Consider the following 71,544-nt stretch of genomic DNA (forward strand, 5'->3'; position numbering starts at 1 on the left):
AGTGTCAACGTTGGGCACACCTGGGACCATCCAAGATAATCTCTCCATCTCCCAATTCTTAACTTAATCATATCCACAAAGTCCCTTCTACCATAGAAGGTAAAATTCATATTCTCCAGGGATTAGGATGTGGATATAAGTGGGGGCCATCATTTAGCTTGCCACAGGATCCAAAATGTTAGGGCAAAACTGAGGCAAATGTTTAGGCATGGAAGTGAGCCAGAAGACTCCAGAGGGAAACAAAAAGCAAGTCAGCTTCCTTGTACAAAGGCCAGGAAGCAACTATATCTAAGAGTAGCAGGAAACACGCAGTCAGAACCCTTTTCTCTGTTCTTTTTGATATTAATAGACATTGTTTCTGCTTAATTGGGAAATGGGAAAGACCCTGAAGCAGAAAGATACTGCTTCCCCTTCTGCTAATCTCTCTGTAGAGAATTTCAGAATGTCAGAGCATCAGGAAACCTCCACATTCTTTCATCTGCAACCACGTCATTTCAGAAAGAGAGGAATGGTGGAGGAGGCATGGTCTAGTGAAAAGACCCTAAGATTTGACATCAGGCATGTATTGATTTTCATCTCCACTGATTTTTTACCAATTGTCCAGCTCTGGCCAAATCTGTGCCTACCTGAATGTGACATATTAATGTTTCCCTCCCTCATTCCCTAGGACATGGCAATACCCAGGCCCACTTAGGGCCAACCGCACACCAGGCTAGGGGAACTGAGAAGGACCGCTCCAGAAAAATCAAACAGGCTCCTTTAGCAAAATATTTCACATACCTTAGGTTTAGTGCCCACAATCTGATTGTCACACTGCTGCTTAGTCCTGCAGTCAGACCTGTCGTGGCTAATTCCTCCACCCCCTGGACCCATATGGTCCATATCCCTACTCAGTTGTATCCTTGGAGGAGCAGAATGCAACAGACTGACTGGCAACCCAGGCCAAAGGCCAAGAAGAAGAAACTGAATGCTAGATCAGGGCTGGGATGTATATAGAGCACAGTGACTAAAAGAGCCCATGGTGAGAGAAGCTGGGAGAATTTCCTCAATGGAAATTCATGGAGTTGAAAATAAAGGTCTAACCGGTCCACTGGGGGCAGGTGTGATCAGCTGAACAGAGAAAGGAAGAGATACCTGACTCCCTATGAAAGATGGGCACTATGTGAAAAATAGCATAAGAGAATACTTCGGGAGGATTAGACTAATATAGTGTTATCTTTATTAATTCCAAATGACAGATTGTTCAAGGTGGCTCAGAAACTCCAAGAAGGTCAAGGGACCGCAGAGCAGCAGTGGAAGAGCCCCTACGATGCAGCATGTACGCCCCACCTTTCTGCGTGCCTGGTGCAGAACCAGACTACCTGCCAAGGGAGGATCAGCTTTTTGGAGAAAAGGGACCACAAAGTAAACTTCCTAAGTCAGGACCCCAAAAGGAACCAGTCAGTTCTTGGAGATGGGGTGTGTGTGTGCGTGTGTGTATGTGTGTGTTTGGGGTGATCACATCAGAAAACCCTGAGGCAGGAGCATTTCAACAAAAGGACTGCCACTGAGTCCTGACAATGCCAAGGCAACAAGCAGTCCATGAGTCCCTCAGCCACAGACTTCAACAGCGGATGCCGCGGGCAAGGTCTAGACTCTCAAAGAAAGGCCATGTACATATGCGCAGATGAGAGTAGCTACCCGACCGCAGAGACCAGCACCAGAACCAGCATGAGACAGGAGTGAGTCTATAGCCTCCACCCCAAGCCCCGCCGTGTCTCCCCTGGTACCAGGTTTCCTCTTATACACAGAGGTCACCTCCAGAAAAGGAGAGAAAGAAATAAGCCATTCTGATCAAAAGGAGAATTCTGAACTAATTAAATATTTACTTGGAAAGATTATTTTAAGTCAAAAGAGACTGTTTACGCTGTAGGAAACTAAGATTTTTTTAAAGGTTACTTTAATGTTTACGTATTTTTGAGAGAAAGGGAGACACAGAATCTGAAGCAGGCTCCAGGCTCCGAGCTGTCAGCACAGAGCCCAACGTGGGGCTCAAACTCATGAACCACGAGATCATGACCTGAGCCAAAGTCAGATGCTCAACCACCTGAGCCACCCAGATGCCCCGGAAAATAAGATATTTTTAATTGGCATGTTATATTGTTTGCTTTCCCCCCACCTTCCATACTACCCACCAGGATACAGACTTAGGAAGATCATTACTGAAAACAAGGAAGCTACATTCTCACTGAACGAACACACCCATGAACAATGTGTTTAAATTTGTTACTCTATCAGACAGGCAAGTTGATCTTGAAGTAAAGATTGTTCTGGACTCCATGTGTGTGCCAGCAATCTATTAGGAGAAGACTTCTTTTCTAAAAAAAAGGCTGTACTGTACCTGTCCAATATCAACACATAATAAGGAAATTACACAAATTTTCAAGGAGATAGCTTCTTATAAAGTGTTTAGTACTCATTAAACATTAGTTGCCAAACCTTTCTTTCTCATCCTCACTACCGCCACCTAATTGGTTTCCCCTGAGTCACATACTTGATTAAGCACAGGAAGAAGACCAAAGCACCGAAATACCACTTAAAAATGTTTCCTAGTGTGTAGAGGTAGGAAGCAGAGCAGTATTCAGAACCTGTCATGGCAGAACTAATTAGTGATAAGCTGTGTCCAAGGCTACTGAACCTGTGGTCAAGTATAGTAGTCATCAGCCTGGGTAACCTGCTTCCTGTCAAAGTGCCTCTTGACATTTCACTGGGGAAAGGTGGGGAAAAGCTAATTCTGGTAAAAACAAACACACAAAACAAAATAAAACAAAACAAACCCCTCTGAGTGGAAGGAATTGAATGGGAAATGTGTATAACTGAGAACCAGATATAGTAGTTCAGAGGTGAATAAACTATTCATACCAACAGGAAAGTCTTATGGCAAGGAGATATGAGGGTAGAGAAGCAGAGGGTAGGGGGGCGGGTGGGGGTGGTACGATTCCAGAAGAGTGAAGAGAAAGATCTGACAAGTAGCAGGTCTGGGGCTGGACAGACAATGCAGGAAGTGAATCGTCTCCAAGGGCTAGGGATCTAAACAGTGCATAAAATATTGATTTGGTCAATGAAATTCCTGGTGTGGATCAGGCTCAAAGGAGAGAACTACTCCTAGCTCCTCAAGACCACAGTTTGGAACCCATAATCCTCTGACTCCAGTCTCAGACCTCCGTATCTAGGATGCAAGCCGAATACTGTAATGTCCACACTAGTAAAGAGACTTCCAGAACTGCAGGATCCTTGGAGGTCTAACCCAATCTCTTTTCACAAATCACAAAACTGAAATCCAGGGAATTTAAATGACATGTCCAGAGGTGCCTGGGTGGCTCCGTCAGTTGAGCGTCTGACTCTTGATTTCAGTTCAGGTCTTGATCTCAGGGTCATGAGTTCAAGTCCTGCATCGGGCTCCACACTGGGTACGAAGCCTACTAAAAATAAAAATAAAAAATAAATAAGAGCACCTGGGTGGCTCAGTCGGTTAAGCATCCGACTTCAGCTCAGGTCATGATCTCGCGGTCTGTGAGTTCGAGCCCCATGTCAGGCTCTGTGCTGACAGCTCAGAGCCTGGAGCCTGCTTCAGATTCTGTGTCTCCCTCTCTCTCTGCCCCTCCCCTGCTCATACTCTGTCTCTGTCTCTCAAAAGTAAATACTAAAAAAATTTTTTTTAAATAAAATAAACATAAAAAAATAAAAAACAAATGACATGTCCAAAGTCACAGAGCCATTTATACTAAAGCTAGAGCAAAAAAACAACTGTCCTGTCCCTAGTCCAGAGTGTCTACCACCATAGGATATTTACAGATCTACCCTTCATGGTCTCTATGACATAAAACCTGTCATTATATCTACTTTCCTGACACAGAATTACAGTAGTATCTTCCTTCTACCCTAACACCTACCCCTGTTACTCAAAGGCCATTCAGTAGTGCTAGACCTGAGCCAGTGAGTTGATTTCCCAGCATTCCTATCTCAATAGGCTACGTCTAATAATAATTTCCAAATGTCACTGAGATTCTTATTAGAAAAATATGTTTTAGACATTTTTCAAAATACAGATGAACAAAAATAAAAATACCTATAAACCTATTACCAGAATAACCTATTGATATTTTTTAACATCCTTCCAGTTCTTTTTTTAATGTTTATTTATTTTGAGAGAGAAAAAGAGGTGGGGGAGGAGAGGGGGGGGGAGGGAGAACAAGTAGGGGAGGGAGACAGAGAGGGAGAGAGAGAATCCCAAGCAGGCTTCACACTCAGCACGGAGCCTGACACAGGGCTCAGTCTCACAAATCATGAGATCATGACCTGAGCCAAAATCAAGAGTTGGACGCTCAATCAACTGAGCCACCCAAGCACCCCCCCATCCAGTTTTCTATGTTTCTGTATTTATATACATCCAACTGTATGCATGTTATTTTATGCAATGTAGAATCATACCAAACCTACAATTTTCCAATCTAATTTTTTCATCCAGTTACATATCATCTGGGTTCAGAAAAACAGGAAAGATGCATTTCTTTTTCACCAGAAAACAGATATTTTCATTAGATGATCACATACTATGTTGTCTCGAAGGTGGCACCCCTAAGTTCTTTGCCTTTATAGTTGGGTCACCTACGTCAGACCGCACTAAGTCTACCTTTGATATGCATCCCAAAGCCTACCAGTCAGGTGTCACTCTTTCTCTTCTCCATCAGGGTGCCTTCGGACATCTTTCTACCCCCACCATCCTCCTCAACTTGAGGCCACAACTCTCACCCAGAGGGTCGGATCAGGTTTTGCTTTCAATGGACCTTGAGGTTAGGACAGCCACAGGTCCTCTGTGTCTTGAGCTGTGCTGTGCCATGGAAGGAGCAGGGATGAACTAAGGGAAGAACACGAAGTAAAACTACTGTCCCCCATTGGCCCATTGTCATTAGAGTGACAAACTCTTCAAGCTACTTAAACCTTTTTCTTGTTGATATTATCAACTATTATAGACAAATTCTAATGACTTACTTGCTAATAACATCTCTGTTTTTTCTTCCCATCTTACCAAAGACCTATGTTCTATTACTGTAGAAACAGTTATGTACTGGGAATAAAACCCCATCCTGACCCATTATTTTCTCTGCTCCTTCTAAGGAAGTCCAGTAGGGAGATTAAAACTTTGTGGAAGACTATCCAGAACCAGGAGATCAAGCTTAGTGAAAGCCAGAAAAACTTCTGGTATGAGAATATGCAAAGGAAACCCAACTCAACAGAAATGTGATACTGGAGATCACTAAGGAGTCTACAGAAATATTTTCATGACTGTGAACTTGAGATTTCTCAGTTGCTTCCAGGCCACAGACAGGATGGCTTTACTCTGTATCTTACCACTCCCTGGTCACTAAAACCAGCTGTGTGGGAAGAGGAGAGAAGGTGCACCTGTCTCCTTCACTTAGAAAGGAGCTCAGACTCTGAAACTACAGTTCCTCTTCTCTTTCCCAATTAATCTCAATCCCTTTCCAACAACTCAAAGTGAATATTCCTATCTCTTGACTCCAGCCAAAAGTCCCCAACAATGCCATATACTTGAAGGGCAGTGAAAGACCCGAAAACCCGAGAAGGGCTCATCAGTGTGGGAACTACAAGGACAATTAAAAGTGGAGATAAAATGTTTTCAGATTGCTTATCCCATCGGGAACTGGGAAGAGTGGGGAGCTGTGGCTGCAGGGAAGTAGCTGGGGACGGAGATGAATAAAGAACACACCAAAAGCAAGTAATTGCCCTCTGGGGATTCTTAGGTTCTAAAAAGTTAGTAGCTGAGGCTGACAGAGTAAAACCTCCACCCCCCAGAACAGGACGGACAACTGTTTCAAGGACTTCCTGAGAAACGTGTCACTTGGTCACCCAAAAGGAATTCCATGCAGGAGATGAGCACGCAGTAGCCTCGGTGAGTCCCCCACAGGGAAGGGTAAGAGGAGGAGAGAACAGAGCCCAAATTCCTGGGAGCAGCCGGGACACCCCTGGCATCCTCCCCTGTGTTTTTCTCACTATTATAGTTGGAGGCTCTTTCCATGGAGGATTGAGCCAATGGAGGATTCTTCCCATGACCTAGATAATGCAACCATTGCTTTCAAGCCCCTCAATAGAGTCCTCAGTCTTGGTCAGTCACCTAAGCAACAGTATAAACTGAAGTGCTCAGTAGATAGACACATACTGAAAACACTGAAGAGTAGAGGTCGAAAGGGATCAATCTCTTTTCTTGGCCTCAAGACGTTTGCATTATATTGGACATACGAAGGAATGCAGAAGGGCAGAGCTCAATTACTATAAGAACCAAACATACACATAAGCTTATCTTTTTTTTTTTTTTTTTTAAGAGGAAGGTGAATATTCTCAAGCATTAAGAAGCATAATCCTTAGGAGAACTAAGGTAGGCTTGTTAAGGGTCATCCCACTCTAGGAATTACCTGGGCCCGACTGTGGAAAGAAGCCCTGACAACCCAAGTGGTTCTCCCATTTCTGTGTGGCTCCTTCACTATTTCCTTAATTTCTGGTTTTTAGGTCAAGCTGATCTCATTTAGTGGCACCTCCCCCAAATAGTTACGTGCAATACGAATGCTTTGATCCCCAAACCCAGTAACCAATCATATCTTAGTGTCCATAGTCTCACAAGCTACTATGCATTTCTTCTTCAAGACTGAAGAATTTCTTTTTCCCTCTTATATTGCTTCAAACTATAGCTTATATTTATTCACTTACTGCAGATCTTTAGAGCTGTAGAAATCTTGGTGTCTACCTAATTTGCTCATTCTGCGGATGAAGAAACTATGGCTCAAAAAGATAGTGGCTTACAGGGTACCTGGGTGGCTCAGTTGGTTAAGCATCTGACTTCAGCTCAGGTCATGATCTTGCAGTTTGTGAGTTCGAGGCCTGTGTCAGGCTCTGTGACAGCTCAGAGCCTGGAGCCTGCTCTGGATTCTTTGTCCCCCCCTCTCTCTGCCCCTCCCATGCTCGAGCTCTGTCTTTCTCTGTCTCTCCATAATGAATAAGCATTAAAAAAAATTTTTTTTCTAAAGGTAGTGGTTTATAAGGTTATTTAGATGTTTTATCGATACAGGTTGACACCCAAGAAGTCTCCTTACTATGTGCACCTTAAACTGCATCTACTTTTTCAAGAAGCAAATGCACTGCTTGTTTCTTCGCTTCTAGTTTAGTATTTCTACATATCTGCCTGGTTACTTACATAGTCTGACTCTGTCTCCACTTACCTGACTTAGTAGCTTCCTTTGAAAACTCTAGTAAAGTCATGATAATTCACCCTCTCTATCCTTCTGCCAGGCTGAGTTTTTAGAGAGGGGGACAGGGCTGTATTATATATCCTGTTACCCCAGCACCTGTCACCGGAACAGGCACTACTCAGTGCTCAGTAAATGTTCACTAAGTCAAGCAAAGTGGAATGAAATTCTCTAATCCCAAAAAGCTGAGAACAAGACCATCTATTAATAAAAAAAAAAGTTTATCACCATCTAAAAATAGAATCAAAGGGGCACCTGGGTGGCTCAGTCAGTTAAGCATCTGACTTCAGCTCAGGTCATGATTTCACAGCTCATGGGTTTGACCCCCACGTCAAGGCTCTGTGCTGATGGCTCAGAGCCTGGAGCCTGATTTGGATTCTGTCTCTCCCTCTCTCTCTGCCACTCCCCCGCTTGCACTCCATCTCTGCCTCTCTCTCTCTGTCTCTCAAAAATAAATTTTTAATTTAAATAAATAAATAAAAGCAGCATCAAAATTTTATTGGAAGAAAAAAAGGTATTGAGCTCATCCGGCACATACAGCATAGTACTACCCACTAGGTATAGACAAACCCTTGACCTTAATTTTTCACTTACTGAAGCAGGGTCTTCAGTAAGTTAAGTAATATTTAGGCAATAGGATTTATTACAATGGGGATTTATGTTTATTTATATTCTGTTAACTTTCTGGCCTCTATAGCACATATTCATATTGTTTTTTGTCCTCGTATCACTTGGGCAGAATTTACTTTGGAGAAACGGACTTGCTGAATGTAATAACAACAGCCCGTTATGTTTATTTAGTCCTTTAGAAAGCGCATTCACGTTAATTTCTTCATTTGATCTTACTCAAGATATTGTGAAATAGGCATTATTATTTGTCCCACATTTCAAATGAAGAAACTGAGGCTCAGGGAGGTCAAGTAACTTGCCCAGGGCACACAGAAAGCTAATGGAAGAGGCAAACTAGAACTTGGATCCCTTGATTTCTCATTCAAAGCTTTTCACACTCACTACACAGTATTTCTCTACATGGCAAGAGAGCTGTCCTGGGCCTCCCATCTAAGATTCCTCAGGTGCCTCCCATCTAAGATTCCTCAGGTGCCTCCCTTCCTAGTCCATTGCCTTCCACAACTTCCTTCTGACCCCTCACTCCCTGGCTCACGGAGAGCTGAGAATGTGCAGTGTAGACTTAAATCTGGTTCCAGCGTGGTTCCCAGAGAAATCTGATACCCGGACCGACCACCTTACTCCTGTTCCTTGGCTTCCTTGTCCATAAAATGAAATGGATGGAATCCATGATGTCTATGGTTCCTTCACTTCTTACATGCTTCATTTTCTTATATAGTAACAGGGTTCTTCCGAAGGGAATCTGGATCCATGGCAGTGACTCTGAAGGGGAGAATTCTGGATGCCTGGCAGCCTACAGATCATATATCAGAGCAGAGTTACCTCCTCTGCTGATACAAGCACCTAGCTTGATGGGCAGCCACAGGCTCCCTGGGGTGGTGCTCAGAACCCAGCCACCATCCTCTGGCTCTACAACCAGGTCACCAACCCTGAGAATCTAAAGTCAGTTTCTATTTTTAGTTTCGACAGTGATGCCTTCCAACCACTCTGGAACCAGGGCTGAAGGGAAGGCGAGGGAGGCCTGCTCCACCCTGGTTCCCTGCTCTCTCGAGGGCCACGGTTTCCAGCCAGAGGACATCTCAATTGGATTATGACTTTCGGCTCTATTATATTTGATTCTGTGGCTCCAAGCTGGTTTTAACACTGATGTATTCCTTTTGTCCTCTGTTTAATTGTCTTGTTTGATTGTCACGGATTTTACCAAGATCCAATTTCAAAGTTTCTTATTTGATTCTGTTGCACTGCTGATTTTCTAAACACAAATTCCTAACGTTGAAAGGCATTATATGCCAGAAGGTGGTTGAAAACACAGTACCCCATATACTCAATAAGTATTTTTAATAACTGAGTTAATTGATTTGTTAACTATTTTAAGAAGAGGAAATACACCTTCAGATTACATTTAAATCTGTTTTTACACTGGGCCAGTCAGCACGTTGGAAGGGAGAAAATCCACCACAATCTTAGCTGAGAAAGGAGAATTCATTCCTCCCGAAAGATTCAGTGGATTTCAGTCAGTCTGTATCAGCAGTAATATGTATCATTGGTTTCCAAAGGCCTTCATTACATTATTTTGTTAATCATTTACTTGAACATCTAAATAAATGTCTGCAACTTACTATGTAAATTGCACATTATTGAGAAGACATAATCAGTGGTAATTTAATTACAGCCACAAATTTAATTTACCAACTAGTAACCTTGTTCTTCTTCAAAGTACTTAGCACAATTATAATTAATTTTTGTAATTATTAACTTAATCTTGGTGTCCCTGATTAAGTTATAAGAACCAAGAAAGCAGGATTCCTGCTTCAATCTTGCTCACAGACAGGTGTCTGTTGTCCAGCACAGGTCCTTGGCACACACAGAGGCTGTGGCTTAAAACCACATCCTGCTCTCCTCCCTATCTTCCACTTTCTTTCCTCCTTTTCCGATTTCCAAACTTTTCTTCCTTAGTTTTTCTTTTTCTTTTACATTCTTTTTTGTCTTTCCTTCTACCCTTTCTCCACCACTTTTTTTCCTCTTTCCTTCTACAGTGAATGATTTCCTATGTAACTGTAACTATGCTGGATCCTAGCCACAAAAGGATGATCAGAATAGGGACTTTAACCCTGAGAACCTCACAGTCTAGTTGAGAACCCAGGTGCCCCTTCCTCCGGCTCTTTCACTGCATTCTCCCTAAGCACCTAGGTTAAGGGAACAGGAGGGTAGGTGTCCCTACTGTGGCTCAAGTCCTGGCTCATGGCTTAATCCCTGACTCCTAAAGTCTGACCTTTACTTGCCCCTCTCTGACTCTGCTCCTCTCCCAGCATCCCAGCCCCCCTGCTCCATGAGGAAGGACAACCTGACCTGGGAAAGTGAGTTTGTCCTCCTGGGGCTCTCCGGCGACAGGCAGACCCAGGCTGGACTCTTTGTCCTGTTTGCGGCCGCCTATCTGCTGACCCTGCTGGGCAACGGGCTCATCATCCTCCTGATCGGGCTGGATGCGCGGCTGCACCTGCCCATGTACTTCTTCCTCTGCAACCTCTCAGTGGTGGACATCTGCTACACCTCTAGTGGGGTCCCCCAGATGCTGGTGCACTTCCTCCTGGAGAAGAAGACCATCTCCTTCACCCGATGTGGGACTCAGCTCTTCTTCTCACTGGCCCTGGGGGGTACCGAGTTCCTGCTGCTGGCTGCTATGGCCTATGACCGCTACGTGGCTGTCTGTGACCCCCTGCGCTACGTGGCAGTGATGAGCCCAAGGTGCTGCACAGGCCTGGCAGCTGTCTCTTGGCTTGTAGGCCTGGTGAATTCTACAGTGGAGACGGTGGTCACCATGCGTCTGCCTACCTGTGGGCACCACGTGCTGAACCATGTGGCCTGTGAGACGCTGGCACTCGTCCGCCTGGCCTGCGTGGACATCACCCTCAACCAGGTGGTCATACTGGCCTCCAGCGTGGTAGTGCTGCTGGTGCCATGCTGCCTCGTCTCACTGTCCTATACCTACATCGTGGCAGCCATCCTGCGGATCCGCTCCACTGGGGGACGCTGCAAGGCCTTTGGGACCTGTGCCTCCCACCTCACCGTGGTCTCCATGTCTTACGGGATGGCCCTGGTCACCTACATGCAGCCCCACTCCACAGCCTCAGCCGAGCAGGACAAGGTGGTGATGCTCTTTTATGCTGTGATGACCCCCATGTTGAATCCGCTCATCTACAGTCTACGGAACAACGAGATGAAAGCTGCTCTGAGTCGAGTTCTGATGAGGAGTTCTGAATCAAAACTTTAGCACGCAGCTTTGTCATAAGAGGCCTCACTCGGAAGCCCATGGACCTTGGAGTGGGCGCTCTGGCATAGCGTATGCGTGTTTGTAAGGGAGCAGGTAGGGAGACCCCAATCTGCACCACTATCTTTTGAGGAACTGGGAAATGGACTGTATCCCTGGACTCTATTTTTGGTCCCTGACTTCTTCTAAAAATCTGAATTACGATTTACAAATACACCCACTGGAAAACTAAATGGAAAAAATAAATTAAAAAGATATACCAGCATATATGAGTTAGAAAGGAAGATGAAATCAGAAGTCACAGCAGTGCACAAAACTTAGGCCAAGAAAGGATATTTCTAAATCTACAACTTCTAAAATCTACAACTACATGTCTAAGCTTTTCTGCAAAAGGGAGGGGAGGAGGGAGCTGTAATCTACAAAATTCACTGTGCCCAAAGGATCAAACGGGCTTTAGGCCAGAGGTGCAAAGGTCACCCCTGTGACTCACACATGCCTGGGCCCAACCCAGCTCAGTAGGGTGGGGAATTCACAAGGGACTTGGGGCCAAAGTCATAGAAACTCTCCCCACAAACCGTGAAAAGCAGGACTAGACGGTGCGTGCGGCACGTGAACACCCCTCGGCATGCCTCCACGCCCTTGGCCTTGCAGTGGTGGCAAATGGCTGGCCCGCAAGTCAAGCATTCGGGACCTCAAACATGTACTTTCTACACACTCAGGTCTAAGGACATACTCTTCTGAAAACAGGACTGTATTCAGAATTCACGCTGGACTATCATGCCACACCCCATCAGAGGGGAGCCGAGCGAGCCACTCAGCAAGGAAAGAATCTGTTTCTAGTTTTGCCCCACTCTGGTGATACACAATCAGTGACTGGGCTCTCAATATCCTAACCCAGAAAGTGAAACAGTGCTAGGTTTGTCCAGGAAAGTATTTAAAACAACACTTAAAAATTAAAATAAAGCATCTCTTACCTAAATATTACAGGTATCTGGTTGGTCTTACCCACAAACAACAACAACAAAAACCCATAAACTGAGAACAATGCAAACTTCTAATCAATCTGCTGAGAAAATGCCAAAAAGCTGAAGAGGAGGAGAATGGAGTACCTTTTTAAATTCTTAGTACAACTTTTTTTTAATTGAGATAAAATTCACATAACACAGGATTCATGATTTGTAGCATTTTAAAGTGTACAATTCAGTGGCATTTAGTATATTCACCACATTGTTCAACCTTATGTCTATCCAGTTCTGAAACATTTTCATCACCCCCAAAAGAGCACCTCAGACCCTTTAACAAGTCCCTCTCCCTCCCTCCACCCAGGCCCTGGCAACCCCTGATCTGCTTTCTGTTTTTATGGATTTGCCCACTCTAGACACTTAACAGAAATGGAATCATAACAATACGTGACCTTTTGTGCCTGCCTTCTTTCACCTAGCATAACGGTTTTGTAGCACAGAACACGGTGCTTCGTTTCTTTTTATGGCTGGATAATATTCCACCGTATGGAAACAAACACATTTTCTTCCCCCCCCCGCCCCCTCCCCATTCATCAGGTAGTGGGTGTTTGGGTTATTTCTAACTAATAGTTAAAATAGTGCTGCTATATGTCCACGTGCGCGTTTTTGCTTGAATTTTGCTTTTGATTCTTTGGAGCATATACCTTGGAATGGAACTGCTGGATCATATGGCAATTCTGTGTTTAACTTTTTTTTTAAGTTTGTTTGTTTGTTTGTTTGTTTGTTTGTTTGTTTGTTTTTGAGAGGGAATGAAGTAGAGACAGAGGGAGAGGATCGCAAGTAGCTCCCGGCTGTCAGCATCAAGCCCCAAGTGGGGCTCGAACTCACAAGCCGTGAGATCACGGCCTGAGCCAAAATCAAGAGTTGGAAGCGCAACAGACTGAGCCACCCAGGCGCCCGTATGATTAACGTTTCTGAGGAACTGCCAAAGTGTTGGCCACCACAGCTGATCCATATGTTCCCACCAACAATGAAGGGGGGCTCCAACTTCTCCACATCCTCCCAACACTTAGTTTTGTTTCTTTGATTACAGCCGTCCCAGTGGGTAGGAAATGATGTCCCACTCTGGCTTTAACTTGGATGTCCCTAGTGACTAATGATGCTGAGCATCTTTCCATGTGCCTGTTGGCCATGTGTAGATCTTCTTTGGAGAAATGTCCAGCAAAAAAATTTTTTTATTTTTTATTTAAGACCCTCTCTGCTTCCTTCCCCTCCCTCAGCCCCTGCCCACCTCCTTCTCCCCTACCACGACCAGCCGCCTTCATCAGCCTTCCTCCTTCCCTGCTCCCATGCCCATGTGAGATATAAGGCACTCAGCCCCATCTCCAGTCAAAATGTTTTAACTCTCACTTTTAGATCCTCCTGTAACTATTAAGTTCTCTCCCCAAATAAACAAATTATCTTTTCCTTTCTCCACTGCCTCCATGGTTAGGTGTTTGCCTGCCCTTTGCCCAGTGCCTACATTTTGCACAGCAAAGAAACCTCAGGAGTTTTCTTTTTAAGTGAGAAAGAATAAATCACAAGCACTTGTAATTTAATATATTTTCCTTTATCTTCATCATGTATCTACGGAACATCTACCACTGAGCAGCAGGATATCCTAGCACACTTTCTAATATAGCCAGGCTATAAAATGATCACCAAGATCATTGAATGAGCAAGCTTTGTGTATGGAGGTTCTTTTTTATAAAACCAGTTAAAATTTGGAAGGGGTCAACCAAAAGCAATGATGTCCCTTCTTTACGGGTTGAGCTAGAGTCCTTTATTAAAGTACAATATAGTAGGGACAATAATCTATTAAGACATCCTCTAATCCTAACAATGAAAACATACCTTCTGTATACAGAATAATACTTGTATTGTTTGTGGCAGGAGGGCAAACATCTAGTTTATCCAAAGAAGACACCAATTCACTAAATTACAAGTTAGAAAAAGAAAGTAGTAGGTCCAAAATATTTTCCTACTTACCTTATTGTTTGACTTTTAGAATTTAAAAAACAAAAATGTGGCCCTTGTCTCTTTATTATTTTTTATTTTTTTTAATGTTTATTTTTGAGAGAGCATGAGTGGGCAAGGTGCAGAGAGGGGGGAGGTGCAGGGAAGAGGTGGGGAACAGAAGATCTGAAGTGGAGGAAGATCTCTGCGCTGATAACAGAGAGCCCTACGGGGGCTCAAACTCACAAACCAAGAGATCATGACCTGAGCCAAAGTCAGACGCTCAACCGACTGAGCCACCCATGTGCCTCTGGCCCTTGTCTCTTCCAAGAGAGACTCACTGTATTTGAAGGGCACTTACTAATCAGGAGGAAAAACTGGTCCCACAAGAGACCCTTCTGAGTGGAGCTATTCTTGAGATGCTATTACAGAGTGAACTCTCTGAAAACATCAATAGGAAAGTTCTATACTGAGCTCATGGATGAGAGAATGAATTTTAAAACCACTCTTCACTATGATGTTCATTCAGCCAGCCGACCAACTCTATCTATATGCCAGTCTCAATGAGAAAGGGGTGAGGCGCCTGGGTGGCCAGTCGGTTGGGCATCCGACTTTGGTTCAGGTCATGATCTCATAGTTCGTGAGTTCAAGCCCCACATCGGGAGCCTGCTTCGGATTCTGTGTCTCCCTCTCTCTCTGCTCCTCCCCTGCTCATGCTCTGTCTCTCTCTCTCTCCTTCAAAACCAATTTTTTAAAAAAATTGAAAAAAAAAGGAAATGAGAAAGGGGTATGACAAGAAAACACCCTGTCTACCCTTCAAGCAGTTAGTTTGTTAGAAGTCATAAAAAGAAAGTAAAAAGTTCAGGCACAGTGGAGGTGCTCTTCCAATTCTACCTCCTGGCTGCAGAGAAAGTTGAGAGTCCTGGTGTGTGGGCTCCATACTCTGACTAAACTAGGGGGTGAATATTTTCCTCTTGGATGAAATGGAAGGAGGCCAGCTGGCCTAACGAACTGGGCCACCAGTCTGCCTGCCTCTCCAAACTGCTCTTCAGCCAGTTTCCCTACGTTACATCACGTTGTGGCAGCTTGAAGTCCCCAGGGAGCCGCATCCTAAAACATCACACCTTGCCTGACTGCCCTCCCCCATAAATCTCACCTGTCCCACACATCATTTTGCGGTGATGTTGCTCCCCACTAGCTGCTGTGATACACTGTGTGCTCCACATGATAACACAATATGATGTAGAGGGAAGAACATGGAAACGTGGTCCTCCGATTCCACATCCAGTTCCAGCCCTGCTCCTGGCTTTGCTCACACAAACCCCTTCTGTTCCTGAGCCTCAGTGTCCTCATTTGTAAAATGACAAGGTTGAAATGATGATCCTGAAAGTTCCTTCCAGTTTTTCTGCCATTTCTGTGTTCTCTCTCGTTTTGCATTTTATTCCCTTCCATGGGGAGAGTTTTAGTTGCTGTTCTGGGCACTCAGGAGCCGCATCGGGGGAGTAACATTTGGCTGCTTACTGCATTGACGAAGGAAATAGGTTCTGTGGAAAACTGGAGCTCTATCCCAGGTGCAGGGCTCAGAAAACCAGCAGGGTGCCCTGCCAAAGCCAGTCTCTGTTCTTAGTATTTTCCACAGTGACACCTTCTGGCCACAGAAGGACTGAAAGAACGAAAGGAGTAGGTTCCAACCAGGTAGGAGAGACAGAGGGTGGTGTCCACCTGCTTTGCCCTTTTCACCCCCATCCACCCATGAGCTCTATCTTCAAGCCTTGTTAGAAAAACTTGGGTTGAATTGTTTTCATTTCCATTTCATTGCATTCTATGACCCATCTTTCATATCTGTGATGCAGATCCTTTTCAGTTAGATAATGCTCTGAAATTTATGAGGGCTTTCCCACACATTATCTCATTGTACTACCTAATATCTCATTGGATATTTACTACTACTTCCCTGGGTCTAAAATATTCTGAAACATCGTTTGGGGACAAGACCTAAGGAAGTAAGACTAAGGGAAGACCCAACACACAAAAAGGCAAGCTATCAAGGATCATGTTTTCACTGATTCAGTGGAATTTGAGGCAAATTATTTATACTCTCTTGGCCTCAACTTTTTCAAAGAATGAGAAGCTCAACCCAAAAGTTCCTTCCTCCTCAAAAACTCTTCTAGGTTTACCTCAAAACATATTCCTCTCCCCAGAAGAACATGCATTGAGTCTTCAAAAATAAGATTAAAAGGTCCCATCTAAAGCAGTGGTTCTCAAATTTAGCTCCACATTTTGTTTGTTTGAGAAACGTGAAAAGGTACGGACATACTAATATCTGGAGATTGTGACTTAATTGCTTTGGAGTACGGCATGGGCTTTTGGAGTCTTCCGAGTGTGCCAGGTGATCTCAATGTGCGGCCACTGTGAGTCCTGTGGGATTTTCACAGTCAAACCCTAGAGCCTGGAGTTTCCCTTCCTTCTCAAGCTTCCCCAGTGGGCACTCAAATGGGCTTTTCCAGCAGCGGACTCTTCTCCATGTCCCCGTGGTCTCTCCTCTCCCCTTTACTACCTAATAGCACTATCTCCTCCCGCCATGTTGCACAGACACGTAATGTAGACATGACAATGGAGCTAGAGGGACTTGCTATTAACAAACAGAGAAATAAAGACGATAAAATTGCTTAGTACATTTCATTTGTACTAAGGGAAAAAATAGCATCTTTACCCTTTGATAGAAGCTAAAGACCAGCAAAGTAAACAGGGAGGTGTTCCAAGGGCACACCTATCTCTGCTGTCACAGAAGGATTTACACATAACAAAGTTCAAAGGGTTTCAGAGGCACTCCCTTACTGACTTCATCTGTGGGCACCATCAGGTTCCAAACGCTCTGGTTGCAAGTGAGTGATATATACATTCATCTTTTATAAACCACTTACTTTAACATTCAAATAAATGCCAGCATTTCACCAAGGAAATAGCATCATCTCAAGAAGTTGGGACATAATTACAGTGAGCATAATGTTGTACAATGAGGTCCTGATCTTATCAACCTAGGAATAAGCCTGATTAATCAGTACACTGAGAACCAAGTGAGTGATGTTCTCTGTCACTGACCCAGCCTGGCTTATGGGAGAAACAGGAAGAACCACGAGCTCCAGTGTGAGGAGTAATGACAAGGAGGAAGTCCAGAGCACACGTCCTACGTCTTAGGATCAGAGAATTATCCTCAAGGCCACTACTTTAAACTTTTTCTTATTTGTGTACTCATACTGTGAAACATTTTTTAGGAATCTTTGCATGAAAAGAAAAATCATAAAAGATCCATGATGTGAAGAAGTTCAGAGTCTACTGGGGAAAATATACAAGTTCTTGCAGTCCCACAGAAAACCCTTTGTTGCAAATTCTCATTGATTCTGGCTTCTCTAAGCCACCTCCTCTCCCAGCAGCCCAGCCCCCCTGCTCCATGAGGAGGGACAACCTGACCTGGGAAAGTGAGTTTGTCCTCCTGGGGCTCTCCAGCGACAGGCAGACCCAGGCTGGACTCTTTGTCCTGTTTGCAGCCGCCTATCTGCTGACCCTGCTGGGCAACGGGCTCATCATCCTCCTGATCGGGCTGGATGCGCGGCTGCACCTGCCCATGTACTTCTTCCTCTGCAACCTCTCAGTGGTGGACATCTGCTACACCTCTTGTGGGGTCCCCCAGATGCTGGTGCACTTCCTCCTGGAGAAGAAGACCATCTCCTTCACCCGATGTGGGACTCAGCTCTTCTTCTCACTGGCCCTGGGGGGTACCGAGTTCCTGCTGCTGGCCGCTATGGCCTATGGCCACTGCGTGGCTGTCTGTGCCCCCCTGTGCTCCACAGCAGTGGTCTCTTGGCTTATAGGCCTAGTGAGTTCCGTGGTGGAGACACTGGTCATGATGTACCTGCCCACCCGTGGGTACATGTGCTGACCACCTGGCCCACGTGGACATCATACATACCAGGCTGTAAGGGTGGGCTTTAGCACAGTAGTGCTGCTGACGCCCAGAGCTGAATGCTGGGTAGGAACTCGGTTGTGTTACAGACAAATACAGACGAACTCCAAAGTGGAAAGAGAAGGCTGTCTTCTAAGGACAGCAAAGCTTGGACTAAGGGATAAAGCATTTGTGCAACTGTGTGTGTGTGTGTGTGTGTGTGTGTGTGTGTGTGTGTGTGTGTGTGTAAAATGTACTCTTTGTTTTTGAAGGCATATATAAGCAGTGACTTAAGTTCTGAAATCTTTGTAGCTCTGGCTGTTCTCAACAAGATTCAAAAGCAGTTTACACCCATCAGAAATGTTACACATCCACCGTGTGAACATGAACATATAATGCCCAAGGCCACTTTCACCACTGGCCTAAATGTCAACTTTGCCATCCACAGTCAATCACCAAACACCACTTTTATTTTATTTATTTATTTATTTATTTATTTTATGTTTATCTTTATTTTTGAGACAGAGACAAGAACATGAGCAGGGGAGAGGCAGAGAGAGAGGGAGACACAGAATCGGAAGCAGGCTCCAGGCTCTGAGCTGTCAGCACAGAGCCCGACACGGGGCCCAAACTCAAACTGTGAGATCATGACCTGAGCTGAAGTAGTACGCTCAACTGACTGAGCCACCCAGGCACCCCACCAAACACCACTTTTAATGAACACCTCCTCCGTGCCCAGCCTGAAGCCCTTCCTCACAACACTTATCATCCCAACCTCCTCCTCTCAAGAGCAGAGAGCATCATGGGCCTGGGACACGATGCAAGTCTCAGAAAGAAATATCAATCGGCGAATAGATTTGTGTGCCATACGCCATGCCAGGTGCTGCAAGAGACACACGAAGTCAACAGGAGAGCCTTCCTCCCAACCTGGAGACTATTTGAAAAGATAAGAGATACGCGCCAAAAAAGAAAAAAAGAAATCACAACGTAATCCAACAATGCAAAAAACACAACTAAGGAGATATTTGCTTAATTACCAAATACAAGATGAAGGTTCAAAAAACCCATGGAATTCATAAAATTACCCCATGAAGGGGGGAAAAATCTGGGTAGTTTGCAAAGGGATTGAAGGGGAAGAAAAAATTAAATGGGGGCTTTAGGAAATGGTTGAATTTGGACAGTTGAGGGAGTCGAAAGATAGGTTCATTTTTGGTGAGTGGAGGAACCATAGAAACCAAGTGAAGAGGTAGAAAAAACTGAGGTCTGTCTGGGAAAGAGTGAGCAAACCAGTTTGGTTAGAGCAAAGACTTCATTCTGAGGAGTAATGAGGCCGAAGTGAGGCTGGAAAGAGGGTTTGGTAGGGCTTTGAAAACAAGGCCAAGGAACGTGCTTTAGAGGCCATGAAAAGATAGCAGAGTTTCTAATATGGGGCATTGACACATGTGATACGTATTCTAGAAGCTGTCCTCTTCCTCTGCACAGGACTATTAGTCCTGAGACAAAACAAATAGCACAAACTTTGTCTTCTTTTTGTCTGACAAAGTCTCTATTTCACGCTTAACTAGAGGCAGTAAGTGAAACAATTTTTTGTAATTCAACTTCCTCTCATTTGGGCAGACTTCGCAGACCAGGTAGATAAGGCAGGTTTCAAAGACCAAAGAATTGGGAAGAATATAGACCAGAAGTTTTTTAAAGCATAAGGGAATGTTAAAAGTGAATACATCTTGAGGTTGAGACTTGAACGAAGGGTATAACTGTAAAGTGCCTTCTGCTTTCCTTTTTTTAAATTTTTTTTTAATGTTTATTTATTTTTGACAGAGAGAGAGAGAGAGACAGAGCATGAGCGGGGGAGGGGCAGAGAGAGAGAGAGAGAGAGACACAGAATCTGAAGCAGGCTCCAGGCTCCAAGCAGTCAGTACAGAGCCCGACACGGGGCTCAAACTCAAGAACCGCAAGATCACGACCTGAGCCGAAGTCGGCCGCTCAACTGACTGAGCCATCCAGGCACCCCCTTTTATTTTTTTTTAATAAAAAGATAACCATGCCATCTGAGTAACACTCTGAAGACTGAGCAAAAATAAACAGACCTTACTTGGTGTTTCTGTAAGTGTCACCTCTGATAACAACCCTGCTTTTCTGATTTCAGGCCATGTCTCAAGAGGCAACCCTCTGGTTAGACAGGTCCCATCCTGGTTAAGGAGGGATCTGGAGTTTGCTTTTTTAACACTGACTTACAAAACAGGTATGAGCCTCACCAAAGGCACTAGCCTGGCAAAGCCTTGATACTTTATCTTTTTAATGGAGAACAAATCAATGCATGAAGTCTAAGAGAGCAAAACCCAGTTCCAAGGTGGGAACTCTATTAGTAGAGTATTTCTAGAGTCACTCAGAGTCAAAGGAGGGAGTAAATGGGCATGAGGGAACATTGTTCTGTGGCCATTCTGAGCAGACCTGGGAATTTACATGGTAGAGGATCCCTATGGCAAGACCTCCCTGCTTTGCCAGGACAGCACTAAACTAATCTCTTCCATCTAGAACAAAAACCCTCCCTCCATACAGCACTCTTTGCTTCACACAATCACATGACCAGGAATACCACAAGAGAGCAGAATCCTTAGCCTGGAACTCACGGACAGGTTTCCGGGTCTACAGGCACCTGGAACTGTGTGTTCAAATGACATCTCATCCACAGTGTTATCACCTCCTGAGGGAGGTTTATATGAATAGACACCTGGCCCTTGACTCCCCACAAGATCGTAAACACCATGGGGACAGAAATGACATCTACAAGGCTCACTACTTTATCTTCAGCACAGAGAGCTGCCTACAGGTAGGCACTCCAAAAATATCCGCCAATCGAATACATTCGCAAACAGTCTGCAGCCCCCAAAAGGTTAACACATCCTGACATATATTTTTTGGCATTGTGTTTTTAAATTTTACAAAATTTCTTTCATAAAACCTTTAGTAGTAAGCTGTGATATTTGCCACTGGTTAATAAGATGTGTTTTAGCTAAGCTTTGCTGATACCACAGAACTGGATTTTCCTTTAGGAAGCACTACCTACCAGAAGAGGGCTGTGGAAGGCCTAGCACATGGTCCAAGGTCCGGCAATCTGATTTCTCATTGATTCAATCTGGTCTCCAGTACATTTTCTTAGTCTTTTCGTTTCTTTCCTCAATAAAACAGCTCGATATAGCAACATGACAGCACATAATATAGAATAAAGTTTAAAGATAACAGCTAATATTTAGTAACTCTTACTATTCCCTTTATGGTTTTCTTCTTTCCCCTTTATGTCTTCAAAGAAAAAACAAAATAGTTCTTTTTTTTTTTTTTTTTTTTTTGCCTCCCTTAGCTGATGTCAAAAGCTACTTAAGTACTAAGTGAAATAAGTCCGTCAGAGAGAGACAAATAACATGAATATACTCATATGGGGAATTTAAGAAACAAAACAGTGGGCTTGAGACGGGCTCAGTGTCAGTACCCAGAGGCCGCACGGGCCGCGGATGCCCTGCACGGCAGTCGGCCACCAGGCTGCTTCTGCCCCAGCCGTGGCAACGGACCCATCACGCAGGAGGACAGCACCGCTACCAGTTCGCCTGCGACACCTGCCCCTACGTGCACATCACCGACAAGGTAAAAAATCGGAGGAATCCAAAGCTGAAATCAGTGGAGGATATGCGTGTGGAGCAGCTGCCTGGGAGAATGTTGACTCTCCTGCAGAGTCACATCCTAACTGCGAACACCCGTGTGCCTATTTCGTGCAGCTTCAGACCCACTCTGCAGACAAGCTGGTGACCACCTTCTACAAATGCTATGATGCTCGGTGTGGACACTGCCGGAGGAATGAGGGCCAGGCTGGCCCAGCCATGTCAGTGTCTGCTTATCTTCTCCCTCAGGTTGGATTCCCAGCCAGGAGTGTGAACTTGTGTGTCCTGAGAGTCTCTGTCAGTGTGGCAGAAAGCTAACCCAGGATGTCAGCAAATATAGCCCATCTGCCCATCAGCAGATGAGCTCATTTCAATCCAGGGAGATTTGGGGGGGAGGGGGTACCCATAACCAAGTACAGTCTGTAATGTCCTGATCATTTATCTTTTAAATGTATGGGGTAATGACACTCTCTCACCATCAGCCCTCTTTTTTTTTTTTTTAAGTTTATTTATTTATTTTGAGAGAGAGAAAGTGCACATATATGCATGAGTAGGGGATGGGCAGAGAGAAGGGGAGGGAGGGAGAGGGAGAAAGGGAGAGGAAGAGGGAGGGGGGAGGGGGAGAGGGGGAGAGAGAGAGAGAGAGAGACAGAGGGAGAGGGAGAGACAGAGGGAGAGGGAGAGGGAGAGAGGGAGGGAGAGGGAGAGAGGGAGGGAGAGGGAATCCCAAGCAGGCTCCACACTGTCTACCAACACAGAGTCGAGGCAGGGCTCGAACTCACAAACTGTGAGACCATGACCTGAGCTGAAAATAAGAGTCGGATGCTTAATGACCTGAACCACCCAGGCGCCCTCCATCAGCCCTCGTAAACATGTACCCTGTTTGCACAACTAAAAAAAGTAAAATTTTGTAACTAAAAAAAAAAAAAAGAAACAACAAATGAACAAAGGAGTAAAAAGAGAAAGAAACAAACCAACAAACAGACTCTTAATTACAGAAAACAAACTGATGGTTACCAGAGGGGAGGTGGGGGGTAGGGGAGGTGAAGTGGGTGATGGGGACTAAGGAGGGCACTTGTTGCGATGATCACCGGGTGATGTATGGAAGATAGAACGCTATATTGTACACCTGAAGCTAATATTACGCTGTGTGTTAACTAGCTGGAATTTAAATAAAAACTTAACCAAAAAAAGCTACTTAACTGAACTATTCTCAGAGTCACACCCCCTAGTGAGCCTCTGGTGGCCTCCTTCAGCATCAGAGGCCCTTCTCAGTGATCTCTTAGTCACCACAGACGGTTTTTCTTTAGCTCACTCACACTTACCGTGTTGGCCTAATTTAGCAGTTAAAAAAAAATTTAAAGAATGAGAAAAAAACAAAACAAGAGGAGTCAAAGAAAGAAACAGAAACACTGGTCTTTCCTGGTGGCTAGAAACGTCCTTGCCATACTCAGGTTTCTCTACTCTTTTTGTGCTGATGCAGATACAGAGTATAATTTTTTAAATAATATTAACTATGCAACACTAGAATTACTCTTAACAAGTTACGATCAATACTAATGTGTCACGCACATATACTGCCTACATCAGTCTTCGCAATTACTCTGAGACAGCTGCTATCACCTCGGTGAATATGTCAGGAAACTAAGGCATACAGGGTTAATTACACCTAAAAGAATTCACATCACGTTGTGTAAGACCTATATTTTAAAAAATTAAAACACTACGGAAAGTAATCAAAGAAATCTTGAATAGTTTTTTATGTTGTTTTGTTTTGGCGGGGGGGGGGGGGGGGAAGAGCGTGTGGGGAGGGACACAGAGGGAGGGAGAGAATCTTAAGTAGGCTCCACACCAAACTCAGAGCCCAATTCGGGGCCCAACACGGGGCTCCGTCTCACAATCAATTGTGAGATCATGACCTGATGTTAGATCAAGAGTCAGACACTTGACCGACTGAATAAATCTTGAATAATCTTGGATAAATGGAAAAGCATACCATATTCTTGAATAGAATACTCGACATCATGGATATGTATTTCTCCTCATGTTGAATTATACAGTTAATAGTATCCAACATAATTTTCTTAAAAAGGAATTGTTTGGGACTAGACACTACTATAGCCAAGAAAGTTAGAAAAGATTGATGAAGAAAGACTAGTTCACCAGTCATTCAAATATCATAAACCTAAAATAGTCAAAATGCTGTGGTACTGGCACATGATTATACCAAAGTAGCAAAATAGCAAAACGGGACAGAAAGGAAATACCCCAATATATATAGGAATTTAGTCACGATAAAAGGTAACATTTTAAATCAGTGGAGATTAGATTGGGATTCTCTCTCGTGCTCTCTCTCTGCCCATCCCCTGCTTGCGCACACATGCTCTCTCTCTCTCTTTAAAAAAAAAAAAAAAAAATTAAGAGGTTAAATGGTTTTGGGATGCAAACTAAGAGAAACTCTTGAGTCTTTGTTTTTCAGAACTAGAAGTACATGTTTATTCAAATTTACATGTGACTTTGTGACTTTTGCTTAAGAAAAAAAAGTTCCAGAGACAATTTGAAGACAGAGAAAATCACAATGTGTGATTCTTAAGAAGAATAAACATGGAAAAAGTCTGGCTGCCACTGAGACTTTAGAGGGGGGAAAACTGAAAGCAGAACAGTGGAAATAATAATAAGAAAAGAGATGGGTTTGTGTGAAGAAACTTTCCAGTCTTCATAAAATTAAAACCAAATTATCCAAGTGTGCTGAAAGAAAAAGAATCCGCACAGAAGGGAGGGCTATGCGACATCACAGCCCAGACCACTGTCGGCCCCAACTACTGTCCTCCAGGGCTCCCATGGTAACCAACACATTATCCTCAAGAGACCTACTTCTTCCCCATCCACATCCCAGTTCAGCCACAGACACATTTTCTCTTCATCCCCTGGGAGGCTGTTGAGATCACATGTACTGTTAATCAGGACTCTTTAACTGGAAGCTGCCACATAACAGAGGGGACACGAAATAGAGAACAGACAAAATTTTATATTCTGAACTTCTGGACAATACTGGCTCTCTGGGACCTGTGGGCCCCCATTTGACAGTGTCCCAAGGAAGGAATCTCGCTCAGAGAATCCCCAGAGTTGACTCCCCTCCTCTCCTTCCCAAAGGAGGAAGCCCAGAGTAGAATCCAGTAGGTACCTGCCTCGGAAGCTATCTCCGTGTTAGTGGGCACAGGTTCCGTCACCCTCCCTGAGTCTCTTCCGGGGGTCTGGGTAAGGAGACCGTGCCACCTAGGCCACCCAGAAGCCCCTGGCCAGCAGCAGCAGCTGTCTGCACACCCCTCGAAGCCTGAGGTTTCTGGAGATGAGGAAAAACAGATGGACAGACATGCACAGGTAGATTAAAATCTGCCACGGCCAGTACGGCCAGTACCAGTCACTCTCTGAGAAGAAACCTGCAGCATCGATGACCAGGGATGCGAGGGACAGAGCATCAAGAATGAGGAAGGAGACGAGCGACTTCAGAGCTCTGGTGTGAGCCTGGGCACTGGGGTCCTGTGGCCTGTGGGTGCTGAGCCGCATCCTCCCGGTGTGCCTCCTCAGAGAATTAATCAACAGTGCAACTGAGACCAGAAAAACAGAGCAAGGAACTAACAAGGTGATCAGCTTCAGGGGCAAGAAGTAGTGAACTTCCAGTGTCCTGCTCCACTGTCTGAAGGTCATGTTCCCAGGAAACTTTCTAATTAAGAATCCTTCACACACAGCACGGTTTCCCCAAAAGAAGAGCAGAGTGACGATGAAGGAGATCAGGAGAGGAGCCACGAGGAGCCAGGGCACTGACCCTGGGAACCTCCACTTGACCCAGAGGAAGGTAGGGTGGGTGAAGTTAGTGATCTTCATGCAGAAGAGGACACTGTGCCAGGAGCTGAACCAGAAGGTGGCTGAGTTCAGGAAGTCCCAATGGAGACCAAAGAACTGCCGTGCAGGACCTCTGCCGTACTCGGCCAGTAGAAGCTGTTCACCGTTCCAACCCACTGCAGGCAGAAGCGGGAGGCGCCCAAGCTCAGGAGGATCATGCCAGAGGGAGGCAGCCTCCCCCGCTGCAGCCTTTCCCTGCCCAGCACCAGCACAATGAGCCGTTGGCCAGGATTCCCAGAAGGCACGGCAGGACGAAGAGCAGCATGAAGAAGGCTGAGAGCCCTGGCCGCGTTTCGGCCGCTCGGGTCACCACCCCTGTGCCTTGCGCCTTGGTCCCTGGCCTCCTCCCTACCCCCGCACACAGTCCCTCTTTAGACCTTTCCTGGGGACGTGAGAAGAGTGTCCAGGCTCTGCATCTGAGTCAGAGTTTGCTCACAAGGCGGATACTGGGGCTGCAGGGGAAAGGTGAGCTCAGCTCAGTGAGGATGCAAATTTCCCGTGGGCTCAGTTACCACGAGGCCTACCCGCTGCCCCTGATTTGCTTTGTCTGGTTTTGCCTGCATGCTACCGTCGTTAGCATCAATGTAGAGAGTTTTTCAGTGTCTCTGTAGCTGAGTTCTATCCTTCTTATTTCTCCCTCGGGAGAATATACACACCCCTCCCCATCAGATCATTCTTAAGACATGAAGCGTACAGGCAAGAAGTACAGGAGACATTTAATACGGCCAAGACCTGGGCAAAACAGTGATGATAGAGAAGTCTGTCTCCAGCCAAGCTTCCCTGTCACACATCCACCCTCAAATATGAGCAGTCATCCCCTTCAAGGTCAGAATCTTTGGTCCACCTTTTTACCAAACCTCTTCTTAAATCCTTCATGGACCCTGAGATATGAATGACTGATAACGGTTTAAACCAGTTTTATGTTCCAGTGAGAGAATTCATTTCCTTGCAGTTGTGGAACTAAGGGCACCTGCCTCTTGCTGGGTCTCAGTTGAAGGCTCCCTCAGATCCTGGTGGCCACTGGCTGTTTTTGCCAAGTGGGATGTTTCAACATGGCACCTTACTCCATCAAGCCAGCAAAGAGAGTGTCTAGAGGGAGCTGGCTAGCAGGATGGAGTCTTAAACAGTGTAGTACAATCACAGGAGGACATCCTATCACTTTTGCCATATTCTATCGCCTAGAAGCAAGTCGCAGTCTGCAGGGACGCTCAAATGGTGTGGGTTACAAAAAGGTACAGATACCAAAGTTGGGGGACCATCTTAGAGCCTATCTGCCACAATGAGACACCACAGCTTACAAGGCATGTGTGCTGTCCTGTCTTCCAACACCAACATTAAAAAGAGATCTCTATGAGACCACATTAAAAAGCAAAAGTATTTTTTGGGGGGCTCCTGGGTGGTTCAGTCAGTTAGGCATCCAACTCTTGATTTCAGCCCAGGTCATGGTCTCATGGTTTGTGAGACTGAGCCCCGCATCGGGCTCTGCGCTGACAGTGTGGAGCCTGCTTGGGATCCTCCCTCTCCCTCTCTCTCTGCCCCATCCTCCACTCACACTGTCTCAGCTTGGTCCATAGTCAAATGTTTCCTATTTAGCAGTTCAAATCTGTCCTTTGTCCACATTTGTTTGAAAAACTCAAGAGTATGTTTTTATGTAAGTGTGTCCTTTTGGATTGTGACTTTGTATGAATCAACTAAGAAAAATAGTCATACAAATAATGTGAAAGTTGTCACTACCACACCATAAATGTATAATCATACTAAAATGAATAATCCACAACAGAGAGATCTCACTGAAGGTAGGTGAACATGCATTTTTTCTATTCTCAGATCCATGTCACTCATACAGTTTTGACTCATTCACTCAACAAATACTTACTGAGCACTTACACACACAAGGCTCCTATTCTTGTCGCCAGGAATAGAGAAGCGAACGTAAGAGGTGGGATTCCTGCTTCTGTGGAACTTACAGTCTGATGGAAGGTAACGGACAATAAGCACGTGCATGAGCAAGACACTTTCACATTGTAATCAGTGCCCTGAAGAAAACAGGAGAGGAAGACTGCTGGAGAATAGCTGGAGAGGGAGAAACTGCTCCTTCACACCCACGGGATGGGGGGCATTCTCAGGGGACACGTGGGCTGAGGGGCCCGAGCGAGTAGAGTCTTTGCCATGTACAGCTGGCTGAACTCTTAATATTATCAAATCATCACTTTATTCATTCTTTCCCACCATCTCTTCTAATTTTACGCAGTGAGAGAACCTTCTCCTGCCAGAGAAAAAGAATTCCCGGAGGCCACGTGACTATTCACTCTTAACAACTAAGTTGTCCCAAGATCACTTCAAGTCACAAAACCAACTCAGACCAGAAATGGGGCATTTCTGTCCAATATATAAAAACTACATAACAAGATGGCATTGGCTGATGCAGATGGAGAATGCAAAAGGGGCGGGAAGGGTCTTGCTTGGACTAGAACCAAAGCCTTGTGCCTTCCGGGCCTGGCACATGTTAAATGCTGATGCTCCTTCCTGGGGAACTTCAGAGCTCTGGAGGCTCCCCACTGGGCGCTCTCCCACAATTCCCTTTGATGGGGAGAAACCATCTTTATTTTGGGTGATCCCTTGGGACTCCTTCCTCAGCTCCTGAACACTTTCCCCAAAATCATTGCTGCTGGCATTTCCTCACCCCACTAGACAGCCCTATTGGTCAGACCTCAAGACACCTGCACACATATGCTCTCTCCCTTGGGGTCCAAAACTGGTACCCTAGCCCTGCCCCCACACTCCAAACGTGGCCACATTCTCCTGACTCTGCCCCAAAAGTTAGCTAGTCTGTTTGTCTCTCATTATCTTAACTACCCCCAGCAGGAACAAGACCTTACTTAGCCCACTATCCCTCCCGACTGAAGCAGTAACACGGCAAGATTTGAGAGTGGCCCCACAGAAGCTCTGGAGCACCACCAGGTTTGAGGTTAAGTCCTCCTCAGTGAAGGATGGAGTGCGTTTCATCACATAGCTTTTCCAAATATTTATTCCTCACAAAATCCTCTCTCTTCTACTCTCTAACCTTTTCATTTTATCAAAGGGTTTCAGGAGTTACAGGACAGGTTTATGCCCAGTGCCTGTGAAAACCTGAATAGTGTGAACTAGCAGCTCACTTTGAAATCTCCTATCATTAAATCTTTGCACTTGGTAGAAATGTCAACCTCTGTTTAAAAGGCAAGATCAAGAAAGTCATGTTGGTCATGGTAAGAACTTGGGATGTTATCCTCACATAATAGAAAGCCATTAGAGAGTTTTAAACAAGGGAGTAGCATGACCTAATCTGTTTTTAAACAGATCCTGTGGATCAGGACTTGGGAGAATGGAAGTGGGGAGGGGCAAGGGTAGAGAAGAGCAGTCAGAGGCTACTGCATTAGACCGTGCACAAGCAGGCGCTAGCTTCCTCTCAGCTGGGAGCACTGGAAGTGGTGAGTAGGGATGAGATGCTGGCATCTTTTGAAGGCAGATTCAGTAGGATTTTCCTGATGGCGGGAGTGAGAGAAAAAAAGGAATCAAGGATGGATCCCAAATTTTTACTTCGGTCACTGGAGAATTTACGGAGCTGTCTACAGAGAGGAGTGAGACTGAGAGGGATATGCTTCTGGGAGGAAGTCTGTTCTGGTCACGTGAAGTCTGAGACACCTGTTAGATCTCTAAAATGAGACATGAAGGGGACAATTAAAATATAAGTCTGGATCTCAGAATGGCTGGAGTAACAGGTTTGGGAGCCATCAACACTCGGTATTTAGAGCCATTACATTAGATGAGATCACGTGGGGAAAGAGTGTGAACGGAGACTGGTAAGGGGCTGGAGGCGAACCCTGCACCTTCAGCCTTGAGGGGTTGGAAGTCAAAGGATCCAGCTGAGGAGACTTGGCTGAGACTGATATCCAGGAGGGATTCCGTTCTCTGAGCTCATGCTCAGGTACAGGAGGAGGAGGAAGACAACGGGGAGGAGGGCGACACAGAAATGAAAACTGTGCTGAAGAGACTTTGAAGAGACTCGAGCGTTGCAGGGGGATCTGGACCCAGGGGCTGCAAGCCGCGTGCTCTGGGGAGATGCCCTGAGGCAGATACTGTCAGCAGCTCTCACTCTGACAGGCCCTCTGGTCCGGACCCAAGCCCAGCCCAGCAGTGTTGAAACCGCGCTTTACCACCTGACAGCCTCAGCAGAGCAGCTCTATTTATCATTCATCCATTCAGCAGGTACCGTCCATCAGACACTAGGCCAGCCATGTAGGCACAAAGACAAAGATAGTCTTTGAGGGAGAAAAGATAAGTAGACATATGACAATTCCATATAGTAAATGATAAAATAATATTTACTCAGTGCTGCTATGCATCCCCATGCACTTCCAAGCGCTTTACAAATGTTAATTTTTGATACTCATAAAAACTCAATGAGTATCAAAAAAGGCGCTGGAACACTAGATATCTACATACAAAACACTGATACTGGACACCATCCACAAAAATCAACTCAAAGTGGATCCCAGAACCAAACATAAGAGCTAAAAGTACAAAACTCTTAGAGGAAAACACAGGAGTAAATCTTCATGATCTTGGGTTAGACAAAGCCTTCTTAGGACAACAAAAGCATGAGTGACTAGGGGCTCCTGGGTGGCTCGGTCAGTTAAGCATCGACTTCAGCTCAGGTCATGATCTTGAGGTTCATGAGTTCCAGCCCCACATCAGGCTCTGTGCTGACAGCTCAGAGCCTGGAGCCTGCTTTGGATTCTCTGTCTCCCTCACCCTGCCCCTCCCCCCTCCACTCCCCATGCTCTGTCTCTCTCTCTCTCTCAAAAATAAACGTTAAAAAAAATTTTTTTTAACAACAACAAAAAAAAGCACAAGTGACTAAAGAAACAATTGACATACTGGATTAAATCAAAGATTACAAACTGTTGTGCTTCCAAGGATACCATCAACAAAGTGAAAAAACAACTACAGAATGGGCGAAAATACCTCCAAATCATATACCTGATGAGAAACTTGCACCCAGAATATATAAAGAACACTTATTACTCAGCAATAAAAGGACATAATCCAATTTAAAATGGGCAAAGGATTTGAACAGACATTTCTCCAAAGATGACAGACAAATGGCCAACAAGCAAACAAAAAGATGTTCCACATTATTAGTTACTATAAAAATTCAAACTAGGAGGCACCCGGGTGGCTCAGTCAGTTGAGCATCAGACTTCAGCTCAGGTCATGATCTCATAGTTCATGGGTTCAAGCCCTACATCAGACTTGCAGCTGTCAGCACAGAACCCGCTTAGGATCCTCTGTCCCCCTCACTCTCTGCCCCTCCCCCACTCGCACACTCATGCTCTCTCTCAAAAATAAACATTAAAAAAAATTTGTAATGGAAATCAGCCATTGCTGATTAGAGAATCTCTAGCCACCTTAATGTGCTCAGAACACTTACATTAGCCTACAGTTGGGCAAAATCATCTAACACAAAGCCTAGCTTATAACAAAGTGTTGAATATCTCATGTCATTTACTGACTACGATACTGAAAATGGAAAACAGAACGGTTATGTGGGTAGAGAATGGTTGTCAGTATTTACCGTCATGATCACGTGGCTGACTGGGAGTAGAATGCGAGTGTTCTCATTAAAGAAAGGTAACTATGTGAGGTGTTAATTAATTTGATGGTGGGAAACCCTTTCAAAGTGTATACAAATCAAATCATCACATTGTACACTTTATACATATTACAATTGTTTGTCAGCTATATACCTCAATAAAGCTGAAAACAAGACTGGAGTCAATAGAAAAGTAACCATGAATGTTAACTGAGAAATATAGAACACAATCCGATGTGTGATAACTATTATATTAGTGTTCAAATAGGTATGTGCATGAGATACAACAAACATGATTTTTTATTATAAAAGAGAGAGAACCACTAATATTTTTGATGCAAAACAGAAGAGTCATATTAAATATCCCGCAAATGTTAGAGAATCAGCAATTATGATCCCTAGATAATATATTATCCCTTAGGTAATATAATTGTCTACAGTGGTTATATACAGTAAACGTAGGGATGCCTGGCTGGCTTAGTCAGAAGAGCAAATGACTTGATCCTGGGGTAGTGAGTTAGAGCCTCATGTTGGGTGTAGAGGTTACTTAAAAATAAAATCTTAAAAAAATAGTAAATGTAAAGTCAACATTCATGAAAGCATGAATATTATAATACATTATATATATTATATATTCATGTTAATATTATAATATTATGCAGAATAACACTGGCTGGGCATCCAGAGTAGATATGAGCCATGATTCCCTCTTTGAAGAGAGGAAACAGGATGTCTAAAATGACAGTCATCACAATGTAGACTGTGAAACAATGAGCGAGGATATAAAAACACTGCCTGCAATAAAACCTTCAGAATCTGTGCCTTGTCCTTCTAGGTTCTGGGGGAAAAGCACCACTGTGGTGGAATATGGAACATCACCAAGCTTATTGTGTCATGGTTCCATTTAAAATTACAGTTAAGATTGAATATAAAATCTTGATTATTCAGCAAAATTAATGAATCAAATATTTTTATTCCGAAGATTTATGTTTCTTCATGTTTTATGCCATACTTTCCACAAAATATTTGCGTATCCTAGAAAAGTGCCATCTGTGAGAACAAATGATGATTCTTCCTGAGAAATTAACAATAATTTTGTTCATTATTGAGCTACCACTGTTCATAAACTTCATAGTCTCTTGGGGTGCCTGGGTAGCTCAGTCAGTTAAGCAACCAACTCCTAGTTTCAGCTCAGGTCATGATCTCACAGTCATGGGATCAAGCCCCACATCAGGCTCTGTGCTGATAGCGGGGAACCTGCTTGGGATTCTCTCCCTCTCTGCCCCTCCCCCACTCATACTCACACTTCTCTCAAAATAAACAAATTAAAAAAAAAACTTCACAGTCTCTTACAATAATTATTAAAAGGCTTCCTTATGTCTGCCATGGCAAAAAGATGAAATAATCATAATACATAAATATATATATAAATTAAAACATATATATATATGTATATATAAATTTATTATCCTAACTTTGTTTTTTGTGGGTTTTTTGTAGTGTTTATTTTTGAGAGAGAGACAGAGACAGAGAGACAGACACAGAGTGAGAGCGGGGGACAGGCAAGGAGAGAAGGAGACACAGAATCGGAAGCAGGCTCCAGGCTCTGAGCTGTCAGCACAGAGCTCAACGTGGGACTTGAACTCATGGACCATGAGATCATGACCTGAGCTGAAGTCAGACACTTAACTGACTGAGTCACCCAGGCACCCCTATCCTAACTTTGTAAAAAGTTGTTTAAATATCTGAAATATTGACATTATTTACTTTTACATGTACATTTGTATAAATACAATTCCATGTGAGGAAAAATATCTAGAAGGAATAATGAGTGTTAATGATAATTATTCTCCAGATAACGAAAGTATGAGTGATTATTAAACTTCTTTATAATATTCCAAAACTTTCAAGTCCCTGCAATAATCAGATATCATCAAAAAAGAACATTTAAAGTTTGAAACTAATAAATCATTTGTGATCAAAGTAAGGAAGGCTAAATAACTCTGCTTCATCTCCAACATTAAGCTCAGCTGTAAAACCCTATGATTTGAGACCAGTAAGAACTGATTGATCTGGCATAGGGCAGGGGAAGGTAGGGCAGAGCAGCAGGGCAGAACTGGTCATGGTGTTCAAGGCTCCACTGTTATACAGAGTTGTATATTGATCTTCCAAGGACTTCTCCCTGCTGCTTTCCTGAAAATCTTCTGTATAAATGTTAAGCATTTAGTTAATCGGTCCAACTAACGCTTTCAGTACCTCTGTCCCGCCCCTCCCCTGCAAACATGTACCACCACCATCAACACCAGTGCTACCATCCAACTGCCACCATCACAAGCCAAAGATCACACCCTCTTCTTTCCTACAGATAAGGAAACTGAGACCCCGGGAAGGTAACTGACTTTCCCAAGGCCACAACACAGATAGAGACAGAAAAGAACGAATTCTTAAATTCAGATCTTCACTCGAAGACCCTGCACCATGTTCTCCCAGAGCCCTTATGTCATTGAGTTAACTGTCACCATCAGAAGTTTCATGCCTTGGAAGATTCTTAATTTCCATGCTAGAGACCAAAATTGGAATCTTAATACCTTCTACTACCCAAATCTCCATCAGGAAGAGAGTCTGTAGTAGGACACAGGGTGTGGGGCATGAACGCAGTGTTAGTGTTCGGTCCTCACTCGTACCTTGGGAATCAGTGATTAGGTGGACAGCACCCTGTGATTAGGACTCCTGGAAAGCCTATTCCAAATTCCCAGGTTCTGACTCCACCAGATTCCCTAAATTCACAGCAACCATTCACAAATGTCAAGTCAGAGCAAGAGAAAAGAACTTTCTTTGAGGCTTTGGCAAATTCACTTCTCAGGGCTGGGTCACCAGTTGCTGCACCATCAGGTTGGCCAGGAAAGACTCGGATGGAATCCACAGTGGTCCCTAAAGTATGATGCTGCCAAAAGCAAGCACAAGGCTAAAAGAGACCAGTATTGTGAGCCAAAGAGCAAGTCAAAAACAGCAACCGCAGGGCTAGACCAAACTGGATAGAGTAGGCCAGCAGAGTCCTCCATGCAAAATCAATTCACTTTCCAGATGTCTCTACAAGACAGAACCTATGCAGAAGTTGAAGTCCAAGGTCTAAATGAAGCAAAGAAGCATGAATAGATAGCACGGGTAAGCAGTGGAAAACATATCAAGGTTTAATTTAGTTTTACCCAAGGAAGTAAGCTATTGATTTTAGGGTAGAGACTGCCTTGAGCTCTGTGCTTTTAAAGCCATTCTTGACGTGAGAGAATTAGAGCTTCTGATGTGCACTCCAGAGGGGAGCGTGTTCTAAGCTATGGTTCCACAACATCTGAATATCCATAGCTGAAGAAGGATGTCACATCCTCCATGGCAAAGATACTTTGCAATGTGTGTGTCTGTCACAGCTCTAGTTAAAAAAAAAGAATATGCTACAAAGTTCCTGATTCTTCTACACATGAGTACCTGTACTTTTTTTGTTTGTTTGTTTTATTTATTTATTTTGAGGGAGGGAGAGAGCAGGGTAGGGGCAGAGACAGGGAGAGAGAGAAACCCAAGAAGAGCCCAACACAGGGCTCTCTCAGGAACCCTGAGATCATGACTTGTGCCAAAATCAAGAGTCAGACGCTTAACCAACTGAGCCACCCAGGTGCCCCACACCTAAAAATACTTTAATTCGATGTGCCTCAGTGACTCTTCCTCACATTCAGATTCTAAAACACATCTGCTCGGTCTGAAACAGATATTTGTACATCTAAGTTCACTGCAGCCTTATTCACAAAAGCCAAAATGTGGAAGCAACCCAAGTATCCGTCAACAAACAAATAAGTAAGTGAAATAGATAAATAAAATGTGGCATAGACAGACAATGAAATATTATTTTGCCTTCACAAAGATATCTGCTACAACGTGGATGAATCTTGAAGACATTATGCTAAGTGAAATAAGTCAGACGCAAAAGGGCAAGTAATGTGTGATTTCACTTAAGTGAGGTACCCCCAAATAGTCCAATTCATAAAGATGAAAAGTAGAATAGTGGTTGCCAGGGGCTGGGGAGGGAGGAGGCGTGGAGAATGGGACATTTTCATGTAAGGGATAGAGTTTCAATTGGAGAGGATGAAGAGTTCTGCTGACAGATGGTGGGGATGACCGCATAACAATGTGAATGTACTTAATGCCACAGAAAGGTACACTTTACAAAGGCTGAAATGGTAAACTTTGTTATGTGTATTTTCACCACAATAAAGTATTTTCTCAAAGCATATTTTCTGGACACAGTATAAGGGCCTCATCTTTTATATACATGCTTCAATTTCAGACATTGCTCTTGATCTAATAGAAAAGTACGTTGTTCTTTTAAAGAACAAAGACTGTGTCTTCTCCAGCCCCCACATCTCCCACATAGTGGGCATTAAGGAAATTATTTGCTGAATGAATGAGCTTGGTTGTTTTCCTTTTTAAAGTCATCTTCATGTGTCATCCTTCTGCAAATTGCATTACTGACATATTTTGTTACAGATACTTTCAACTTTTGGGTTATTTCAGGAGACTGAGTTAGCAAGACAATATAAATTCTATGACAACAAAACCAATAATGCTTGTGTCTACCTTGGAAATGCTGAGAAGAAACATGTATGTTGTACATACAAAGGTGTTCTCAGTCTTATTCGCCGGAGCCCTGAAAGTCTGGTCTTACTACTAAGAGTTGGCGATTATTTTCCCAAAAAATAACAGATTAGTAACAACTCAGCTGCAATAACACACGTAACAAAAGATTTCAAAAACAAGTAACATGACTCAGGTTACTGACTCACATAAATACAGTCATTAGCTTTAATTTGAGAAGTGCAGCTATCACCAGCTTCCTTATGGATTTCTCTATGACAGGACAAAGGAGATAGAACCTAAATGTTTTCCAATTCTAAGCCTTTGGACCAGCTGTTTTCCTTCTCCATTTGCAACTTTTCAGCAGTAAGGACAGCAGTCCCCTTACATCTGACCCCTACAAGATTGAATGGATCCTACTGCTGGTGATGACCCACAGGGCAGTACATCCAAGGAGTTTGTCAGTAGGACAGGAAGCCACCAACTTCAGTCCTAATCTGGTAGGATACAGGAAACTATAGTCCCTCTTGGAGACAAAAATCTATATTGCTCTCAAAACTACTGCACTTTAGGGGCGCCTGGCTGGCTCAGTCAGAAGAGCGAGGGTATGGCTGTTGATCGCAGGGTCATGAGTTCAAGAACCCTGCTGGTATAGTGATTACTTAAATCAATAACCTTTAAAAAGAGATTACTGGGGCGCCTGGGTGGCGCAGTCGGTTAAGCGTCCGACTTCAGCCAGGTCACGATCTCGCGGTCCGTGAGTTCGAGCCCCACGTCGGGCTCTGGGCTGATGGCTCGGAGCCTGGAGCCTGTTTCCGATTCTGTGTCTCCCTCTCTCTCTGCCCCTCCCCCGTTCATGCTCTGTCTCTCTCTGTCCCAAAAATAAATAAAAAACATTGGAAAAAAAAAATTAAAAATAAAAATAAAAAGAGATTACTTAGGGGCACCTGGGTGGCGCAGTCAGTAAGTGTCCCACTCTTGATTTTGGCTCAGATGGTGATCTCATGGTCATGAGATTGAGCCCCATGTTGGGCTCCAAGCTGAGTGGAGCCTGTTTGGGATTCTCTCTCTCCCTCTCTTTCTTTCAAAATAAATAAACTTAAACTTTTTTTAAAAAGTTTTTAATGTCTTATTTTTGAGAGAGAGAGGGAGAGAGAAACAGAGCACAAGCAGAGAAAAGGCAGAGAGAGAGGGAGACAGAATCTGAAGCAGGATCCAGGCTCTGAGGTGTCAGCACAGAGTCTAACATAGGGCTCAAACTCGAACTGTGAGATCATGACCTGAGCTGAAGTCGGACACTTAATCGACTGAGCCACCCAGATGCCCCAAAATAAATAAACTTAAAAAAAAAAACTAAAAAGATTACTTAAATAAACTTTAAAAAAAAAAAACCCACTGTACTTTAGATCTGATGTAAGTGATATAATCATCTAATGACAAAGGAGTGGTTTCTCATTAAAAAAAAAAAAAATCTTGAGCAATATAGAGAATGGATACTGGATATTGTACCTTAAACAGTTTATTCAACGTCTTCTAAAAAATGTTTTATTTTTACTGGAAGAGAAATAAGAGTCCTTAAAAAACACTGCCACCCCCATAGGTCTCGGCCACCCAAACCTTGGGTTTCCATCACTGTAGTTCAGAATTCGTATTATTTATAGTTAAAAGACATGTCAGCTCAGCTTACTAAAATTCAAAATACGTTCAGCTGCTGACTGCTAAAGCCCAGTTTCCAAAGCTTTTATCTGTTACCAAGGCCGACCATCCAAACCACTGGAACTCAGATTCATTACAAGCCTGTGCCAGAGGCCAGCTGCGTGAGCAGCCACGTCCTGGCTCACTTCCTGCTACGTGATTCTGACCTGATTTCAAAGGTTCGGTTCCCTCCCAGCTCTCCTCCCACACGAGCCCTCGTTCTTGTGACTTTTTAAAATCTTGAGATTATTCCTCTTTACCTGAGTGAACCACCAGTACAGGCCATAAGTCCATAGGAATTCAGAATAGGAGACCATCAATGACACTAAGAAATGTCAAAAACAAACACTGTGATCAAAGATAGATGGAAACTGCCCAACATCTGATGTATTTGAGACAGAAAATTTGCGGCAAAACATTATACATAGATAATGCTGGACAACGGTGTCTGATTCATTTCCATCTTAGAATTCTCTCAGTACCAAGGTCAAATATGAACTAGCAGTACTTGATAATGGTCACTTTAGCTCTTAAGTGTTTCGTATTCCCGTAAAGGAGTGTGTATATTACCGGGTAGATTTCCTGAATGCTTAGATTCTACTTCCATACCCCCAATGCTCTTAGCTGCGAGATAAATACTTAGATTTCCATATCTAGATGTTCAATAGGTTCTTGTTCAAATGTCAAAGAATCCTGGCAGCAATCAGCTCTCTCTACTAACAACTGTAGAAAATGTGAAGGCTAGCTGTTGTATTAGCCAGCAAAAATCACTGAAGTGGACTGAATTGATAAGAAAATGTTCATTGCTGATCCAGTTTCCAACAGCCATAGATATTTCTACAGGCATAAAAGTGATGAATCTTTGCATTCATTAATGTAGTTCGTTATAATAAGATAATGCTTTCATGGCTTCCACAAATACTTACTGAGTGACTACCTCTTGCCAGGGAGGAACAAAACAGATACAAATTCCTGTCCTTGTGGAGTTTATATGGTTGTGAGGAAAACACATGATATATATAAGAAAAATAGACAGTGATAATGCTGAGGAGACAAAGCAGGGCAGGGAATGGTAGCACGGAGGACAGCAGTTTACAGTGGAGATGACGATGCCTGAAGCAGTGAGGAAGTGAGCCATGCCAATATCTGGGGTAGAACATTCCAAGCAAAGAGGTCACAAATGCACAGGCTCTGAGGAAGGTGTATGCAGGGCTTATTTAAGGAACACCAGGGACGCCAAAGTGACCAGAGCAGTGTGAGAGGGGGGCGGAATAGCAGAGGCGACTATCATACCAAACAAACTCCTAAAGGGCATTCTAACTCATTATGAAAACTTAGGCTTTTTCTTGAGGTTGAAAAGGAAATGGAGAATTTTGAAAGAAACATGATGTGACGTGGCTTCTATTTTTAAAGGATCCTGCTAGCTGCCATGCTGAATACAGATGAAAGGCAAATTGAGAGTAAAAGTTGTGAAACCAGTTAGGAGGCCGAGGCAGCAATCCAAGCAAGACGTGATCGTGCCTTGCACCAGAGCAGAGGCTGTGGAGGTGGCGATAAATGGTGGAATCACAGCTTCATTTTGAAAGCTGTCAACAAGTCTAACCCTGATTTTTTCAAACCCTTGTGTCAGAGGCCAACTTTCAACAGATTGTAGTCAAGGAGGAGCTGCTTTGCTACCTATGAAATCCCAACCCAGAAGCAGTTGATCTAAACATCGATTGAGCACCCGGTCAAATAGTGTGACATCAGGGTTGCTGAGTGATTGTGCGTGAAATGTAAGAAGCTTTGTCCAGAGCAACTGGAAGAATGGAGTTGCCATCCGCTGAAACAGGGCGGGGGGGGGGGGGGGGGGGGGGGAGTGGTGAGAGCAGCATGTTGAAGTAGAAAAATATCAGGAGCTCAGCTTTGGATACTGTAAGTTTGAAATGCCTATTAGACATCCATGTGGATGTCTCAAGAAGGAATATACAATGTGGATCAGAGATACAGTCTGAAGAGCAGACCACTTAGACCAAGCTCTCTGGAAGCAGAGTCTGCAGGGGGTTCTTATGCAAGTGATTTTTCAAGGACTGCTTTCCGGAGAAACCTGTAGGGAATTAAGAAACACAAGATAGGGCAGGAGACAAAACTAGACCAAAAAATACCAAGTGATTTGGGGATTAATCTAGACTTGGTTTGATATTATCGGGAGATCTGGAGTGTAAACTGCTAGAAATATAGATCCCTAAATTCTGTCAAACCTTTTTATCAATAGAGGCAACTTTTCCTCCCTTAACTGAGGAAGTCAGTCACCCTTTCTTGCAGACGCCACAATGGGCTCCCCTCTAGTAGCTTCCTTGCAAGGCAATGCTGATCCTACTAATGATCCCCACCTCCCCTCACTGCTTCCAGACCTATAACCAGACTCAAGGCCCAGCAGGCCCAGCAGGGTAAGACACAAATTGTGACCAGTGAGAAGGTGCGATGCACCCCAAAGTCCTAGGGAGCATCGCTGGATCAAAGGGTGCGTGCACTTGTAAATCTGACAGATATTGCCAAATTGCCTGCCATAGAAATTGTACTAATCTATACTACCACCAACAATGTAGAGAGAACATATTTCCCCAATAATCTGGTAAAAAAGTGGTTTCAATGTTCAGGAGTTTTCCCAAATAGAGAGCCAAAAAATGGTTATCTCAGCTGGTTTTGATCTGTATTTCTTATTATGAATGAGACTATCTTTCCTGTGTTTAAGAAACATCTGTGTTTCTCCTTTTCTGTGAATTACATATTCATAGTATTTGCCTGTTCTCTTTTTTTTTTTTTTTTTTGGGGGGGGGGTTGTTGATCTTTTCCCCATCATTTCTAAGAGCTCTTTGTGTTTTAGAGATTAAACTTTCATTATGAATGCAGATATTTTCCCAGCTTGTTGTATTTTTGGTAAATTTCTTATAGCCTTTTACCATGGAGAATTTAAAAAATTTTAATCAATCAATCAGTTTAAAATATTTTCCACACCCCAAGGTTTTAGTATATGTGCTGCCGAAGTGAGCACTCCATACCCACCCCAGGGTTTTAAAAAAAAAACAACCCTCATCTTCCCATTTTTTTTTCTAGTAGTTGTATTGTTTCATTTTTAACATTAAAACATTTGATCCATTTGGACTTCATCCTGGTATACGGCTTGAGGTATGGCAACACCTTAATTTTTTTCAGATGGCTAGCCTGTTATCTCAGTATCAGTTACTGAGTAATCCATTTTCTTCTGATCTATTACTTTTATTTGTACTCTGGAATTTAAACTAAATTCCTATATTGTATGTATTTGTTTTCTAGACTACTTATTCTACTGGGATACAGCCACAAACACTTACATTTCAAGGTTCATGCTGTAGTTCAGTGAATGATAGATAGAGCCTGTCTATCATCATTGTTTTCTTTTTTGGCTTCTTCCAACTTCCATAATAACCTTTGAATATGTTAATCTTATTTTTATAGGTTTAAAAAGAGGCAGTAAGTTGGCATTTTTATAGGTCTAACATCAAATTAAGAAATTAACTTAAGAGTAACTGACATCTTTATGGTGTGGAGTCTTCTTATTTAAGAATATGGTATTATATTCCTTTGATTCATGTCTGCTTCCATGGTTTCCTGAGTGTTTTAAAGCTTCCTTCATGTAGATCTTATACATTTCTTTAAAATTTATCTCTGGGTGGCTCAGTCAGTTAAGTGTTCAACTCTTCACTTCGACTCCAGTCATGATCTCACAGTTCACGGAGTTCAGGCCCCATGTCAGGCTCTGTGCTGACAGTACAGAGCCTGCTTGGGATTCTCTCTTTTCCCCTCTCTCTCTGCGCCCCCCCCCCCCACCATGTGGATGCTCATGCATGCACTCTTGCTCTCTCTCTCTCTCAAAATGAATAAATAAACTTCTGGGGCACCTGGGGGGCTCAGTTGGTTAAGCATCCAGCTTTGGCTCAGGTCATGATATCATGGTTCATGAGTTCGAGCCCCACATTGGGCTCTGTGCTGACAGCTCAGAGCCTGGAGTCTGCTTGGCATTCTGTGTCTCCTCTCTCTCCCTCTTCTCCATTAGAGAGCTCTCTCTCTCTCTCTCTTTCTCTCTCAAAACTAAATAAACATTAAAAAAATTAATGAATAAATAAACTTTTAAAAAAATGTAAATATAAAACTTATTTCGGGGTGCCTGGGTGGCTCAGTCAGTTGAGCATCGACTTCGGCTCAGGTCATGATCTCACAGCTTGTGGGTTCGAGCCCCACATCAGGCTCTGTGCTGACAGCTCAGAGCCTGGAGCCTGTTTCAGATTCTGTGTCTCCCTCTCTCTGCCCCTAACCCACTCGCATTCTGTCTCTGTCTCTCTCAAAAATAAAGAAACATTAAAAAAAAAATTTTTTTTAACTTATCTCTGGGCATTTTGTCTCTTTGTGATTATTGCAAATAGAATCTTTTCTTTCATCCTGTCCCCTCATTGGTGACTATTTGTGTATATGAGAAAATATTAATATCTATATATTTATTTTGTACCCCACTACCTTACAAATTCTTATTGTTTTATAGTTTTTATATTCATTATTTGGATTTTTAAATTATACACACACAAATTTTTACATCCCATTTCCAATGTCTATAACTAATGTATTTCTCTTGATAGATTATCACCCTTCAAACGTAAACGGTGGTGGTAGTATTCATTCTTTTAATGTTCTTGAGTTTTGTAAGAATGTTACATTCATTAAATATGATGAAGCTTAATTTGTATTTTACCTCGTTTTTGTTTGTTTTGTTTTTGTTTTCCATTTTTACAGAGAGAGAGTGAGGGACAGGGGGCGGGGGAGGGAGGGAGGGAGGGAGGGAGAGAGGGAGAGAGAGAGGGAGAGAGGGAGAGAGGGAGAGAGAGACAGAGAGAGAGAGAGAGAGAGAGAGAGAGAGAGAGAGAGAGAGTATCCCAAGCAGGCTCCACACTCAACGCAGGGCCGACTTGGGGCTCAATCCTATGATCCTGGGATCATGACCTGAGCTGAAATCAAGGGTCGAACACTCAACGGACTGAGCCACCCAGGCACCCCTATATTTTACCTCTTAACATTAAAGACTTATCCTCGTATCCCATTTGATCATATTAGGTATCAATTCCTTTTGTTTGCATTTACTTGACATATTATTCTTCATTCATTTTCAAACTTGCACTTTTTTTATGAATCTTAGAAATATAAGGGTGCCTAAGTGGCTCAGACAGTTGAGCATCCAACTCTGGATTTCAGACCAAGTCATGATCTCCCAGTTTGTGAAATTGGGCCCTGAGTTGGGCTCTTCGCTGACAGCACAGAGCCTGCTTGGGATTCTCTCTTTCTCTTTGCCCCTCCCTCTCCTCTAAAAATAAAGGATAAAACTTAAAAAAAAAAAAAAAAAAAAAAAAGTACCAAAGCCTTAAAAAAAAAACAAAACAAAGTTGTGTTTTGCTTTTTGAGCTGATCTGAAGGCCATTCTAAGTGTAAAGTTATTTAATTGCATGTCCAACATGTTTCATCTTAATTCTGGAACATTATTTTATGTTCTGTGTTTTGTTTATAAAAGTTTACAGGGAGGGGATGATTATTACATTTGCATTTGTTGTATGTTTCCTCATTTTTGTTTGTGGTTCTATTTTTTTTCCAATGTTTTATTTATTTTTGAGACAGGGAGAGTGCAAGCAGAGGAGGAGCAGAGAGGGAGGACCCGAAGCAGGCTCTGCACTGTCAGCATTCAGAGCCCAATGTGGGGTTCGTGAGACCGTGACCTGAGCCAAAGTCAGGCACTTAACCAACTGACCTGCCCTGGTGCCCCTGTTGGTTCTATTAATTGTAAGGAAAGTATATATATTTTTTGTTCCAGTACTCACCTTTATAATTTATATAGTTCTCTTAGTCCTCTGTTTCTTTTGACCACATCTATTGGTTACCACTTATGAGTAATAACAAACGAATAATTAACTAGGTTATAGAAGTCTGTGACTTCTGTCTTGCTGGCCCTCTCTCTTCTGCAGATGCTCTGGTATACCGTCATCTGTTCACTCTGATGAAGTCAGATGCTCTACAGAGAGGGTTACGTGGCAAGGAAGTGAAGGCCTCCAGCCAACAGCTCGGAAGGACCTGATGCTTTGGTCCAACAACCCATGAGAAACCGAATCCTGCAGCAACCACACAGGTTTGCTGGGAAGTAGCTCCTAACCAGATGAGCCTGAAGATGACTGCAGCCTGTGACAGCTGAGACATGCCTGGCTTCCTGGTCCACAAAAGTTATGAGGTTATAATAAAGGGTTTTTTAAGCCATTAAGTGTCAGGATAATTTGTTATGCGGGAACAGATAACTAACACATGCATACTAAGGGTCTTTTGCATTTCAAGGTGTGTTTTCTTCAGAAAGTGTATTGTTGCTGGAATATTATTTCTGCCCCTGCTGGGCCCTCTTACTTTCCTTCATGCTTCTTCTTTTCACTTTCTTTCTTGACTCTACCTGATCTCACCTGTGACTGGTAGTGATTTCACACAATTTGAAATCTGTGGATTATCTGTCTTTCATCTTCACTGAAAATGGGAGTTTTCAGAGTCTTCTTTCAATTGTCTTGTTTCTTCTAGGTGGTTTCCAGGGAAAGAAATGGAAAGCCACTGATTTATGCAGCTGTATTTATATTAGTGGCTTTTGTTGTTTTAATCTGCATTTTCATGATGCAAGTGCTGATAAGCTGCTTTTCACATGTATGTGTGACAATCTGTATGATCTATGTCTAATCATTTAACCACAATTCTATCACTTTGCTTTTATTTTTCTTACTGATTTGTAGAAGCTCTTTTGTATATTAGAGATACTGGCTTTTATCTTTTAATAATGTTTGTAAACATTTTCTGGAAATCTGTCACTTGTCCTTTAAAATTGAAAGCACTTCAGTGATCCCTACATTTACAGAATCTTTTCATAAAAAATTTTAAATTGTTCTGCAGTCAAATTTACCAACGACTTTCATTACGACTTGATATTTCAAGAGTTACTAACAAGAAGGCCTAAGAAAACAGCTTTTCTGGATTGTGAAAGCTGAAGGTAATGTACATATTATACCATCCCGTCCAAAAAGGTGGGGAAGAAAACAGTCAACATGTCTGCAGATTTTAAAGGCAGTATTTCATGAAATAAAATACAGGAAAAATTGAATTATCAAAAAAATTATCCAATTGTAGTACCAATATACGACAACATGATGAAATGACCGTTTTTTCCCTCATCAATTTAAGATACCTTATCATATATAATTTTCCATGTAACTATTATCTGGACTATGTGTTGATGCATTTATCTATCCCTGCATCAATACCACACCATCTTAAAGGCTATAGCACTGAGGTATTCTGGTTCCATCATTCACTAGCCACAAGACCTCAGTAAACTTCTTTAAACCTCAGTTTCTACTTTGCAGTGTTGTTTTCAGAATTAAATATATAAAGGACAGAAGTAAATAAATCTTCTAGCCCCATGCCTCACATAAAAATAGGCATTCATAACAAAAAACCATAAAATACCTAGGAAAAAACCTAACCAAAGAAGTGAAAACTCTATACACTGAAAACTATAGAAAGCTTATGAAAGAAACTGAAGAAGACACACAAAAAAAAGGAAAAATATTCCATGCTCCTGGATTGGAAGAACAAACTTTTTTTTAAGAGTTTATTTTTGGGGCGCCTGGGTGGTGCAGTCGGTTAAGCGTCCGACTTCAGCCAGGTCATGATCTCGCGGTCCGTGAGTTCGAGCCCCACGTCACGCTCTGGGCTGATGGCTCAGAGCCTGGAGCCTGTTTCCGATTCTGTGTCTCCCTCTCTCTCTGCCCCTCCCCCGTTCATGCTCTGTCTCTCTCTGTCCCAAAAATAAATAAAAAACGTTGAAAAAAAAATTAAAAAAAAAAGTTTATTTTTAAAAAAAAGTTTATTTTTTTTAATGTTTATTTTTATTTTTGAGAGAGAGAGACAGAGTGTAAGCCATTGTTAAAATGCTGATGCTACCCAAAGCAATCTACATATTCAGCGCGATGCCTATCAAAGTAACACCAGCATTCTTCACAGAGCTAGAACAAATCATCCCAAAATTTGTATGGAACCAGAAAAGACCCCAAATAGCCAAAGCAATCTTGAAAAGAAAACCAAAGCTGGAGGCATCACAATTCTGAACTTCAAGATGTATTACAAAGCTATAATCATCAAGACAGTATGGTACTGCCACAAAAACAGACTCAGATCAGTGGAACAGAATAGAGAACCCAGAAATGGACCCACAAACGTATGGCCAACTAACCTTTAACAAAGCAGGAAAGAATAACCAATGGAATAAGGACAGTCTCTTCAGCAAATGGTGCTGAAAACTGGACAGCGACATGCAGAAGAATGAGCCTGGACCACTTTCTTACACCACACACACACACAGAAAAAAAAAAAAAAAAAACAACTCAAAATGGATGAAAGACTTAAAGCCATCAAAATCCTGAAGGAGAAAGCAGACAAAAACCTCTTTGACCTCGGCCGCCGCAACTTCCTACTCAACACGTCTCGAGGCAAGGGAAACAAAGGCAAAAATGAACTACTGGGACCGCATCAAAATAAAAAGCTTCTGTACAGCAAAGGAAACAACCAGCAAAACTAAAAGGCAACCGATGGAATGGGAGATTATATTTGCAAATGACATATCAGATAAATGGTTACTATCCAAAATCTATAAAGAACTTATCAAACTCAACACCCAAAAAACAAATAATCCATAAGAAATGGGCCAAAGACATGAACATTTTCCAAAGAAGACATCCAGATGGCTAACAGACACATGAAAAAATGCTCAACATCACTCATCATCAGGGAAATACAAATCAAAACCACGATGAGATACCACCTCACACCTGTCAGGATGGCTAACATCAACAACTCAGGCAACAACAGATGTTGGCGAAGATGCGGAGAAAGAGGATCTCTTTTGCATTGTTGGTGGGAATGCAAGCTGGTGCAGCCACTCTGGAAAACAGTAGGGAGGTTCCTCAGAAAATTAAAAATAGAACTACCCTACGACCCAGCAATTGCACTATTAGATATTTATCCAAGGGATACAGGTGTGCTGTTTCAAAGGGGCACATGCACCCCAAGGATTATAGCAGTGCTATTGACCATAGCCAAAGTATGGAAAGAGCCCCAATGTCCCTCGACGGATGAAGGGATAAAGAAGATGTGGTATATGGTATATATATACAATGGAGTATTACTTGGCAATCAAACAGAATGAAATCTTGCCATTTGCAACTATGTGGATGGAACTGGAGGGTATTATGCTAAGCGAAATCAGTCAGAGAAAGAAAAATATAATATGACTTCACTCATATGAGGAATTTAAGATATAGAACAGACTAACATAAGGGAAGGGAAGCAAAAATAACATAAAAACAGGGAGGGAGACAAAACATAAGAGACTCTTAAATATAGAGAACAAACAGAGGGTTGCTGGAGGGGTTGTGGGAGGGGGGATGGGCTAAATGGGTAATGGGCAGTAAGGAATCTACTCCTGAAATCATTGTTGCACTATATGTTAACTAACTTGGATGTAAATCAAAAAATAAGTTAATTAATAAAATAAATAGGCATTCATAAATGATTGCTATTAATATCAGCATTATGAAGGATGAAATTAGACTATAGGCAAAAGTTGATAATAATAAGATAACTATGCATTTTAAAAATACAACAAACTGCTACTCTTTTAATGTTTCCCTGTGTGTTCAAGCTCCAGGGGAACTAGTCCCCGTGGGGAGATCAGTCAGATTCTGGTAGATGTTCTGTTCTCCTAGCTAACATGTGAAAAGAGGAAGGAACAAAGACTAGCTTATACAAGGCTCTCTGGAAAGAGACACTGGGTCAGTAACAAAGACAAGTGGCACTTCACTGAGATTCCCATAGGAAGGCGCTGAGCTAGTCATTCACGGTTGCTTAGCAACATGTAAATGTACAAGAAAGAAGCAAAGTAAAGGCATCACAAAATCAGGCATATCTTACTCTCTCACTTACTCATTTATTATTTCTACACTGTGCATTGGTCAAAGAGAAACAGAATATAAGGCTGACCTCCAAAAATGAGATGGCCAGATAGTGAAGGAAATACAGCTCAAACATCAGTATTAAAAGGTAGTAGGTAGCCCAGAGATAAATGTACAGACAAAAATCCATGTGCTTAGGGCTGGGTCCAGGTGCAAGAGAATTATTCCGTTCAGTGTATCAAGTATTTATAAGTGCTTCAAGGAACACGTAGAAAAGTGTAAGGCAGCCATGCTTTCAAAAACTTTAAAACATACTGGGGAGACAGGGCGCCCGGGTGGCTCAGTCAGTTAAGTGGCCGATTTCAGCTCAAGTAATGATCTCCAGGTTCATGAATTCGAGCCCTATGTCGGGCTCAGAGCCTGAAGCCTGCTTCAGATTCTTTGTCTCCCTCTCTCTCTCTGCCCCTCCCCGGCTCACTCGCTTTCTCTCTCAAAACAAAATAAACATTAAAAAGTAATTTTTAATATACTAGGGAGGATAAAATATGAATACAGATCATACCACCACAGAACAGAATTCATGTCACAACTGAGTAATATGTCCTCAAAGGTCAGAGAGATCAAAACCTGGGAGGTAGTAAACCAGAAAAGCTTCCTGGAAGAGAAGTCACTGGAATTAACCTTTAAAGGTTAAATAGGGGGAAAAAATTAAATAGGATTTTCACAGGTAGATGTGGGGATAAGAGATCACCTTTCAGTACATCAGGGAGGGAACTCCAGGTATGTTGAAAACAATGAAAATCCAGATTTTGCTACAAAACAGAATTCTCGTAAAATCAACACAAAGGAAGATAAAATTATTGCCGTATTGTGGAGGTCCGTGAATGCCAGGTTTGGGGACCCTGTGCTTCATGTCTAGGCACTGAGAGGCGGTGAGTGTGGGTGGAAATGGTTAATTATGCCTTCAAGGGATGAATCTGGCAATGGTAGTTTTGACTGGGATGGGGGGAAGGGAGAGTGTAATGGACCAAGAGGTGAAGAGGAAATTTTAGCAGCGCAGGTGAGAGAGGAGGACAGTCTAATCAATAATAGAATCCATGGGAATGGGAAGGAAGGGACAGATAATAGAGACTTTGCAGAAGTAGCAACTGGAGATAAGCTGCTGATTAGATTCAAGGGCTCAGCAGAGATGGGGAGAGAAAATTATCTCAGAGGTGGTAAGCCTGGTGTACTGGACATAAATAATAGAAAAAATAGATCCAGCTGAGCAGTAGAGGGGGCTGGTGGGGGGGGGTGGGGAAGGAAGACGAAGAGGAGAGAAAGGACATCCACTGTGGACTTGCTAAGTTTGAAATGTTCATGGTACTATCCGGTGGTTAAGGGTCCAATTTCAGCTCATGTCATGATCTCATGGTTCATGAGTTCAAGCCCTGTGTCAGGCTCTGCGCTGAGCTTGGAGAACGTGTTTGGGATTCATTCTCTTTCTCTCTCTCTCTCTCTCTCTCTCTCTCTCTCTCTCTCTCTCTCTCAAAATAAATAAACCTTAAAAATCAAATAAAGCCAATAGAGGGAAGGCTAGGGACCTTACTTTGAATGGTTCAAGAGGTAACTGAGCTTAAGGAAGGTTTAAAAAGATCTATGGAAGGCAGAAAAGCAGCCTGCATTCTTCACCAAACCAAACCCAAGTCTTTTATTCTTAAATCTTGTCATATAGCTATAGATGAACCTTCCCAAGTCAAAAATTTCAGAAGGTCCCAATATCAGCATAAACAAAAGTCACATCTGGGTTCGTGGACCTTAACATTTATGAAACAGACTAACAGAATAGGCCACTGTGGAGAACATAAGCAATATATAAAGCATGACCCCCTAACTTTCACAGGGATCTCCAAAGGTCATCTGCAAACATACAAATCCTAAATAACACATACTACCAAACACAGGCACAACCAGACCCATGCTCTGTGAAGAGAGTTCAGACATGAGAAACTCTTGCACAGAAGGAGGAAGACTTCACTGAAGTAGATGGCTGGAAAACAGTTAAGTGATGAAAGAAAAGAGAAAGGAAAAGGAAAAGGAAAAGGAAAAGGAAAAGGAAAAGGAAAAGGAAAAGGAAAAGGAAAAGGAAAAGGAAAAGAAAAGAAAAGAAAAGAAAAGAAAAGAAAAGAAAAGAAAAGAAAAGAAAAAAGAAAAGAAAAGAAAAGAAAAAAGAAGAGGGAGGAGGAAGAAAAGGAAAGAAAAAAGACAAGGAAAGAAAAGAAAAGAAAACGTGGTTTACAGCATGAAGCCAGAGGAAAACTGAGGTTCCAAATATCTTCTCCAGTCTGACTCAACAGATAAAAATTGAATGGTGCGTCAGGATCCTCGCATCCAGTCTCCAGAAGGATAATTTTACCCTCCAAGAGACCGATCACAGGGAAAGTAAAAGTTTCCTGACTCTAGCCACATCAAGCCCCACAGGGAACACAGCTGCCTTGGCCACAGACTTGCTGGGTTGTACATCAGTGACGCTACCCCATTATCTCAGGACCTTCGATCCCACCTTGAAATCCTATTTCATAGAAGTCATTCTCCTCGTGAAACGTAGCAGAGAGGAAAGGAACATTAAAAGTGGCAAAGGGATTTAAAGAAGCCATGTCCCATTGCACCATGCCCTCTGCCTTAGTGTCTCTGAGGTTTTCCATCAATCGCAACTCACGATGCCCAGCACCCTGCACAGCAACCCCTCTCCACCACACCTCTCGGCCGGGGGTTGCTCAAGTGCAGTGATGGGGACTGCTGAGCACAGATAAATCACTGCCTGCCACACCCAGTAGCTAGGGTCCCAAAATGGAAAAACACCTGCAGCATTGAGCACCAGTGACAGAAAACAGGAGGTAGAGAGGACGGAAAAGGACATGAGAGCCAGGAGAACCTGGTTGTGCGCCTGGGCCCTGGGCTCACAAAAGCCACAATGGACAGGCAGACCTTCTTAGTGTGTCTTTCCAGAGACATGACCAAACCATGCCGAAAAGGAAGACGACGGTAACGACTGTCCAGCTAACAAGTTTTAAACAGGAGAAGTAGAATTTCTCATATGGTCTTACGGTATTCTCAATGGCATTCCCAGATTGCAACCTTCTCCTTACAAAGTACTGTTACAAGCTCTGGTTGCCTATGAAAATAAGATGGTGCTCAAGTTGGAGAGCCCTACAGCATCCATGCAACCAACCCAGACACCTTCTATTTTAGCCAGAGGAAGTTGGGGAGGGTGAAGGTTGCAATTTTCATGCAATGGAAGACACTGAGCTAGGTAGGTGGAGAACCGTAAGATGGCCAGTCCCGCCAGAAGGCTAGGAACTGCAGTACAAGGTTGGATGGGAAGGCCTCTGGATACAGGAAAATATAAATGGTCTTCCTCATCACACCCACTGCAGACAGAGGCAAGAGGCCCCCAGGCTGACTAATAATTTATCACAAGGTAACAGTGTTCTCTGTAGCAACCACTCCACGTCCAGAGCTGCAGTGATGAAGCCATTGCTCACTGCTGCCACCAGGCACAAAAATAATAAAACGATAGCCAAGATGATGGCTCTCTTATCAGTCACTGGAGATCCTGGAATCATGTCATCTCCATTCATCTCTCCTGTGCACTAGATGGGTCCCAAGACTTCGAGGTCTATTCCTGTTGGGTGGTTCTGGAAGCTCCTACATCATGTTTACCCCTCTAGCTGCCCCCAAGTGTAGAGGACACGGGTTATCTCCTGAGGGTAAAGAGGTTTCTTCTTCTCAAAACAGATGCAAATATTGCTAAGGCTCAGTGTCAAAAGTCCCCCTGCCTGCCCCTGAACTTGCCTGCCCCTCCTCTGCCCACTCTCTGCCCATGTCAACACTGGCATGAACACTGTATCAGGCAGGCACTTGCATTTAGCATCCCTTACACAGAAAGTTCTACTTCTCTAAGCTAACACCTAACGACCATCAGAGCTCACATCCATCAACTGGCTGTTCATTCCAGGCATTTTTCTAAATGTTTTCCATCGTGCTAGTTCCCACTGTGACCCTATGAAGTAGGTGCTTTTGGAATACCCTCCCGACAGACCAAAAAATGAGCTAAACCTCTACCAAAAGAGGTCCAAGTCCTAGAACTTGTGGTGAACATCAGCATCAAAAAGAACATAGGAGACAATTATATACTATCAGGCAGGTGACTTTTTTGTTACGACATTTTATAATGTGACCTTTAAAGTGGCATTTCATGAGAGAACCCCTACCAGGATAGCAATGAAACGAATGGGATGTGGCAGAAAGAATCCTGGATAAGGCACCAAGGCAGGAACTGGTACAAGCCCCCCCACCCCACCATGAGTTACTGAGTATGGTGTTAACCCCTCTGAGCCTCAATTTCACCATCTGTAAGATGCAAAAAGTGTCATCTATTCTTTTTTTTTGTTTTTTGTTTTAATTTTTTTTTAACGTTTATTTATTTTTGAGACAGAGAGAGACAGAGTATGAACAGGGAAGGAGCAGAGAGAGAGGGAGACACAGAATCTGAAACAGGCTCCAGGCTCTGAGCTGTCAGCACAGAGCCCGATGCGGGGCTCGAACTCACGGACCGTGAGATCATGACCTGAGCCGAAGTCGGACGCTTAACCGACCAAGCCACCCAGGCGCCCCTTTTTTGTTTTTTTTTAAAGTAAAGCTCTACACCCAACATGGGGCTCAAACACATGACCCCAAGATCAAGAGTTGCACGCTCTTCCAACTGAGCCAGCCAGGTGCCCCAAGTATCATCTGTTCTTTTTTTTTTTAATTTTTTAATGTTTTTATTCATTTTTGAGAGACAGAGAAAGACAGAGAATGAGTGGGGGAGGGGCAGAGACAGAGGGAGACAAAGAATCCAAAGCAGGCTCTATGCTCTGAGCTGTCAGCACAGAGCCTGACGCGGGGCTCAAATCCACAAACCGCAAGATCATGACCTGAGCCAAAGTTGGACACTTAACCGAATGAACCACCCAGGAGCCACAAGTATCATCTATTCTAACTCAAGATTGAACAAGAATCTATGACTAGAATCTCAGTTTTTAGAGTGAAAGAAAACATAAAAATAATTTTATACAAGAAAGAAATGAGGCCTCAAAATATAGATTAAGAGTCTCAGCTAAGGTCATAGTTACATGGAGGAAAGACCGAGACCCAAGCTGATTCTAAGACCAGGGATCTCTGCCACAGTTAGAACACATTCTTGACTCTGATCTCCTACATCCCCACCTGAAGTCAGAGACCAGATTTTGAGTCTTGTCACAATCACTATCTGTGGCTCTTCAGTCTAGTCATTTAACATTTCTGAAGCCCTCTTTCTTCACCTATAAAATATATGGATCACAAATACATGTGGATATATCTCTCTACTATAAATCTGCACTAGCACAAGACAGAATTAGGGTGATGATGACAACTGTTATTACAATAACTACCTGTCATTCCATCCATCCTGTGGAGGGACAAGTAGTCCAAGGAGAGGTCAGGAGAGCATCAGGGATGCAGCAGAGGTCAGAGCACCAAATCTTGGACCATCTACTTTGGCCAGAGGAAGGCAGAATAAGCAAAGATTATATTTTTCATAGGAATGATTTCAAAGAGTAAAAAAACAAAAAAAAAACAACAAAACAAACAAACAAAAAACACCCAGAAATTAAGGGAGTACTTACTTATCCAGGTGAATTTTAGCTGATTAATGTGTCTACAGGGAGACAGGCAAGCAGAAATAGTTTGGGGTCATATATGGCAGTATGTATTGAAGGCTCAGGGTCAAGTAACATGAGCCTGTGGGAGTATTTTATAGTGCACCCCTCTTCTGGCCAGCACCGTGTCCTTCCAGTTCCATGCACAGAACCCTACAAAGGGAGACTAGAATGCAGAAAACACATCTCTTTCCACTTTCCAGTCCACCTGGGACAAAGACACAGGTGGAAATCTCCTTCCAACACAGAGCCCTTGCTATGGTGAATACTAGGTTCCCGGAAAAAGGAGAGATGGGGAACTAAGGTATTTTGTTCACCCTGCCCTTCTGTGAAGATGCAAATGTTCAGGAGATAAAATTCCCGACTGCTCTCTTCGTTAGCCTTATTCCCCTGGCTGACATTTGGCCATTGCCTATTGGACCTTGGAGCAATGGGGCAAACTTTGAGTTCACAGCTCCGGAGTCTGGCCAGCCACAAACCTCTCAGTATGGAATCTCATCCTTCCCACCCACCACCTCCATCTTCGATAGCTTATACTATGGGAAGGACGTGTGCTAACCTTCAATTCACTCGACAACAATTCATGAGGCATCTCCTATGTCATAAGAACCCTGTGAAAGGCACTGGAGCTACAACAGTAAACTAGGTACCTGCCCTCAAAGTGTTTTCACGTACCAGTCATCAACCACAACACTAACTGGTCACATCTTATTGCAGATTAAGTTAATCCAAATAGGTAAATAATCGTTTGTATATAAATATGCAAAGTGTTTTATGGTGATTCTTTTGTTGTTTGTGCTTTTTGGTTTCATTCGTTGCAATTTATTTTCCCACATTCAAATTCATCTTCTAAGGTGGAAGCCAAATCTGAGAATTTGCAAGTTTTCACAGCTGGTCTTTAAATGTGTCATCATGGGGGTGGTACGGGCAGGAATCCCGAGTACATTCTCTACGTGGGAAACACGTACCTCAGGACTCTCTCTGACAGGGATGAAAAGGGAAGATTCCCAGGCTGCAGTTGGAAATGTTACACGGCCTCCTATTCCCACCCCAAGAATTCGAAGAGCTCAGCAGCAGCAGCAGCAGAGGCTTCACTGCGGGACAACAAAGACGCCGTCATGTATGTTGTAAAGGAGATGTGAGTCAGTGAAGGAGGCAGAGCTACCGTTATGTCTCAGGAATAATCTGGTAAGTCTGACTATGGCTAAGGGAATGGTGGCCTACCAGGATGAAAAGGCAGGCCGGGAAGAGTTCACAGAAACCCTCAAAAATCAGGATGAGCTACTGGGTTGTGTTTTTGGTCAAGATGGGAGCCACCAAGTGTTTGGGGGACTCTTCAGAGCTAAAAGCTAGGAGAGGGAGGCTAAGAACATCAACCAATCAAGAAGTCCTGAGATAAGCCCACGAGACCTGGCCTAACTCAAAGGGCTGTGAACATGTTACGGGACATGGGAGTTGCACCACCATTCCCTCCCCACCCAAGACATTCAGTAAAGTTCTGGAGCTCTGCACGGGGAAAGGCAGTCTTCCAGATGCTTCCAGGTGAGTAGAAGGGATGGCAGAGACAGACACCCCTGATGCTCTTGCCTTCACTGCCCCTACCCAACCCTTTTCTAGTTTTTTGGTCTCCATACATTTCTAAAGCAAATTCCATCAGCCAAAAAAAAGTTTATGAGCATGCATCCAAGCATATGTGCCTTTATTTAATTACTTGCATGTACTACTTTACTAATACATTCTGTATATCATAAAATATACACACACAAAAAAAACAGGAACTAAAAGGATGAAATAAAAGTAAATGCAAATTAGAGTTGCCCCACTTTTCTCTGCACATTCAGTGGGTCATTGTGCACACAACTCAGAGAGGCAAACACCCAATGTGGAGACTACCATGCTAGGCACTGGCATTCAGGACCCACCTCCTGGGTGAAGAGAGAGGAAAGGCAGGATTATCAAAATTAAGAACTACAGCAAATTTATTTTGTTTTCCTTCTCTGTCTTCTGTTGGCCAAAACCTAAAAGCATTTCCACATCAGACAATTCCTTTTAATTAAACATTTAGCAAACACACAAAATCATGGGCAGGGCCTAGAATGGCACAAAACTCATATATACCCTCAGCCTTTCATGGGACCACATTGAAAAGGCTGGGTGGAATCAGTCATAAGCAGGGCACAAAAGAAGGGAATGGCCAAGAATGGCAGACAAAGGAAAGAAGGAAGTTCCAGATGGGCCAAATTACTGGGCTGGAGTGGAGAGACCGAGCTGACAGCAGAGCAGTAATAAGGAGGGCAGTGGTGTGTGGGATGGTGTGGGACAATCTATGCCACCATTAAAAAACACTTCAGGTTGACCACAGAGATAACCGACAACCATTACAGGTCTCTGTAAAGAGGTACAGACCAAAATGATGCTTGGAAAAATCTGTTATGGCTGCTCATACAGAAGGTACGAGAGGTCTGTGAGACAATGAGGCCACCATCCCAGCCCACAGTGGTTTGGGACCCAAACTGGGGACCTGGAGCAGTGCAGGAACAAAACAGGGTACAAAAAAAGCTAATGCAGCATGGAAGGAACAGGAAAGTAAGAAGGAAATGAAAAGAGAAAAGGACAGTGCCCAAACTTTGGGGGTTCTAGCCACTTACAGGCTTATCTACTGGTAGTGGTAATTGATACTGATAACTTGAGATAAACCCGCCTTTGTCCAGAGCTCTCCAAAGCCTGGTCCTCAGGGCCTTTCTCAGCTTGGGGCTGCTTAGCATCAGGATGCTGGAGTGCAGACAGATACCTGTGTAGGTCACCACTTCCCAGGCCCAGCGCCAGTGACCCTGGAAGGTTGCGATTTTCATAGTAACGACAATCAGGGACAGAAAATATGATGTATAGAAGACAAGGAAGAAGGAAAGTGACTTCAGGGCCATGATATGAGCCTGGGTGCTGGGACCACATGGACCCAGTCTATGATCCCTCATCTGCCCCAAGTGCCGATGCAGGGAGCACATGAGCAAAAGCGTGGACGCCAAGAACAGAAGGAATGGGATCAACCACATAAGCATTGCATGAGGATGAACAAAGCGCCAATAGCTCTGTAGTCTATCAGCCAGGGTCCTGTTTCCTTGGGAATTCTGGGAGGCAGTCACCTGCACAGGAAATATAGTCCCAGTGGTTGATGAGATGACCACCAGACCAGCCATGAGCAGGGAGCCCAGCAGCAGCCTGGGCACTGACTGAGAAATCCTCCACCTCAGCCAGGAGAAGACAGGGTGGGAGAAGATGGAGGTCTTCACACAGAAGACAGCAAGCCAGGCGGTGAGCCAGGAAGAGAGAGTGTTGAAGAAGCTCCAGAGGATGCTGAAATAGTCCATTAGGGAACGAAAATCAAAGAAGGTGAAGAGGTTGTTCAGGATGGCCACCCATGCAGGCAGAACCGGGAGGCGGCCAAGGAGGCCACAATCATGTCACTCGCGGGCAGCAACCGGCATCGCACCCACTCCCTGCCCAGCACAGTAACCATGAAGCCATTCTGCAACATTGCAGCCAGTGACTCCAGGAAGAAGATGACCGTGAAGATCAATGCAGGTGAGGGCATCCTCTCCAGGAGGTTCTGATCAAACTGGGATGCATCCACAGGGAAAAACGGCTTCTCTGGCCAAGCCACCCTATTGAGACCAGGGATCCAGAGAGCTCTCTCCTTGGATTCATGCAAAAGCCTACCTGCCAGCAAACACCTCCAGTCCCCCAGGATTTGAAAAGAGGATCCCTGTGATCTCTCTTGGCGTAAGAATCACTCCCAGCTCAATGACTCCCTGTGTCTATTTGCCTAACCTGTATTTGCCTGTTCCTTACCAGAGTCCAAGGCAGGGAGATATTAACAGAAGAGAGGCTCCAGGGGTGATTGAAAATACTCATACTTTGTACTTTATTTCTTAACCATACTGTTTCTTTCCTAACTTTTCCTTAAAAGATGCTCTAATCCTTGTTTGGCTCCCCCAACCAAAACTTCCTGGACCCTTCATGCCCCTGTTTGGTATTTTATTCAGTAGCCTGTACACATTACATTAAGGCCCAAATCTTGAATGGGTGGAGTAAGAAGTTCTTCATATGCACAAGCACCAGGAAAAGGCTCATTTTCTCTTCCACTGACTGTTCATGCTGCCCAGAATTTCACTGGAGGCTCTATTTTGAAGTTTGAAGAGTCTCCAGTTAAAATGTGACCTTCCCCGACATGTTAGCATCAAATCTGTTAGCCATTAATGTCTTAGCTTCAATGTGCTCGGCAAACCAAAATTAACTCTTTTCCAAAGAAGGTAAGTCGTGAGAAGAAGAGAAAGAGAAGGGAAACTGGGAGAGCAGATCCTGAACAGACACAACAGGAGGCAGGGAAGCAAGAGTCCGGATGACAAAAGGAGCTCAGAATGAGCCCACTGGGTGGGGATTTGGTGGGGAGGGGACAATAAGAGAATAACAGGCAACCTGTTAGGAACACCTCGCCATTTACAAGGTGGTTGCACACATTACATTTTGTCTCCACCACCAACCACACAGGGACACTGGTTCAGATCAGGGAGCAATGAAGAAGAAACCAACTAAGGTGGGTTTTAAAGGGGCAAGAATGCTTAGGAACACGAAAAAGAAAAGAGCCAAGGGAGGGAAGGTGCCTGGGTGGCTCAGTTGGTTACGTGTCCGGCTTTGGTTCAGGTCATGATCTCGCGGTGAGTTCGAGCCCCGTGTCGGGCTCTGTGCTGACAGCTCAGAGCCTGGAGCCTGCTTTGGATTCTGTGTCTCTCCCTCTCTCTGCCCCTCCCATGCTCATGTTCTGTCTCTGTCTCTCAACAATAAATAAACATTAAAAAAAGTTTTTTTTTAAAGAAAAAAGAAAAGAGCCAAGGGGAAAGAAGGAAGAGAGGAGGGTAGAAGGAAGCAGAGGTGCAAGTAGAGGAAGAGGGAAAGGAGTCTCCCCTTCCAATATCAAAGGTCCTGGAGCCATGGTCCTCCCCAAGGCCACTCACAATTGACATGGTCTCACTTCAAGACTCCACAGTGAGAGGTCTACTGTGAAAGATGAAAGACAGTAACGGCGAAGATAAACATTTACAGAGACCTCAGGGAAAAGAGGTTTGGCTCCGTCTCAAATATGGCATTTACTTGAAGGGCTGCTTCCATTTTCTCAAAATATCGCCACAGAACAGATAATCCACTCTGATCAATGGTTGTGCAACACGGCTTCAGTGACTTGATTTGGTTCTTTGCGTGTTTTTCCCCAGGCTTCTCCTTGAAGACGGCAGCCCTGAATGGCTCCTGCACGTTTCACAATATTGTGGCTCTTCTTGGAATCCTCTGGTGAAAGGCCGGCTTCATGATGTCATCAAGAAGCAAGTTGAGGCCATGGCACACACGCCCTGCTGGGATCACGTGTAACCGAGTGTCCCCGGCGCGCTCACAGTCAACCTCAGGACTTCCCCAGTCATCAAAGCAGATCCTGTGCCAGAACTGGTTTTTCTCAGGACGCTTCCCTTTCTACGGTTGATGGCACTACAAGGTGACGTTCTCTCTTGTTTCCACACTCCTCTGCAAGCAGGTGGAGAGGGTGCCCTTCCTTCCACCGGCACCCCTTCATCCACCTCTCAGGGCTCCACAAGATGCATCCTAGAAAGGTCCTGCGTCCCATGCAGAGTCGGCCTCCAAAGGAGGCCACAAGCAAAACAACTCTTTTCATTGTTTTTGAGAGTCTTTCCGATGTGCAACCCCAGTCGAAATACGAGGTGTTTCTCACCAGTTTGGATCACGTTTCTGTTTTCTAAAGGTGTCTCTTGCCTGAAAATAAAACTGATGAATCCTTTTCTGTAGCACAACTGGGAAAAAAACTTTAGCATGATGCCTGAGTCCCCTGTGAAATTATGCTGGTGTCAACACATAATGGCAGGACGATTCTGAAGAGACCTATTTCCACTTCCTTCATTTTGACTCGACACTAGTATTGTTTTGGCTTCTGTTCATTAGGGAGGGTTTTTTTTTTATTTTTTCTTATTATGTTAAAAAATGCGCTGAGTCACCTTACTGACACGTGAAAATACATATTTCATTTAACAGCATTTGTCAATCTTGGTGTCCATTCCCCACTGGACCTTTGAGTGACCTGCGGTGTGCAAATACTTCCAGATTCTTCCATGGTTTCGACAGGTAATTCATGGCCTGTGCCAGGGAAAGGTGGAGCAGGAAGGAAATAACAATGTTTTTAAAGGCTAGACTGTGCATAAACACAAAGATAAATCATGCACGAATTTAATCATGATTTCCATGCATAATAAACTCCCAATAGTTTTCTGGCCCCACAGGCCCCTTCTCACTCATTCAGTCAGGTAAATATTCTTCAGTGAAACATTGAATCTAGTGGCAATCCAGTGTAAAGCGGAATCTTAGCTTTCTAAAAGTAAATCTGAGAGCTTACATCTTCAATTATCAAAATGTGAAAAAATAATTAAATATTGCTTAATTTTCAGGTAAATTTATGCACTTTCCTCAGAAAACAAAAAAAAAATAGCATTTTAAAGCTATTTTTATAAAAAAGTTCACCTAGGGGCACCTGGGTGGCTCAGTCGGTTGAGCATCCAGCTTCGGCTCAGGTCATGATCTCGCGGTGAGTTCAAGCCCCGCGTCAGGCTCTGTGCTGACAGCTCAGAGCCTGGAGCCTGCTTCAGATTCTGCCTTTCTTTCTTTCTTTCTTTCTCTCTCTCTCTCTCTCTCTCTCTCTCTCTCTCTCTCTCTTTCTGCCCCTCCCCCACTCACACTCTGTCTCTCTCTCCTTCAAAAATAAATAAACATAAAAAAAAAAAGCCTGCAAGGAGGTTCAGAGTCCAATTTTATTCAAGTTCAAAAAATCTTAGAATAGTCTTTTTTTTCTCTGACATGCACCATTTGAGCAACGAGGAGCAATAAAATTAATCTCTAAAGGGATAAATCAATGCTCCTTCCATAATGCCATAAACTTCACTCAAATGTCCAACATCTGCTAGAGGGATAGATATGCTCAATTCCTCAATCAGAGGTTTGCAAACCATGCCTTGCAGGGCGTTCTCATGGTAGAGAAGGGGCAAGATGAGAACTGAGAAGTGCAGCCACAGGCTCTCACCTCCACTTCCAACAGAGCAGCTTTGCCTATATCTAGTTCATATATGTACACACACACACACACACACACACACACACACACACACACACAAGTTCTGTGTGAGATCTCAGTTAAAGACAAGCCTCCAGGGGTGCCTGGGTGGCTCAGCCAGTTAAGCATCAGACTTCGACTCAGGTCATGATTTTGTGGCTTGCTGCTGTCAGCACAGAACCTGCTTTGGATCCTCTGTGCCCCACCCCTCTCTCTGCCCCTTCCCCACTGCTTCTCTCTCTCTCAAAATAAATAAACTTAAACAAATAATAAGATAGGACTCCACTACAAAAAGCAAATTTGGAGCTGATGTCCTAGATCAAAGATCATCAAGAGGAAAAGACATTAAATCCCTGCATCTTCTTTTACCCCTCCCCAAACTCTTCTAAATTGACTGTACAGAGATTTTTAGAAACTACTTTTCAAGTCTTCAATCTATATTAACACAATGAGGGGAGGAAGAAAAAAAAAAACAACACTGGAAAGTAGATGGAGGAGTAGCCAAAAACATAGCAGATCTGAGAAAACCAAATCCTATGTAAACAGAAGGAAAAGTCAAGAACTAACCTGACTTTTACTCAGGATTTTCAGTACCAGGTGCCTCTGGAGAAAAACTGCTAGGCACTGGTTGTAAGTCAGTTTAAGATTCAGATTCCCAGATCACTTCTCCCCTTTTGCATAACTGGGCAACCACTCCTCCCCAGCCCTAGGGAAAGACTGGAGGCTATTCTCCAGAAAGGGCAAAACAGGATCTTCTGGGTGAACACCAAACACATCTGAGGCAAGGGTGCACTGAAAACAGACACCATCAGCTAAACAAACATTCTTCCCTCCCTTGGCTTCCAGAACACCACCACCCGGGCCTTCCGATTCCAGGCGATTCCAGGCACGAAATGAGTGTAGACTTTTCTAAGAATCCAAGCATTCCAAGAGGACGATCTAAAGACACTGATAATCAGAGATTCCTCAAATAATTAGCCCAGCCACTCACTCTACAGTGAAGCCTGGCGCAAACAAGTTCCATTCACAAGTTCACAGTCTCTACTCAGCCCTTCCATTCACTCAGCTTGAGTCTGCAGTATCCGAGAAAAGGTGGGGGATAAGACAAAAATAAAGCAACAGAAAAGCTATTTGTGGGGAAACCATCAATGCATGGAGGAAAAAAACATTTCCTCCCCAAAATCCATATTCTCAGAGAGTTCAGAGACTCCAACACAACCATACAATATAACAAGATGTTATTAAAAGGAAATATTAAATATTTTTTTTTTTTTTTTTAGGGGCGCCTGGGTGGCGCAGTCGGTTAAGCGTCCGACTTCAGCCAGGTCACGATCTCGCGGTCCGTGAGTTCGAGCCCCGCGTCAGGCTCTGGGCTGATGGCTCGGAGCCTGGAGCCTGTTTCCGATTCTGTGTCTCCCTCTCTCTCTGCCCCTCCCCTGTTCATGCTCTGTCTCTCTCTGTCCCAAAAATAAAAAATAAAAAAATAAAAAATAAATAAAAAAAAAAAATATTTTTTTTAATTTTTAAAATTTCTCTCAAATAAAAAACATGATATCTGAAATTAAAAACTCAGTATGAGAGGGGTGCCTGCATGGCTCAGTCACCTAAGCGTCCAACTTCGGCTCAGGTCATGATCTCACGACTCGTGAGTTCAATCCCCAAAACAGGCTCTCTGGTGTTAGTGCAAAGCCCGCTTCGGATCCTCTGTCCCCTCTCTCCCTGCCACTCCCCCACTCACACTCTGTCTCTCTTTCTCTCTCTCAAAAATAAATAAATAAACATTCAAAAAGTTTTTTAAAAAACTCAATATAAGAGATGAAGATAAGGGGCACCTGGGTGGCTCAGTCAGTTAAGCGTCCGACTCTTAGTATCAGCTCAGGCCGTGATCTCTCAGTCTGGAGATGAAGCTCTGTGTCCAGCTCAGGACTGAGCACTGAGCGTGGAGCCTGCTTGGGATTCTCTCTCTCTCTCTCTCTCTCTGCTCCTCCCCCACTCACGCACCCTCTCTCTCTCTCTCCAAATCAGTAAGTAAACATTAAATTTTAAAAAATGGAAGATAAAATTTATAAAATATCTTAGCAGAGCCAAAAAAAAAAAAAAAAACTGCAGGTGAAAAACAAAGAGAATGCTAATCCAGGATACCCAGTATCCAACTAACAGAGATTCCAAAAGGAGAGAAAGAATAAATGGAAGGGAAAACCCCGTCAACAAAATAACCGTGAAGAAAAATTCCCGGAACTACAGGACATAAGCTTTCCTATTAAAAGGGCCCTCCAACTATCTGGGTCACCATAAAGTTTCAGAAGACCGAACATAAAGAGAAGAGCTGGGGCACCTGGGAGGTTTGGTCGGATGAGCGGACAACTCTTGGTTTCAGCTCAGGTCATCATCTCGTGGGTTTCAGAGTTCCAGCTCCAAGGTGGGCTCCACGCTGACAGTGTGGAGTCTGCTTGGGATTCTCTCTCCCTCTCTCTCTGTCCCTCTCCCACTCACTCTAACTAAAAAAAAATACACTTTAAAAATATTTTTAAAAAATAATAAAAACAAAACAAAGAGAAGATACTAGAAGCTTCTCGGGAGGGCAAGAAGTAAGGAAGACACTACTTTCAAAATATTAGCAATTCGAGTATTTTTTAGACTTTTAAAAGGTAACTTTGGAAGCTAGAAGGCACTGCAACAATCATCTCTAACCTAGAACTTCCTATCTGGACACTCAAGTACAAGGAAAAAATAAGGACTTTTCAGATAAGCAAAGTCTCACACAGTTTACTTTCTGTGTAATCCTTCCCTGGGAACCACTCCTCCGAAGCTAGAGGGTATCACGATAAAGGAAGGCATGGAGTACAGACGATAAAGGTCCAGGAAGGGAGACAGGCCTAGGGAGTCCCCAGGACAACTCACTGGAAGGGCCGACCTCAGGGGGAAGGGAGGTGCACCAAGCATCAGGGGCAATTCCAAACTGGAACAAAACGAGAGGCCCCACGAGAGACACTCTCAGGCAAATAAAATCTTAGACTACTAAACGTTTCCAAAATTGCTGAGAAGGATTTAGACCACCGATGAAAAGTCTGAAAGCTAAAAGCAAATGTAATGAGGCAATTATTAACTCAACAGAAAACAAAAGTTTGTAGGGAAAGGGGCACCTGGGTGGCTCAGTTGGCTGAGCGTCCGACTTCGGCTCAGGTCATGATCTCGCAGTCGGTGAGTTCGAGCCCCGCGTCAGGCTCTGTGCTGAAAGCTCAGGGCCTGGAGCCTGCTTCGGATTCTGTGTCTCCCTCTCTCTCTGCCCCTCCCCTGCTCACGCTCTGTCTCTCCCTCCCTCTCAAAAATAAATAAACATAAAAATTTTTTTAAAAAGTTTGTAGGGAAAGAAAAAGTAATTGTGGAATCCACAGGTCCACCATGAATAGCATTTACCTCGTCATTTAAAAGAAAACTTGTTTCTCTACGCACAGCAGACACCAAATTGGGGGTGGAGGTTGGGGGGGGTTCTCATACCACAATTCTCCAATTCTCCAGACATCAACTGGGTGCCTACAATTCAATTCCAACACTAATTACTCAAAGTTCATGCAGACCCACAGGTTAAGGGCTCAGTCCCAAGACCGCACCCCACTTCAGATGCCAGTCTCAAGCCTCAGGTTATCACTCGTACATCTGACCAACCAGCCCTAAATTGGGAGTTTTCCACACATCCTCCTCAGGTTCAATAACTTGATTTAGGATATCACAAAACTCAGAAATACTTTCTTATATTTACTCATTTATTACAAATGATTTAGATGAATGGCCAGATGAAAATATATATAGGGTGAGACCCAGAAGAGTTCCAAGTGCAGGAATTTCTCTGTCTCTGTGGAGCTGGGGTTCACTACCTGGCATTTGGGTGTGTTCACCAACCAAGGAGCTCTCAGAAACTCCTTGATTAGGGTTTTTATGGTGGTTTGGTTATGGAGGTACAACTGATTAGATCACGGACCACCAGTGATTGACTCAGTCTCCAGAGGTTTGAGGTGGGGCTGCAAGTGCCAACGTTGTAGAGGAGTCTAGGTCTTTCTGGCACCAGCTCCATATTCTGAAGGTAGGGGCTGCCAGCCAACAGTCTTGTCATTTGCATCAAAAGAACATTCCGATCGCTCCTGAGATTCCAAGGGTCTTAGAAGCTCTTGCTCAGGAACTGGGGTCAAAGACTATATGTTGAAACAAAAGATGCTCCTAGCACCCGTACACTCAGGAAATTACAAGGGTTTTAGTGGGTCTGTGTCAGAAACCAGAGGCAGGGACCAAATGTGTATTTCTTATTATGTGACAGTCATAACACTTCAAATACTGAACATCGATTTAGCCAACACTGCAATAAAACTACATTGAAAAGTGAGACGGAAAAGGTCTGCCATGGAAACAGGGTGAAGAAGAACTATGTTTTCATGTTCTATAGTGGAAAGTATGCCTGAGATTGAGAAATCAAAAGTAGCAGTACAAGCATATAATTCACACACACACACACACACACACACACACACACACACACAGCTAAAGGCAGGGAAAGCAGCTGCTTTGGGAAAGAGCAGTTTGAAAGAGAATGGGAACAAGAACCACTGTTTTTCAAAACAACTGGCAGAGGGGTGCCTGGGTGGTTCAGTCAGTTAAGCATCCCACTCTTGATTTCGGCTCAGGTCATGATCTCACAGTTTGTGAGATGGAACCCTGCATCAGGTTCCACACTGACAGTGCAGAGCCTGCTTGGGATTCTCTCTCTCTCTCTCTCTCTCTCTCTCTCACCCTGCCCCTCCCATGCACTCTCTCAAAATAAATAAATAAACTTAAAACAAATGGTGGGAATGTCTAGCTCTTTAAACCAGATGTATATACAACATTGATGAAATCTTAAGAAAAAAAAATGAGAGAAGATAACAAGCAGAGGCCTACGAGCGAATATACCCAAACTAATCCTCCTTGGTTTTTGTAAACAGCAGTGCTTCCTAGAAGCACAGATTCATTTTCCTCTTGCAGTTAAGTATTGGACTGCTGTCCTCCATAAACAGGAATTAGAATGATCTAATATTACTCATAATCTTATTAAAATCTTCCAAGTATGTGTTTTTCATAATCATTTGGAGGAAAAAGGGCAGAAGTCAATATATGAGTCATGTTTCTAAAATGGCTTAATCATTCTTCTAGAAAAAATCATCATCTCAGATTTCCCATTTTTCAAACGGTGATTATTCTTCTAACTTTTCTCTCTTCACATCCCTCCATCTCGTCCCTCCTGAGATCCTCAAACAGCCCCCACCCAGCATTCATCATACACCTTCCAGAGGGCATGAGGGATAAAGGGAGTGTTGGTGGTAGCAGATTATGAAACGCTTCCTAGGAGGAGGCCAAAATGTGCTGACCTATATACCACGATCAGGGGTGCGACAGTCCTGGGAACTGGTGGATAAAATAAAGAGGCAAATGAAGAACATAACACCCACTATGCTCCCACCACGATATGGGATCTCACAGGTTTCTTCTTAAACCCAATAAAGGAAGGGGCGCCTGGATGGCTCAGTCAGCTGAGCGTCCGGCTCTTGGTTTCAGCTCAGGTCATGATCTCGCGGTTCACAGGATCAAGCTTCACTTCGGGCTCCACGCTGTCAGCGCAGAGCCTGCCTGGGATTCTCTCTCTCCCTTTCTCTTTCTATCTCAAAAAATAAATAAAACTAAAAAACAACAAAAAAGCAAAACAAAAAAACAAAAACAAAAAAACTCAATAGAGGTGTTTAAAAACACATTCCCAATCATCCAGCAACTCCTGACAATCCCCTCAGAAAGCTCCAATCACTTTGCGTGTGCAGAAGTGAAGGAAATAGAGGGATTGCAGTGGAGAGTTTCCAACTGGGTAGAGCTAGGGAAGCACTGTGGGATGGCTGCAGGAACACTGGGTGAGGGGGTGTGGACCCAGGAGGGGCTGGGTACTGGGCTCCCAGGTACGTAGCTTAGTAGATTGGTTCATTTTTCCCCATCAGACCATGGTAATAAAAGTCAGAGGAGAGATTTTTTTTTTTTTTTAATCAACAAGGTATGAAGTAGGGAACTCTAGGAAAGAAATACAATCTCATATTGAACCACATTCACTGAAAACCTATTATGTGGCTGGCATTATGCTAAGCATATTTGCATACATCATTTTCTCATCTCATCTTATTCGAGGATACCATATGTGCTCTAGATTTTGCTCTCTATTATTAGATTCACTGTCTATACCTTTGTGTTTTTCCTCAGAAAAACACAGCAAAGCTGTTGCCACCGAGCCTTTGCCCGGAATGGAAGATCGGGACACCACATCATCGCGCCACGTTTCCATCGCCTGGTGGGGCCAAAGGAACAACCCAAACAAGCCATCTCCTTGCCATTTTTCAGCGACTGAGTCTCAAATTTCTGAATCAAGATTGCTGTGTGGAGTACTGAACAAGTGTCTTCTCATCTTCCTGTTCCTCCTCTTCCCCATAATATTTCCTATTTACTAACAGGGACAATGAGTAAATACACCCATGCAGGTAAACATCAGAGAATCTAAGAAAACATCATGGCATTCCAAAGAAAGCTATAAAAATACAATGCTCACCATAACATTCCACAAGTTTAAATTAATTCAGGCCTGGTTTGTTGTCAAGGGCACATAATTTAGATTTGGAAGCCCTGGGCTTGATTTTATTTCTGTCACTTTCTCAACCTGTAACCCACAATTGTCTCCTCCTCTTTTTCCACCTTGGTATATACGACTGTAATAATAAATACTTGCGAATATGTGGAACGTTAGATGAGGCAATATATACAAAAACATTTTTGTCCAATACTAAGCCCTATATATCAGTCATTTAGTAACAGAGGCACAACCCAGGAAAGATAACGCAGACAAAGCAAAAGAAACACAACACAAACTCCTTGCTGTCGGTCTACTCGTTTCCTTTCCTGAAGGGAAACTCATTCCCACAACACTCCTGCCCCAAAGTCTTTCCTCATTTACAAAAAAACTGCCTTTTCTATCCCTTACTTATGAACAAATCCCAAGTCTTTTAACAGCTTCTTGTCACGTTTTGGAACCATGCTTCTCTCTCTTAGAACAAGCAGCCGCACTTGCTGCACCTGAGGCTTTTCAGAGGGGTCTCTCTCATGGAATGGGCATTAAAAATTAGACGACGTGTCCTCAAAGTGCCCTGCCAGCCTGAACGTCCACATTTCTGGCCCTCCTCTCTCTTTCCCAGTCACTATCTGGGATCTTCTACCTCCTTTTTTTCCCCATCAGTCTCTCTGGGAACAAGTCCCGCTTCACCAGCTCCCTGAGAAACATCTTCAAGCTATTCATAATTTTCAATGTGCACAGTTAAAATGCATTAATTTTAAAAAATCAACCTAATAATAGTTCTTGATATTTTACTCCTGTTCTGAACTTGACATTTGGGCAAGTGGTGGCATCCCCACCAGCAGGGTGCCCCACCAGAGGTCACCCCTCACAGCAGAAATTGTGAGGTAAATTATGGTAGAGGAGACACATGTACAGAGGAGAGCCTCTCTGGAGGAGGAAGGTGGGCTCTTTGAAACCATGAGTGTGCCACCTACCTCGGAGGGACAGGTACCAACGACCGACACCACAGGAAAGCTGCATTCCTGGAGATGGAGAGGAAGCCAGGAACCGGAACCGGCTCTGAGCCATGTCTGGGAGTCACCTGGAAAACGGGAAAGAGGTGAAACTGAAATAGCCATCTTCTAGAGAAGCTGCACTTGATGCCCCTGCTGGCGTGTGAGGGCACCTGGGCTGAAATGACCTGGGAATTCATCTTTCCCTGAAGAACTGTTCTAATGTGCATAAAAAGACATAGATAAGGATACTCTTCACCGCTTTGTTGACAATAGCAAAAATCTAGAGAAAAAAAAGTCATCAAGAGATCAGTAGCTCTTACTGAGGACACTGTGACCCTCTCTAAAAGATAGTTATGAAACTCGTGTGGGTGTTTTGATTTGTACCGTCTTTGGGGTTACTACTGGCATTCACTGTTGGGGGCCACGATGTATCCCACACAATGAAGAATGTCCCCCGGCCAGTAAGAACTTCGGGGTCCCGCCAGACACTCATGTAGGTGAAAAATATCTGAGCCGAGAATTTAACTCGGCTATATATAAACACAGAGTAACTTCTGCACAATTTTTCATATGCGATGACTTTTCTTCTAAGAATGGAACTACCAAATAAACTGACATGTGGGAACTTTGTTAAGTTTGAATCTTTACCACAAGTTGTTCGTCATCTCACAAAAATTCTGAAATCGATGGCAACATCACCCAAAGTACTTAAATCAACAACAAACACACCTAAATCTGTCTGCATTTGGGGCTGTAGCATTCACTTGAGTCTATACGTGGTGCAAGCATCTGTCTACTTTATGATGTCATCGGCAGTGCACACGAGCCATCTACATGTCAACATATCACTTTATTATAAATGGCGATTATTAATAGCATTATATCACAGTTAGAACATTGTATAGATCTTAAGTCATGTTTTAAGTAAGTCGTATTATTTATGAATTTCATTTCAGGATAATAAGGGAATAAAATAAACAACATTTTAAACTAAACTATTTTATAAAAAGGGGACATTGGTCCAGACAGAGTATCTTTAATTAAATAAAATGACACATTATACTATGGAATACTCTGCAATAGTTGTAAGAATTAGCTGCATCTATACAAGCTGATATGGAGGAATCTCTAAGACAGCTGAGTGAAGAAAGCTGTTTCAGGGAAATTTATACAGCATGTACTGTTGATACCAATTTATATAAATATACATACACGCAAAACCACAAAACCATGTATGATGATATATGATATACACACATAGAGAAAAACGCATGGAAAAAACATCTGAAAGTTTACAAAATGAGCCTATAACGAGGGGACAGAATCAGGAATGGTGATCAAGGCAGGTTTCCATTTTATTTGTAATGCTTGAATGTGTACACAGAGAATGAATGCAGGTAGCCATAGAATAGTTAAAAATTGGTAAAGTAGAGGGGCGCCTTCGTGGCTCAGTCGGTTGGACCTCCAACTGCAGCTCAGGTCATTATCTCACCGTCCATGAGTTCGAGCTCCACGTGGGGCTCTGTGCTGACAGCTCAGAGCCTGGGGCCTACTTCAGATTCCGTGTCTCCCTCGCTCTCTGCCCCCTCCCCCACTCCTGCTCTGTCTCTCTGTCTCTCTCTCTCTCAAAAATAAATACACATTTTAAAAAACATGGTACAATAAAAATTCTGAAAAGAACTTCCTAAAGAAAAAAGTGATGGCCAAGTTGTCCTGGCCGTCACCCGTGTGTTCCTGGCCTGAACCTCAGAGCGCCCCTTGTGAACGATCAGCTGGAGGGACCCACAGGTGACGGGCGCTCCCAGTGCTCTGAGCCCAGCCTGTGACGCCCTGACCCCCTGAGCACTGGTCAGCCACACCTGGATCACTGCATCCTTCTGCACAAGAAACGGGGACAGAAGCTCTGACTTGGGTCCAACCTGGCCCAGGTTGGGCATTCCAGTCAACAGTGTGCCACTCCGGGGGACGGCACCACATTATCTCCAATAGCCACGAAGGAGGTCCTAAGCTTCCATTCAGTATAGAAAGGTCAATTTTAGGCAGCCGTCAAGGCAGTGCTGAACCAGACTGGGCTCCCTCCTGTTCCAGACCAAGACTGGATTAAGCATTTGGACACCCCAGACACAGAACAAGATGGGGCGGGAGGGTTGGGGGGAACTCTCCCTACGATAAGGTAGAGGGCCTGAGGCACTGTGAAGAAGCGGGGCCGCCTGAGGCGGGTGGTGATGGTCAGCAAAAACAGCCGCCCTCCAAGCTCACAGGCCACTGTCAATAATAAGTACGACAAAAAAATGTTTAACTCACCCTTCGATAAGGCAGCCAGGGCAGTAGAATAGCACGTTTACACAGCCCAGTTTAGGAGATGTTCTTAACAGGAAAAAAAATAAAATAAAACACATTTGGGGGCGCCTGGGTGGCTCAGTCGGTTAAGCGTCCGACTTGAGCTCAGGTCACAATCTTGCGGTCCGTGAGTTCGAGCCCCGCATCGGGCTCTGGGCTGATGGCTCAGAGCCTGGAGCCTGCTTCCGATTCTGTGTCTCCCTCTCTCTCTGCCCCTCCCCTGTTCATGCTCTGTCTCTCTCTGTCTCAAAAATAAATAAACATTAAAAAAAAATTAAAAAAAAACAACACATTTGTATGGAGTAGTAACAGCAATTTCTCCAGGTCGCAAAAGCCTGGGGACAAATGACGCATCTCAATGGCACTGGGCTCTGCGTGCCCTGCCAGCCAGTCTGGTCTGTGGATCTCCACACCCGGCCCTCCACGGGCCTCCCCGCCCCCACACAGCTGTGCAGGGTTCAGCTCCCTGCTGTTGCTGTCCATCCTGGCCACTGCTGCGCCCGCCCACGTCCCCACATCACCACCTGTGCCCTGTGGCTCCCAGACTTAGAGGAGGGTCCTATCTCCAAGGAACAGGCTTTTTCCCTCAACTTTAGAACGTCAAGCTTTTAAGTGATGGCCCGGAACCTTCTTTCCTTCTGGAGACATGCTTTAGACGGGCAGCTCGGGGCCAGGACACCTGGAGAAGCTTCCCTGATGACAAGACCAGTGTGCCATGACAGCTGCCCTTCCCTCTCTTCCAGGTGTCCAGCTAGTAGCATTCTTTACTGCTCCTTGATTTTTTACACAATGCAAACCGCAGAGTCCCCAGAACCTAACCACCACTAACAAACTCTTCACACAAATAATTTCTGGCGTCTACACAGATACACAGGCTTTAAACAGAGAGCATGAGCTGTGGTGTCAGACCACCCGCGTCGGAAGATCACCTTCACCGTGACTAGCCGTATAACCTGAGCGGGTCACTAGGCCTCCTGCAGTTCAGTCTCCTCATCTGCACATGAACGTCTCCCACAGGCTTCTTACAAAGACTATATGGAAATACACGTAAAGTGCTTAGCAC

General features: G+C 43.7%; 4 protein-coding genes and 1 long non-coding RNA gene across 5 annotated transcripts; 3 read left to right on the top strand and 2 right to left on the bottom strand.

Annotated features, from left to right (window-relative positions):
* Positions 1-10,254: 10,254 nt before the first annotated feature.
* On the top strand, positions 10,255-11,196 carry LOC131508820 (olfactory receptor 2F1-like). The gene has a single exon (XM_058724000.1). It carries the CDS (start codon positions 10,255-10,257, stop codon positions 11,194-11,196), a length of 942 nt encoding a protein of 313 aa, XP_058579983.1.
* Positions 11,197-17,601: 6,405 nt separating this feature from the next.
* On the top strand, positions 17,602-22,064 carry LOC131508460 (olfactory receptor 2F1-like). Its single transcript, XM_058723501.1, has 3 exons — positions 17,602-18,073; positions 21,671-21,732; positions 21,864-22,064. Exons 1-3 carry the CDS (start codon positions 17,602-17,604, stop codon positions 22,062-22,064), a joined length of 735 nt encoding a protein of 244 aa, XP_058579484.1.
* A 2,204-nt stretch (positions 22,065-24,268) lies between these two features.
* TAS2R41 (taste 2 receptor member 41) lies at positions 24,269-26,070 on the bottom strand (the record flags this gene model as incomplete). The annotated part of the gene is given in 3 exon segments (XM_058723502.1): positions 24,269-25,735; positions 25,738-25,866; positions 25,869-26,070. Coding segments are annotated over 3 exon segments (1,044 nt in total), but the record flags the coding sequence as incomplete, so codon positions are not given.
* Positions 26,071-36,157: 10,087 nt separating this feature from the next.
* Positions 36,158-43,905, top strand: LOC131508827 (uncharacterized). Its single transcript, XR_009260163.1, has 3 exons — positions 36,158-36,401; positions 43,272-43,437; positions 43,620-43,905. It is a non-coding gene; the product is annotated as an uncharacterized LOC131508827 (long non-coding RNA).
* Positions 43,906-49,860: 5,955 nt separating this feature from the next.
* TAS2R60 (taste 2 receptor member 60) lies at positions 49,861-51,250 on the bottom strand. The gene is given in 6 exon segments (XM_058723999.1): positions 49,861-50,585; positions 50,588-50,632; positions 50,635-50,793; positions 50,796-50,825; positions 50,828-51,040; positions 51,043-51,250. Coding segments are annotated over 6 exon segments (927 nt in total). The 3' UTR covers positions 49,861-50,313.
* Between the last annotated feature and the right edge of the window lie 20,294 nt (positions 51,251-71,544).

This window comes from Neofelis nebulosa, chromosome 4, assembly GCF_028018385.1.
Source record: "Neofelis nebulosa isolate mNeoNeb1 chromosome 4, mNeoNeb1.pri, whole genome shotgun sequence".
Taxonomy (NCBI): Eukaryota; Metazoa; Chordata; class Mammalia; order Carnivora; family Felidae; genus Neofelis; species Neofelis nebulosa.

Excerpts from the sequence above, each read along its gene's own strand:
- LOC131508460 (XM_058723501.1), top strand. The coding sequence starts at position 17,602 with ATGAGGAGGGACAACCTGACCTGGGAAAGTGAGTTTGTCCTCCTGGGG. Across the intron at positions 18,074-21,670 it reads CATGATGTACCTGCCCACCC|GAGGACAGCACCGCTACCAG; the intron begins GTGGGTACATGT and ends CCCATCACGCAG. Across the intron at positions 21,733-21,863 it reads ACGTGCACATCACCGACAAG|CTTCAGACCCACTCTGCAGA; the intron begins GTAAAAAATCGG and ends TATTTCGTGCAG.
- LOC131508820 (XM_058724000.1), top strand. The coding sequence starts at position 10,255 with ATGAGGAAGGACAACCTGACCTGGGAAAGTGAGTTTGTCCTCCTGGGG.